The sequence below is a fragment of the Biomphalaria glabrata genome, chromosome 17, assembly GCF_947242115.1.
Source record: "Biomphalaria glabrata chromosome 17, xgBioGlab47.1, whole genome shotgun sequence".
Classification (NCBI taxonomy): Eukaryota; Metazoa; Mollusca; class Gastropoda; family Planorbidae; genus Biomphalaria; species Biomphalaria glabrata.
Genome location: NC_074727.1, coordinates 23,370,221 through 23,442,309, shown reverse-complemented (window position 1 = coordinate 23,442,309; position 72,089 = coordinate 23,370,221). Strand labels below are relative to the sequence as shown.

Genomic DNA, 72,089 nt, shown 5'->3' with positions numbered 1-72,089 from the left:
GGTTTCCCAATGAGTCAAAACAGCGAATGATTGTTCGTTAAACACCATTAACTAGTTAGTCATGTAGCGCATGGGATTCTGTTTCACTGTGTTCCTTGTTGAAACGAGCAAATAGTCTCAACATTTTATCTGTGAATAAAAATTTAAACGGCCATGGGCAGGCAACTCAAAATCAGAAGATAGTGCTCGTTGTTAATTTCAATTTTCAGTAAATTTGTTTTTTGTTTGTTTTTCCCTTTCCTTTATATATCATCTAAAATCTTTTTTTATTGTTATATTTCGGAATTTGGAATTTACTTGAATTCTTGCGCAGACCGTACTTACAAATTATTTGTTCTCTACATTCTGCGCAATTGAACAGATTTCTTGTAAGATTTTGTTGTATTAAATAGGTATTGAAAAATAACGCACTTTTGATTCATATCTATGGTAAATAACTATATAATTTAGTTTTCTATTTTATCACCTGTACAGAATATGGAATGTATTGATAATATATGTAAATAATATACCTTTATTTAAAGGTTTACGATAAATCTTTATGCCCTTTTTAGCAATGACAATGTCAGCATTTCATTTGAATAAGATAAATGATAAATATAATCAAAGGTTTCGGCTCTAGGATTATAGCGGACAATAGCGGTCTAAGGCGATCAAGAGGTCACATGGATACTACATGGTCATCACATTGACCAATATCTTGAAAGTCATAATAAGAGCACTTAAGATGTGATGACTCACTTGACCTCGTTACTGATTATCACAATCCACAGCACCATTAAATCATGAACTACGGAATAGAGTTTACTTTTTTCCGGACAGAATGGGATCGAATCTCTAGGAGACATTTAGTCATTGAAATGTGACATGCATATTGGAGCACTGCTATATTATATGTCTGTATCTCATGAATAGTTATTCTGTTTCTGAAATATCGCATTAAGACTGCTATATTTTATGTATGTATCTCTAGAATAGTTATTAGATGTTTCTGAAATATCGCAATAAGATTAGTTTGTAACAGTCAGAAGATATATCAAATGTCATAAATTGATGTTTCTCCTGCTTTTATCTTCATATTTAGTTTTTTGTGTTTGTTTGTTGCTGTTTTTTTTTTGTTGCTGTTTTTTTTATTTTTTTGTTTTTGTTTCTATTTTTAGTTATTTTTAGTGTTATTATTACAATTATAATAATTATTTATTGTTATTAATAATATAAATATTCGTATTTTTATCCTTTGTTCTAATATCATTTATTATTACTATTTATATTATTATTATTATTATTATTATTATTATTATTATTATTATTAATTTTATCATTTCATATAATAATGTTTATGATACGATTCATTTTTCTTTTGCTTTTCTTTGTATGAGTTGTTTGTTGTTTCTATATTTTAGCAATCCTTGTGTTGTTGTTTTTGTGTGTATTTTTGTTTTGTTTTGCTCTTTACAATACAGTAATGTTTTTAAATATCTAATACATAACTTAAAAAAAAATCTTTTCATTGAAGTGGGGATAAACTACTAACGAAACAATTTTGTTTTTATAGATTTTTGGTTGCCATGGATACCGTGAATCAAACTGTTTGTGACAATGTGTCTGTTGATTTGTCCGAGTCCAGCGTTAGGTTCACGACCCACCCGGAGCTTCTTCTCGTCGTCGCTGTTGCTATGAGCCTCGTCGCCGCTTTCATCGTCGTCTCCAACGTCCTTCTCATCGCCGCCTTTGTGTACAGCCGTTACCACGGGAAGTACATCAACAGAACGGACAGACACGGCGGCTACAGCGACACCAAGAGCATTCTCTCCATCTCCTTCTCCTTGGCCCACTTGGTCATCGGCGGCTTCTGCATGCCGCTGGCCATTGTACAAATACTTCTGAACGGGCGGTGGAGTCTGGGAAGTAGTTTATGCACCGCTAGAGTGTTCGCCGAAGTTTTGTCGGAAATCATAATTATTTACCACGCGATCTGCATGTGCATAGACAACGTCATTATGGTGAGAAAACCATTTCTGTACAGAATGATGACGTCAAAGACTGGTTATGCAATGGCTGTACTTAGCTGGGCAATTCCCACAATCCTGTTTTTTATATCCTCCGCACTTGGTTGGAACACGCAGGGACTAGAGGACACGCTCGTTTGCCTCCGTGAGCGCCATGTATGCGTGGCGATCATGAGCCAAAATTTTGTGTTTCTTATCATGCCCAGCGCGGTCTCCATTTCCATTGTCGGGTTCCTTGGTTTGGCAGCTATCGTCATGAAAGAAGTGCACAGATTGCACGAAAACAAAGTGAAACAAGGAAATCTTAAAATAGCGAATCGGGAAAAAATTGTGGACCACGACTGTCGAACGACGAATAAATCTTACAAAATTAGAAGTGAAGCTTCTGAGAGTTTAAACGAAACAATTAAAAGTGAACCAAACATTAAGAGCATTTCACAATTAATAGAATCAGAGAGGTCGATATCTACTATAACTTTAACGAGGGTTAGAATAGCATACCTCTCGTGTGAAGTCGATCAGTCCACAGTGGTAATGATGCAAACAAGAAGCAGAGTTACGGCCCTACCAGCGAAGACTGCAGCTAACAGAAAAAGAAAAACTTTTGGGATACTCATTACATTGGTATTATTGCATGTCCTCTACCTAACTGCCTTTATGGTGGTCTCAGCATTGCTCGTGTTCCACGCGAAGATGTTCCCGCTGTGGCTTATTTCTGCAATCATCATGCTTCGATACTTTCACTCGGCATCGATTCCCATAGTTTTATTTCAGTACAAACCCACTCGAAAATTGGTTCGATCGTTGCTGATTGCCATCAAAATTATAAAATCTAACTGATGCAAGAACATGCAGAAAATAAGCTTTTTTTTTTAATTTTGTTATGGAGTTTTCATTATTCCTCCTATTAACTTGCAAACTCTACATAAGTAAAAGATAGAAAGTGACTCGATTCTGGACGAATATTTTGAAAACGGCACTAGCGATTTTCCTAGAAATCTGACATTTGATGTATATCGTAGGGGAAAACATTAACTACGGTACCACACAGTGAAAAGTCTGGTTTGAATATTGTAATGTTTTTAAAAGTCAACATTTTTCATGGCTTAAGCGGGAATTATCGCATTGTTTCTTTCTAGTCACTACTGGAATTATAGAGACCAAATATAAGACTTCTCGTTGATCGAAGACAATTTATGTTCAGAAGTCACGTGGGTGATAGTTGAACTGGACAAATCAGAGACGTGGAAGACTAAAGACGTTATTTTATTTTGTTACTATTAGATCTGAAGTTGAATCTAGTATTTAAAAAACGTAAGGTTATCCTTGCAGACATTGTGGTCCATGTTAACGAGGGAGTCATTTTGGCCAGCACAACGACCAATGTCAGGTGCCCATTAGAGCTTGATGGACTCAAAGGCTCCCAAACATCCCGTAATAAGAAATCCTAGTCTTCACCAGGATTCGAACCAGAGACCCCGTCTCGGAAGCCAAGCACTTTACCGCTCAGCCATTGCGCCTCCAATATATCTATACTATAAAGTAGAAAGTAAGGCGTATTTATGTATGTATCATCATGTATGTATGTATATCACTGGCGGCGGATCCAGGGGGGGGGCGGTAGGGGCGATCGCCCCCCCACCCACTCGGCCGACCCCCCCTCGGGGGGGGCGGACAAATTTTAGTATAGAATTCACGCAATTTGTATACGAATTTATTACTTATGTTAATAATATATACTAATTTTTTATATTTCAACCTATTTTTAGATTATTTCGCCCCCCCCCCCTTCTAGTATTTTGGCCGATTTGGTAGGGTCAGGAGGGGGCAATGCCATCAATCCGCCCCCCCCCCACCATAAACTTTCGAGTGCGGGGGGCGGTCCAATTTATATGTAGAAATCACAGCTTACTAACAGAATCAATTAAATATCTGTATGATTAAAACTTGTTATTGGTATTTTAACCGGTCTTTATATTATGTCGTTCACCTGTTGGCCGATTGGAAGGGGAGGAGCGAATACCTCTACCGCCCTTCCCATCTAAACCCTTTGTGTGTGGGGGGGGGCGGTCCTACTTTTATGGAGAAATCATAGTCTGTGAACAAAATTAGTCGAATATCTATATAATATAAACAGGTGGAAGTGCGATACATGCAATCACCTTCCCCTTATCGGACAAACCAATACTTTTTCTTTTTGTATTATAGTAAGAAATTACAAAATTAAAAAAATCTGTCACTAATATAATATAATTTATATATGCTATAAAGTAAATTCTTACATCGAGTCGCCCAACCCATATTCTTTAATGCAAAATGCAATCATTAGCAGGAATTATAAAAAGGAGCGAGTATTAATCGTTTTCATTTTAAGGCCCTTCCCCTTTCCAGACAGAGTTTGTGTAATTTCACATGAATTTATCATAACTATTTTAAGAAAGACTATAATTGAAACGAAATTTTTCAATATAACAGTCACGGTTGAGATGAGTTCAAAAGCCAGATAATCTTTTCCTAGTCGACTTTTTCCAACCTTTACTCTATCTCATATTTTTCTAGTTAAATAAATTTAGGACTATAACTCACAATTTATGCTTAAATTTTATTGAATATTATTAATCGATTTTTTTTTCGGCGGCGATCCTCAAAGCCTTAATCTAAATATGTGGGGTATCTTATCTTTTCAAAGAACAAATCGGTTGTATTTACAAATGTATTAGAATATTTTTCCACATTATTCAAAAGGTCCTTTATAATAGAATGAATAATGAGCTATAGGTCAGGAGAATGCGTTACTGCAGTGAAGAATGCCAGAAAACGCTTTTAGCGTCGAGGCTTCGCCCCTAGCCTCACTGATGAATAATAAGCTGTAGATGTCAGGAGAATGCGTTTCTGCAGTGAAAAATGCAAGAAAACGCTTTTGGCGTCGGGGCTTAGCCCCGAACCCCACTAATAAGTAACGAGCTGTAGATGTCAGGAGAAAGCGTTTCAGCCGTGAAAAATGCAAGAAAACGCTTTTGGCGTCGGGGCTTTGCCCCGAACCCCACTAATAAGTATTGAGCTGTAGATGTCAGGAGAATGCGTTTCAGCCGTGAAAAATGCAAGAAAACGCTTTTGGCGTCGGGGCTCCGCCCCGAACCCCACTAATAAGTATTGAGCTGTAGATGTCAGGAGAATGCTTTTCAGCCGTGAAAATTGCAAGAAAACGCTTTTGGCGTCGGGGCTTCGCCTGAACCCCACTGATAAATAAATGAGCTGTAGATATCACGAGAATGCGTTTCTGCAGTGAAAAATGCAAGAAAACGCTTTTGGCGTCGGGGCTTCGCCCCGAACCCCACTAATAAGTAACGAGCTGTAGATGTCAGGAGAAAGCGTTTCAGCCGTGAAAAGTGCAAGAAAACGCTTTTGGCGTCGGGGCTTCGCCCCGAACCCCACTGAGGAAGCTTACAGCGCTCTCCCAGGCCCCCAAGCTTGCAAGAGAAAGGCCTCATTATGACTGTTTTTTTTTCTGTTTTTTTTTCGCCGAAGATTGAGAAAGTCTTATTTTATTCTCACGTATCGAATATATATATATGCTGTATGCACGTTTATGCATAGGGTTAGGGTTTACTGGGCGTTAGGGTTAGGGTTTGGAAAAAAATCGCCCCCCCCCCACTCCAAAGTTCTGGATCCGCCAGTGATGTATATATGTATGTATGTATGAATGTATGTATGTATGTATGTATGTATGTATGTATGTATGTATGTATGTATGTATGTATGTATGTATGTATGTATGTATGTATGTATGTATGTCCGGCATAGAAATCAAAGCCGTTTCACCAATCTTGATAAAACTTGTCATAAATGTTCCTTGGGTACTAACTGGAACCGTGACGTATGCATTGTAGCCCTAAAACAAACTAAAGACAATCAAAAAAAAGTAGCCCAACTCTATGAAAGTATTAGTATTTCATGGATCTAGGCCATGTTTACCATATTTGGATCGAAAGGATCTAGATCTAATTTTTAAAACTACACTTTGCATAGAATTTTTTATTACTTTAACACATGAAAATACAAAATATAGTCTATTGATCTGAATACTTAATAAAATTAACCTTCAAATTTGTGTTTCGAAAGCATTTTTACATAAATTCGTTCCTTATATCTGCGAATTTAGAAGTCCTGATGAACATTCTTTCATCAGACAAGACCAAAATGTTACACATCTCTCTAATCACCTCTATTTCTTAGGTCTAATTCAACTCTAAGATAATAGAATTTCTCTTCGCAAAGATAGTTTTTTTACTTTAACACATGAAAATACTAATTATAGTCCATTCATTTCATATTTTATTCAAATTAATATTCAATTTTGTTTTTCTAAAGCATTTTTCATTCATTCGTTTGCTATAGCTGCGAAGCCGTATTGACAGACATTTTAATAGTTCCATTCTTGAGTCGCGAACATCTAACAAAAAGGTCACGCATGCGCAGATCGAAGCCTCCACGCACGCGCTGAACGAACTCTATCCAAGCCAATATTTAACTCTACATTAGTCTAGAGCTATCTCTAACTCAAGATCTAATTCAAAGATGATAGATCTACTTTATACTTTAACACATGAACATACAAAATGAAGTGTATTCATTTCAAATTTTAATCAAATATATGTAGGCCTACAAGCAAATGTTTTTATTTGAAAAAATGGATTAGGTCGATAAGTTATTTTGATAGCTCCATTCATACTATTTTTACATTTACTCATTCACTTTACTTATAACATTATTAATATGTTTGATTATTTACAAAACACTCTCAGTGACTATATCAACAATGATACGCAAATTAAGACCCGCGGGCCGCGAGTAAAATATGGCTAGTTAATAATAAAAGTAAAAATTAAGTTTTGTTTTTAAAAAAGTAGTTTGTTTAGGTTAATTAAACGTTAGTTCATTTAAATATACTTGTACAAGCTACGGACCGACTACCAACACCGTCTTATGTAGAAATCATTAACTTGCCGGTAATAGAGGAACTTGGTTGTGCAAAGCTCACTTGGAAAGTCTGATTGCTTAGTTGAAAGCAATAGAAACTTTACGAGAAATAACTGAGAAATTATAGACAATTTCGTTTAATATAGAAAAATGGAGATAAATCTTACAGTATTGAGATAAATACTGTGTGTATAAATATACATTTATTTCCTTTATATAAGTTTTTTTCCGTTTTTTAAGATCAGGAGCTATTGAATCTTTTTATATTTATATTTTGTTTGTTTTAAAACTTTTAAAATGTTACTTTCCTATGTTTACAACATTTTTAGCTTGATATGTTTGTTTACGTATACATTTACAACGTAATTTTGTTAATGGGTAACTTCTCATCCAGTTGCGTGTATATCTAACAGTGGGGGGGGGGGGTAGCTTTCAAATCGATGAGTCACAGTTTCGAATCTCGGTGATTTTGAACCAATGGGCATGACATTAGAAGGAGAAAGAAAAGGCGATTGGTCGTTGTGCTGACCGTACGACCTCCTTGTAAATCGTCGGCCAAAGACACTGATGACTTTTACAACATCTGCCCAATTGAAGAGTATCCAAATAAACAATGCCAGGGACTCTTACTTCCTAATTGCCGACTCAATCAAAGTTGCAAACAAAAGAGCTTCTGCTGTGCTAAAATGTGCATAAGAACTATCATGGATTTTAAAAGCAAAGCCTATCAACACGTTCTTTCTATTGTGCACCGCTTACACCAAAAAGCTTGATGTTATTAGGTTTTCCACCAGGTATGACTATCCCAATATAGAGTCAAAAGGGGAGGTGTGTTGTCCATAATTTTAAACATATACCAAGCAGTGTCGATAACACTTCCAGGAAACAAAATCGGAATTTTAAAAAACAAACATTTGGATAAAAAAATTTTTTTTAATAAATACAGAAATTCTATGTAGGAAATATACATTATAGATAGACACTCATAAATCTGTCAGTACATATGCAGATTTGTATGTTATTGTATCTGTTTGCTTATAATTCAAATATTACAAACAATTCTATATAGTGACGTAGAAGTTAAAATATGGAATATAGAAAACGCTTTCACTTAATAAAACAAAAATGCCTAGTGATATCTTTCTCAAAATATATGTGTTGACTTAAGGTAAACAGGAGATAACAGCCAGGCCCTTATATTGCAAAGTTAGCAAATTAAGAAATAAGGGCATTAAAGATATGAGAGCTGAAAGACTTATATCCATTTACCCGTGACATTTCCTCCTACCCTGAGCTAACCGCACCGAGTGACGCCACCCAAGAGACGCCAATTGATATGACCGTGTCTGTGTTTTAGCAGGCCTGTTTATATTCACGAAAAGGCGTCAGCGGAACTCTTGTAGTACGCATACGAGTTTTCTACCCTACTTAAAAAGTTAAAGCACCATTTCTAGCGGCTCCAGAAAGGGTGATAGACGCTATTAATTTTGTGCGGTCTGTCTGTCCGTCCGTCCCGTATGATCTTGTTATTTTTTTATAATTAAAATTGTTAAAATTCGCAAATATGTTTTTCATGTTGCTCATTTAAAAAACATTGTATATTTTTTACATTTTTTTTTTATTCTATACAAAAGTTTAATTACAATGGCAACATAACTGAAAGTTTGTCTCTTGACGGCATGTCGCACCGCCCTTTGATGTGTTTCGCCTCAAGTCGGAAAAATACTGAGGTTTTACTTATGCGAATAAACAAAAAGTAAAATGGGCATTAAAAGTGATTTGGAGATCAGAAGCCAAAATAATCCTTGGCTTTCATTGGAGAGTTGCGTGAATAGATTATGATGGGGAGCTGAGTATACCATGTTAGGAATAACCATACAGCCATTTAAGATGCAGAGAGTCAGTAAAACGGCGTTTTCCTTCTTCGAATTTAGCCGAAAGTTTTCCATTACTTCTGGAGTTTGGGGGCGTTCAAAGGTATCTCCCCGGGCTACATTGTCATTGTGGTTGCTAGATGACGGTTGCCGTGATCGACTAGCCACCTGCTGCGCTCCTTCACGTATACTTTCGTAAGGAGCAGAAGGTGTAAGAGGAATACCTGGTAGATGAAACTGTGGCCGGTAGAGTGGTTGATGCATAGACGGGAAGGGTGACTGGTAATCGGTTAGAGTATGTATTTGGCTCTGCGGTAGTGGTTGACTCAATATTTCATCATACGGATTAGGGATGTTAACATAGTTATGAGATTGCTGCATTAGGTTTTGTTCAAAATAATTATTTTGATAAACACCTGAATCAACCAGATCCTGAAACTCTACATACTCATTTGAGACAGTGCCACTGGCAGTGGATTGATTCGGATTCATGATAGGCCCTTGTTGGTAAGAGTCTCGACAATGGTTTTGTTGCTCGGGCGTTACGACTGAGACTTGCTGGATGAAGTAAGCTGGTGCCCCTTCCTGGTCTGTGTTGAGATTGACTCCTCGCTGTTGATGTCTGAGCACAACTTGTGCAAATATTGTTTGCTTAAGGCGTATGAAAATAATGACACTTATTATGGAGGTTAACGTCAGGAAACAAAACATTGATAAAAGTGTAATTGGTGATGCGAAATGTTGAAGTTTATATCCAACCATGAACAGAGGCATTACTAGAATTACGCTGATGACCCAAGGAAGACAACTCATCAACAAGGCAGTTGCAAGTCTACTCAAGGAAGCCGGAAGGGATTTCCTGGCCAAGATATCTGGTTCCGCCCCAAGCAGAATCAGAAAGATCACGTGAGCGAAGTGCAGAAGATGGCTGACGTAGGAGGAGGTGACTACGTTCAATCCATATGGAGGCTCGTAGTTCTTTTCGTAGTAAAATCTGGCCAGGACAACCAAAGGAAACAAGGCCAGCACGATATTCCCGGTGGCCATGGAGAGAAGGATCATAACTTTGCACTTGTCAAAGAAGCCGCCTCTCCGGACATGCTTAACGATAAGCGATACGTTGACAAAGACAATTAAGATGATGAAGAGAGCGCAAAATTGGCTGTTACTTGCCGATAGAGTCATGATGTAGTCCTGTCTTCTTCTAAGATGTTTCTCAGTATTGCGTTATTTCTCGGGTATGGGGCTGTAGGCCGTATCGTTGGAAGTGTTAGTCTGAAAGGGAAAATGAGTTTTTTTAAAGTTGACAATTCAATACGAATTAAATCTCATTAAAACTAATTGGAGATTTTTATAAAATGGAGACAAAGCCCTAAATAGCAATGTTTTTGGTGCATCCGCTGTATAGAATACGGAAGCATTGATAAACTTTACATTGTAAAAACCATATAAGAATCTTTGCGCCCCCCTTTTGTTTTGTAATTTCTTTTATCAGCTTGCTAATTCTTCAAGGGATAATAAAAAAACAAAAAGAAGAAAGAAAGCAGTAAAAACTAGGTTACAAAAGACAGTTTGTGTGGAAACACAAACTCAAAATCAGCACCCGAAGTGGTCCTCCTAGAGTCTTCACCAGGATTCGAACACGGGACTTCCGGTTCCAAGTGCTTTACCCCTCAACCTCAGGATCTTCATATATTCATTTAGCATACACTTATATATTTTTTAATAATAATTATTATCCTTATCCATACATTCAAAATTAATAACATGTTACATTGTAATAAAGAGAAACTAAAAAAGATTTATTCTTCTAACAATATTAAATATATTGGCAACACGAAAAAGATCTGTCAACCTTCTTTCTTCTTTCTTCTCTGTTATTTGACTTTAATAGAATTTTAATTTGATATTCTTTCTGAAAATATTGAAACCTGCCTTTTTACCTGCCAGGGTGGACCATTTCGGGGGCCGATGTTGAGTTTGTGTTTCCACACAAACTGTTTTTGTAACCTTTTTTTTTCTTTTTTTGTTTTTAAGAAATGCTTTTTTATTGTTAGTCTAGATCTATTACATATTAAATTACATGGCTGATCCAAAATAATTGATGCAAGTACGCTTAATAATAATATAAGCTTTTTTTTTTATGTATTTCTTATATCTTTTTGTTAACGTATTCCAATGATTGTAGCTGCCTATTGAACGTACCTTACTTTATCTTGCGTGTTTCACTTGTGAGATGTTGCGGCTCTGTTAAAAGTGTGGCACTCGTTGTGCAAGTTATCCACACTTAGCGCAATGCTAAGAGCACCCTACACCACAACTAGCTTTTCCAGAAACAGATATAATATCCTCTTATGGGCTGAACAAAAACTTTTCTAAAATCTCATGTAAATAATTTTTTTTCCTGCCGGGTAGCTGTGTGCTCTATCACAACATGAGAGCTGTTTCAATGTCTCTTGTAAAATACACATTTGAAATGTTCTGGTTGTGTTCTTCTGATTATTTAGTCTTAATTCAACAGCTCTCGTAGTTCAAATAGTCTTTTTTTTAAATGTACTTACTTGGAGTGTAAAAAAAAATGTTAAATACCTGTTCAGTGTTTAAATGTAAACACATGGCATATTTGAATGCAGAGATATTTCTCTTATCAACAAAAATACCTCATGGCCCCTGCAAATATCAAACCAGTATGCTAGGGATACACCTTTTAATACAGTTGGTAAGTTAAGCTAGTCGTCCATTTTTAAGTGGGCCTACATAGTGGCGTTGCTGGAAATGGGAGGGGGACCACAAGTACTGTGTTGCGAACCGCACCAGCACAAGCGACGCCTCTGGGCCAACGTCTTGTCAATAAGAAAAAAAAACAGCTTCTGAGTCCCCAGTGATCCTTCTAGACTAGACAGTGGGTATTTTTAAAGTTGATCGTAAGTTCTATGTTTCTGTGGCCATCGGCTTATGATGGTATTATGTGACCATCACAACCACCTACCATCTTTTTCAGAGGCCAGGCACCCTAAAAGAATTTATGGAATTGTCGTCTGGCCTTATATATCACTAAAAAAAGAAATAATAATAATATTGGGTGTGGTGGTGGAGAGATAAAGAGCTGGGCTTCCGAATAGAAGGCTCTCGATTTGGAATCCTTATGGAGACTGGGATTACAGCTTTGGATTTTTCAGGACCCCCCTGAGCCCCAAGTACCTGACATACGTAGGGAAAATAAATATGGTTGTTGTTTTTTTGACTTCCTCGTTAGCCATCGCTTTACATCGTCTACCACAAACCTGGCTTGGCCTGAACGGGATATCTTTACATAATAATAATAATAATAATAATAATAATAATAAATGGACTGCAATGAATTTTGTTTCTCTCTAACGAAGCTCGATCCTGACAGTGCCAGAGAATGAATATTAGCACATTTTACACATACTAATAATATGATAATAAAAATACTAATATATAATTAAATTATATTTTAGTTAATATTGATTCAACAATGTAGAACGTCATATGGGGGAGGGGGGTTTAGGTGAGGGGAACATTAAACATTTGAATGCAGTGGGAGTGGGGCATTTTTTTTTTACCTAAGAGCCTTCAGGTAAAAAAAATCTTTTAAGACTTGAAACTCGTTTGTTGCTTTAAAAAAACTTAGCGAGTGCAATATTAGAAATGCAAGTTTTGAAAGCTAAACGGTTCACCCAATGATATACCCAACGATGCACTGCATGTTACTCCCTATGTTAATCCCTATGTTACGCCCTATGTTACGCCCTATGTTACGCCCTATGTTACTCCCTATGTTACTCCCTATGTTACTCCCTATGTTACGCCCTATGTTACGCCCTATAGTGCGCCCTATAACACGCCAAAGGTGCGCCCCATGAATCATAACTTTCCAAGTAACGAAAACACTTATCCTACAAATACAAGAACCTGACCTAGTTTTTGCTTTTCAAAACATTCATCTATTGAATTATGGGACATCTTAACATTCTTTCCTTTAAATTTTAAACATATATATATATATATATATATCAGTTTGTGTTTGTGTGTATCGGTGTATAAGATAGATAAACTCTTCAGTCTTCAGTGTATTTGACTTGACACCTGATCTCGCTTGCTTACGTTCAGTAACAACATTGCACAAATTCAGCGTTTTTATTGCCAATCTAATGAATATATATTTTTTCACAAAGCTTATATCAATTCACTCTGTCTGTCTGTCTGTTGGTCTGGTAAAACGTTTCTCACGTGCACATTCTAGTTTAAACTTAGCACAATTATTCATTGGCATTGACAAGACATAAATTTAAAAAAAAATGCAACCAATTATTATTAGTCGATTAATTACTGGTAATTATTTTATATACCAACAAGGGTAAGTAATCCTTTGTTATTCACAGATATGGTTAAATGTGTAAGGTTTCGTCTCCTTAGATAATTCAACACGTTATTCTCCAACATTTATTCTCGGATCAAGTTGAAACTTTAAATAATAATTTATTGTACCTAATAAAACATGAATCCATTAAAAACAAGGTTACAAAGACATTTTATGTGGAAACACAAACTCAAATTCGGCCCCGGAAGTGATCCGCCCAGGCAGGTAAAAAGGCAGGTAGTATTTTCAGAAATAGCATCAGAATTAAATTATATCAAAGACAAATGACAGAGAAGAATGGAGAAAGAAGGTTGACAGATCTTGTGTGGTGTCCCATCGGTCCAGCAGACCAAAGGATAGGTGAAAGTGAAAGTGGAGTTTTATGTGAACTTGGCCTAACTTATGTCTTATAATGAATATCTATTTGATCTAATTGTTTTGTAAAGGGTCAATCTCTTAGTCAAATACTCAAACAAAAGAAAGAAAAAACATTTCCTTAAAAAAAAAATTCCTTTCGTTAATATTTTTCTCTTAAAAAAAATAAACATTATTTCTGGATAAATGTAGTAGTTAGTAGGACAGAACTTACATAACGTAGCAATACAAATGTAAAAGAAATAATTCTTTTAACAAAAAGTCTAACACCATTTGCATAAATGTGTTAAAAATATGGTGGATTGCAATTTCCCCTACTAAGGAGCCTCCGGTGTTTATTACTATTAATAGTGAATAGTTGTAAAAGTGGTGTATGTTTATGAAAAAACTGCTTGCATAAGTGATTTAAAAATTTGATTTTTCGGTTTTAGAACAGAAAAGAGAGTAGCCGTTGCATCAGAACTTTGATAAAATATTTTGATGACGGATTTTCAGTATCTTTTCTAGTTTACGAGATCTAAACGGGAAGAACGGACGGACAGACGGACAGACATTTCACACAAAATTAATAGCGTCATTTCCTCTTTCGGGGGCCACTAAAAATAAACCAATTAGTTATATAAGTATTATTTAAGTATTAAACAGTTTGTTTCATATCGAATAAGGAAAAAAACTTCTGCATTATTGAGAGTTAGTTGTAAGTGCGGAGTTTTTTCCCTTATTTTTTTTTTAAAAGGAACTTACTCATTTATTTTATTTTTTAAATATTTACAAAGTGGCTAAAAATATTTTAAGTAACTTGTAAAAAGAACGCAACTAAAAATAATAACAAAAAAAAAACAAGATTACAAAGAGAGTTTGTGTTACACAAACTCAGAGGCGGCCCCCGTCGAAGTCGGATCCCTGTCGGATCTGCATATTCGCAAATAATATTCAAGAGGTGATTTAATTTTGATGGTCAAAAGTAATAATGTTTCAAAGATTCATTTGCCGTAAATTTAAATTTAAATTAAATAAAAAATAGTATCTTATCTTATCTTATCTTATATAATACAGACGTTACTTCAAAAAAGAAGATGATTACGTCCTACGCGTCATGCATTTAGTCATGCATATTAACCAATGACTTAAATTCTGCCAAGTCACTGGTTTTCCTGGCTAGCTCAGGCAACCCATTCCATGCTCTAATAGCACTAGGGAAGAAGGAGTATTTGCACCGAGTGCGTTCTTTTAACATTACATTTAAAGAGTCCATTCATATGACGTCAAAGAAAAAAAAATTCCATTACCTCACAATAGGCTAGTACCGGTACCATAAAAAAAAATGTCTTTATTTACACGAGATATTTAACGAGGGTTCATAGACATTGGTGCACTGAGTTCTAATAGAATTTATTTAAAAAGGATCAAAGCCGCATTGTTTTTGCGTTTTGTCTGTCAGTCGGTCTGTCCGTCATCTTGATATAAAAAAACAACAACTAAAAGTTATTAAAAATTGATTAACCTTTATTTTACGTTTCAAAACATCTCAATAATTTTTAGGTATGAACACAATTGAAAAGTTTATATAATTGATTGTTCCGGATGTTTGTACAAATAGTAAAAGAAAAAGAGAATTTCAGTTAAATGAAATACCGTTAATTAAATTTTTTGGATGGTCTCGTATAAAAATTAGATGTACTACAGCCATGTGGAGAGATTTTCATACCTTACTTTGGTGTTTGGATTCTGTTTTCCTTAAAAATCGGAACATAATATTAACGATAATTAGATTTTATAATGTTTTAGGTAGAAAGTTAAATGTACTGTAAGAGAGTAGTGAGTTAAAATATTTTTCATAAAAATCCGTAAAAACATTATTTCGTAAATGAGAAGATTATTTGTTAATTAATTAGAAGAGGGAGTTCAAACAATTATTTGGCGTTAGTAGATTTTTAAATAAATTCGGAAATTTCTGGCGACGATTTGTAAGAAACAAAATCCGGAACTTTCTTAATCGATTACAAAACTTCTATGTTATGTTTTAGCAAGAAAAAAAAATGTCTAAAAAGTAATTTGCAGTAATCAATTCTAGTAAATTACTTTTTTTTTTAAAGCCCTGAACAACCTATTGTCGGTATTTTAAAAATTTGTTTAAAGATGAAAATACGGAACAATTTGATATTGATAACCAAATTATAGTGACGCATTGTCAAATAATATAAGTGTAATATTAGTAAATTATGCGATTTCAAACAATCATTAGGCATAATTCATGCTTTATAAAACAATATCCGGAACATTTTTACACTTAATGAAATATAAGTCAGTATAGAGATTTTGATTTAGCATTAATATGCTATTTACATAAAAAACGGAACAACATATTATTTATAATGTGTTTTTGCAACGTTTAAGCATGGAAATTGAATGTAATATAAATTAGAAGAGCAAACAAACATTTGTTGGGGTTGATTAGTTTTGCACACAAAATAAAATCCGGAACAATCAATTTTTAGATACTTAAAACTATTGAGATGTTACGGGAGGAACATTAAAGTGTAAACAGATTTTCAATAGCTTTTAGAGTTCTAGTTTTTTTAATCTAATCGTGACGGACAGACCGACCAACAGACAAAACGCACAAAAATAATCTTCTTTTATTTGGATGGGGGCACTAAACAAAAAATAAATAAAATCTGATTTTTTTTAAAAGTTTAAGGAATTGGTTTAGCACCTGGTCATGTAGCGACGTTACGCTACTGCACGAAAATCGCTGCATAAAAAGTCCATTAAATAAAATGTGCGTGATATTTACATACAAAATGCATTATTAGCCTTTATAAACAAACAGAAATGTTTTCTTTTAATTTTAGCAGCTAGTTGACCAGAAAAAACATCTTTAACTATTATTTATATTTGTTGTAAATATTTCGTGTACATTTTAAAAATATATTTGACTTAGTGATACTGAAAATACACAAAAATTGTCCATCTTTGTTAGCATATTGTAACATTGCCTCCCTTACATTTACGTAATTGTTTTAGAATTGGTGTATTTTTATGAAAAAATCGCTTGCATAATTAATTTTATAAATTAAACGGTTTGCTTTTAGAAAACCAAAAGTAGCCGTTGCACCTAAACTTTTCAAGCCGCATTTAATGATGAAATAATATTTTTCATATCTCTTCTAGTTTTCGAGATCTGAGTGTGACAGACAGACAGACGGACAGACGGACATTTTGCACAAACCTAATAGCGGCTTTTTCCAAACTTTTGTAATTGTTTTGCTCATTATATTAAAAATTAAATCGGATCAGATTCGCTAGGATCGGATTGGTCTCGGTTTGTCTGCCTGACACAAGAACGAGAAGCGCTTTTAAAATAGGATTTCACCTTCACCCCATCTTGCTCGATATAGTCTCCCAATGAAAGAAAAACTAAAAAAAAATAATACGTATGCAAATAAATATAAACCTTTCTTTTTTCACAAAAAAGTCTGTTCTTTATAATCAATGTTGTTTGGTATCAGACAAGCCATACAGTTGTACCTGACAGATCAGGGCCGGCTTAGGGCACAGAAACCTATACGGCCGCAGTGGTCCCCACACTTTCATGGGCCCAGCGCTCACAATAGTTGTAAATTATTAAATTAAACCATTTTAACTTATTACAGGGTTTTCGCTGCCTCCTGATTTTCCAGGAGCTCCTAGAAATCTCCTGAAATAATTAAAATATTTTGAAAACTCATAAAAATGTTCTGAAAAATAGACAAAATAGTCATTTTGGGGTGCCATTCAATATGGAAAACGCCAATCCTACTCGCGATTAAAAACAACGGCAATGTCAGCTTTCATTTAATAAAATAATTAGGCGAATTTTAACCAAAACAAGAAGTTCAAATACTTATTTAATGCTATAGTCAGTGGCATGTAAATACAGATCTATCTCGATCTCTTAAAAAATTCAAAAGCGATATTATGCTCTTCGAAAGTAAATCTAAAAGGCAGATCTGAATGTGTATCGGCTTATTGTAGATGGCTCGTCATTTAATTTGACCGTGATTTTGTACTTAGTAAAGTATGAACAAAATGCAAAGACGTATTTATTTTCAAACAAAAAGAAATCTTTATTTTCACTTATTATCCTAATCCCTATCCAGACTAGACTAAGAGCAAACTGTAGGACCGGCCCTGTAACGGTATAAATTGAATTAGTCCACTTTGCACTTAGTGTAGAGAATTAGGTCGTCACTTAAAAGTTTGAAACTAACAATAACAACTAAACCTTCTATTTTTATCAGCACTTCGCCAACACAGTGGTTAGTGTAATCATAGTGTAATGGCTAGGGGAGCCTATAGTCTTCGAGCAAGAATTCAAGTAATAACTTTTTTCTTTATAAAATACATTTATAAAACAATCACGGTAATGTTGACACAGATACCCTTTTTCCCCCTCTTCCTATCATGTCTAAATAAAGGATCGGATCATAGTGTATTGAGAAAGCTAAAAGCATGAAACTACACTAAACAAGAACAATTGGTAAAAACATTGAACAGATTCATTATTTTTAGTTTAGGTCTAGATCTATTTCAAATTTAATGACATGACTGATCCAAACTAATTGATACAATTACTTTAAATTTTCTTGTTTTTATTGAAGATTTTGTAGATAAACTAAACAAGGTGTAGAACGACAATCTGAAACTCTCTGTTGCTAACTCATTCAAGCAGGATTAAGCAACAGATTTGAACAATATCTTTTACTTTTAACTCTTTCTCTCCGTAATTGTTTGGAATCAACGTTGGCATCGTCAGTTAGGAGAGAAAGAGTGAATACCTTTTTAAAATCATTGAATGAAAGTCTAACACTTTCTTCTTACTAAAATTAGTTTGTGCTATCAACAGAAGAATTTAGAACACTTGATTCTGCAGAGCTGAAAGAAGCACTAGAATGATTATGCATCTCTCTAAAATAAAAAAAAAAGCACAGTTCACATCTCCATTGTTTTGTATACTGGATACACCAATAAGATAGTTGTTTTTTTTTCAATTTCTGCTATGCATGTCGCCATGGCTACAGCAATAAAATACATTATTATAAAAATAGAAGAAAAATATAATTTTTAAGCTCTTTCGCCTGTAGTGCAAAATAATTTTCATTTTTTAAGTTGGCAACAGTTATCTTTAAATAAGCGCCTGGACATTCATTATTCTGTCTATTTATTTTAAAATCTCTTTCAATCTAATTTCTAGGTCTCCTTGTATTTCTTCAGATCTCTTTGCCGCATTGTCTCCCTTTCTCTCCATTGTATTGTATTGTTTAGGTAAAATACATGCGATCTTAAAAATTAAAAGATAATTAAAGAGCAGATTACTGTGATTAACTGTAAGTCTGAAAATCCCGATTATTCTATTTTATGATATCGGAATTCTATTATGAGTTGCTTTTATCACTAGCGGATCCAGTACTTTTGAAAAGGGGGGGGGGTATATTTTTCCAAACCCAAGCACTAACGTCCAGTAAACCTTAACCCTATGTATAAACGCAAAAGAGGTCTGTAGTACTCGACCTCTGGCGGGAGAGCCCTGTAGGCGGTAAGTCAAGCGTTTTTTAGTGTTTTCTTTTCATTCTTCACTGCCGCGGAAACACATTCTCCTGACATCTACATCTAATTTTGCATCCTACTTAAAAAGACTGGTCAAATTTAGTAAAATAAAAAATGTGGGGGGCAATGGCCGATACTGAAGTGTGAGTGACAATCGAGATACAAGTAGTGTAAGTATATCTTTATTACGCGTATATTTTATCTTAATATTATCTTCATGTGAAGCGAGACTTTTTGTAGTAGGTTTTTTTTTTTGGTCAGCAAAAGAAACCAACAGAACGATGGCTAAACGCTCTTTAGATATTTGAGGGACTTCTTATGGTCTGACAGTTACGCTGGGCAGGCCACGTATCTCGTATGGGAGACGAACGTATGCCAAAGGCAGTCTTTTTTTTTTGGTGAGCTAAAAGGTGGTCGACGTAACAGAGGCGTCCCACGGAAACGCTTTAAGGACCAGCTTAGGCGTCAACTTTCCTTGGCTGACATAGAAGAGAGCACCTGGCTGCATGCGGCGTCGGAACGAGACAACTGGGGGTCACTCACGAAGGCCGCGGGATACCCATTTAAGACCAAAAGAAAATCTGCTGCCGAGGACAAACACAGACGTCGAAAAGAAAATCTAAATCGACCACCTGCGGACAATGGTTATGCTTGCCCTGGATGTGGCAAAATATGCAGGTCACAGCTGGGGCTGCGCAGCCACGGGAAATACTGCACTCCTCACTAATCTTCGGACTCGAGGACAAGCCTTCTTATTATTAATGTAAATAAACTGTTATTGCTACAAAAACATTGGACCGCCCCACTCGAAAGTTAAGGGTGTAGTGGGGGCGGGATTGGTGCAATCACCCCACCCAACCTGATTAGCCAACACACTGGTGTGGGTGATATAATCCAAAAATAGATTGAAATATAAATAATTCGTATATATTATTAACATAACTAAAAAAAAAGGGGGTATAGGAATTGTGGGATCTCTACTAAAATTCGCTCTTCCCTTCCCCGAGATGCACAAGTGGTTTCTATGGATAATCAATTGGAACGAAATAAATATAAAGTAATAAACAAAATAAATAAATAATATAGTTGTGTAAATAAAAAAAACAACCTAACCAAGCAGAATGTATTTTATTAATGATGTCTTCTGCATCTGATGTTCTAAGGGCTTGTAAAGGCACAGTGCTTGGGGGGGGGGTGAAGCATACCAAAGGGAAGACGGCATTAAGAATGGCCGGCCCTGTCATTCAAAGAGATTCTATTTTAGGCAAGAGACCGAGAAGAATGGAGAAAGACGGTTGATAGATCATGTGTGCTGCCCCAACGGTCCCGCTGACTCAAGGGCTGAAGTGAATTTTATTTCTTCTCTTAATTCACCCTCGCCCATCCCATTTTATTTTCTGACCTCTCGCCTTTAGGTTTAGTCATGCGAACCTAGTTCATTCTTAAATATGTAGGTCACGTTACTTATGACAACGGCAATAATGATTACACAAAGTAACTCTATACAACATTCAATAAAGCCGTTGTCTAAGTTTGGCTTTCATTTGTCTAAGTTTGGTCTTTATTGGTCAATGTTTGGCTTTCATTTGTCTATGTTTGGCTTTCATTTGTCTAGTTTGGGCTTTCATTTGTCTAGTTTGGGCTTTCATTTGTCAATGTTTGGCTTTCATTTGTCTATGTTTAGTTTTCAGTTCCCAAAAGTCTATGGATAAATCTTGGAATTGAAACGCTGACTTTAGAAAAAAAACGCTTTGAGTCTCCTATTCTCAAAATACGTTGTCGGTAGCAATATGATAGGAATAAGTATCGAACTGGCGAATTGCAGCCACATGATAGCTTGACAAATCTCATTATCACAGTCAAAAAAAGCGTTCTCGTAGCTAGTAATGAATAAAGATGGCATGACCATTAGGAGATGCAAAATGCTGGACACCAGTTGTATTATTTCGTGTCTTAAATTAGGCGCTGAACCCTCAACATTGTCGGAGCTAGGGGCGACAGTGGGAGGATTTGGTTGCTGGTAATGACCTTGAGAAGTTACAATTCCAGGCGCCACTGTGGTAGAGTTTGAAATATCGGGAAGCGCCCATGTGTTCATTGGCTGTTGGTTAGCGTGACTGACTTGTGATGCCTGAGTTGCAGGCTCCATGGACGTGGAAGTCCAGTGTTCATGTTGATTTGACGTCTGCTGCGATGTAAGTATATCATCACGTCTGTTAACGTTCGTTGAACTTTCAGCCAAACCTACATTACTGAGATTTGGGTAACTTGATACATTCCATTGAGAACCGTTGAGTGGCTGCTGGTTAAGGTATTGTAACTGTCCCACTTGGTTTATATTCGTAAATAGAACTGGTTGATTTAGATTGATTATAACACCTTGCCGATACCCTAACATTCTCTTTGTCATGATAACAGAAACTATATTACTAATTAATGAGGTTAGTGTGAAAAAAGGAAACAAGACCAATAAAAGTATAAAACGGCTCAATAATAAATCCGTATCTATATATAGAGGCAAAACGAGGCAAATGCTGAAGATCCAAGGTAAACTACACGTCAGCAACGCTAATGCCAGTTTGTTAAACGCTTCAGGCACAGCTTTCTTTATTAAAGCGTCTGCTCCTAGAAGAGTCAGACAATGAACATTTATGAAGTGGAGCATCACAATGTAGGTAGCGACTCTGAGTTGCAGCGAAGTGGAAGGGAGGTAATCATCCTCGTTGTAGAATTTGGCCAGGACAATCAAAGGGAACATGGCCAAAACAAGATTTCCTATTGCCATGGAGATTGTTATCATAGACTTGTTGTTCTTATAGAAGCCTTTCCTTCTGGCGTGTAGAGCCACGAGCGCTCCGTTCACTAAGACTATCAAGAGAATGAACACGACAGAAAGTGCTGTGTTGGTGCTGTCCCCATAGTACGTTCTGTACTCCATGATCAGGGCTGGATTATACGTTGTATATATTCTTTTCGTTCTATCTTCTTGGAATTCCCAGACTTTCATTAGAAGAATATGACGAGACAGTTAGTCAGAGGCATTGTTTTCGTCGGTCATTCGATCACCTGAAATTCGGCCAAAAAAATGTATATTAAAATAAAATAAGTATAAAATATAAATATAGATATAAAATATAAAAAAAATAATTTTAAAAAATCAATTCTTACTTTATCAACTTTATGTTCGAATAACTCACCGTTGAAAATAAAATTTCTTGGGGATCGACCCCAAGTCATTCGCGCGACAATCTATCAACTTAGCTATCCAGCCATACTACGATTTGTGACGTTTTAGCTTGAAATAAATTATTAAATTCTTTGCTTGGGTTTTTTTTTTTACAAAGCTTATATTGAATCTGTCAGTTTGTCTGTACACATGTTGAAAACATTCCTCCAACTTGCCATTCTCGGATAAAGTTGCAACTTTGCACAATTATTCATTGCTCTTAGTAAACGCAAGTATCAATCAAAATGTTAACCAATTAATTCATTAAATAATGTTACTTAGATAATTTTGTTTTATATCGAAAAGGGGAAATAAGTCTTAACATATTGAGGTATTGTGGAGTTCTTCCCACTATATAAGCCTTGTTCTTTTATTTTTAAATATTTATTTTTACTTTTTGTTTTTTTTATTGTGCCTGTGACCTTTCACCTTTGTACATGTGACTATAAAGATAGTGTAAGCTAATAGGTGGAATTGAAATATCTTATCGTATGAAATACAGCCGCTACGTCTTATCTTATGAAATACAGACATTACTTCAAAATAGAAGATGAGTACGCATGTTCCTAGGTCAATCATGTCATGCATATAAGTCAATAAATTAAATTCTGCCATGTCACTGGTTTTCCTGGCTGACTCAGGCAATCCATTCCATGCTCTATTAGCACTAGGAAAGAAGGAGCATTAGTACAACTTTGTCCTAGCATATCGAACAAGGAATTTGCCTTTCTCTTTGTGTCTTATGGGTATTTTATTTTCATTTTGTTTTGTATTTCAAGAATATGGTTTAATGTTTTATGTTTAATTGCTACTGGACATTAGGTGGCAAGACCGCACTACAAACAGGGATGTCCTTGCGAACGCCGGTGTGGACAGTATAGAAGGACTTCTTATGGTCCGACATTTTCGATGGGCTGGGCACGGCTTCGGTTTGGGAACGAACATATGCCAAAATCAGTCTTTTTTGGTCAGCTAAAAGGTGGTCGACGTAACAGAGTTGCCCCACGGAAACGCTTTAAAGACCAGGTTAGATGCCAACATGCCTTAGCTGAGTAGGGCACGTATCTCGTATGGGAGACGAACGTATGACAAAGGCAGTCTTTTTTGGTGAGCTAAAAGGTGGTCGACGTAACTCGGTAACACTTCAAAGACCAGCTTAGGCGTCAACTTTCCTTGGCTGACATAGAAGAGAGCACCTGATTGCAGGCTCTCTTCAGAACGAGACAGCTGCAGGTCACTTACAAAGGCCGCGGGATACACATTTAAGACCAAAAGAAAATCCGCTGCCGAGGACAGACGCAGACGGCGAAAAGAAAATATAAATCGACCACAGGCGGACAATGGTTATGCCTGCGTAGAATGTGGCAAAATATGTGGGTCGCAGCTGGGGCTACGTAGCCACGGGAAGTACTGCTTTCCTCATTAATCTTCCGACTCGAAGACAACCCTTCTTATAATTGCTACTTAAAGTCTTCTATCTTGAAGTTTCTCTAAGTTTAGTGATATTACTGAAGGTGTTAGTCTTGTCAAATTCATTTATTATAAATCCCACTGCTCTATATAGTATCGGTTCTAGTTTCTTAATGTTTTCTTGAGTTGATGGATCCCAAACTAAATCATCTCACAACCTTAGAAACAAGGCTTTATTTCAATCAAACACGACTGACACACACACAATAACACAGTACAGACTGGTCACCATTCACAGACTACGATAACGCAAACACGATTACAAATACTAGCACGATTACAAGCACGGGTAACACAGAAGTTAACGATTACTCCAGGAGGCATATTCTTTTATTGGCCCAAACAAGGTTAAATAACATTTTAGTTTTATGTTTAGGCGTTTACTTTTCTAATAAGAAAGGCTTACAATATAGAGTGCCTTAATAAGTGAATTAAATACACTTATATCTCAAACTCAGTTTCTGAAGATGTCTATTAAAACCGATTTTCAAATGTTTCTTTAACAGTAACTTTAGACTAATAACAATACATGGCTATCCAAGTTAGTAACTAATAACAATACATGGCTATCCAAGTTAGTAACTAATAACAATACATGGCTATCCAAGTTAGTAACTGATGACAATTTCTAGGAGCACAGTGACCTAGAGAGACGTATTTTTTTCAATCAAGACGCCTAAACAAACACGTACTCAAACACATCTAAACACACACATGCTCCAACACGTCTAAACAAACACATCCTCAAATACACCTAAACACACACATGTTCAAACACACCTAAGCACACATATACTCAAAAACACATAAACACACATGCTACAATACATCTAAAAACAAAGGCTCATTCACTTTAACACCATTACTCCAAAATACATGATTATAACCATAGTCAAACACAACTAAACATACTCCAACATGCCTTAATTAACACACACACATAGATAGATAGATAGATAGATAGATAGATAGATAGATAGATAGATAGATAGATAGATAGATAGATAGATAGATAGATAGATAGATGGATTGGATTGGATTGGATTGGATTGGATTGGATTGATGGATTGATGGATTTATACATACATACATACATGCATTCATACTAAAATAGATACATACATTTTTTTTTCTAAATATTTGTATATTCTAAAATAGCATTGGAAACTGATATGATACAATAATTTTAAAATGTTAATACAAAATATCCCAAGATGTTCACACAACTTCTTCCTACCTTATTTTAAAGACATCACACTGTTACACTTCTCCAGCAGCAGAATTAGTCAACCGGAAGTAAGATAAGAGCCCAGTCAACCCAGATAACAGACTAATCCTGAAGTTCAGCTTGTTTTTACGATCTATAAATCAGTGTAAATTATAAGACCCTGTCCAAAACCTTACGCTGACAAGTTTTAGATTGCTGTGTGAATAGAGTACTGTACACTGTAACAGAATTCCGAGGGCCACAGTAGAACAGTTTGCATCGTACAGTTTCTTTGGTTACTAGACATTGTTATAACATTGAAACATGAAATAATGACTTCTAACCGTTTCATCATGACCTAAGCAAGCTTAATATCAATAATAAAATAAACATTATAGAATGGCTTATGGTAGTCCTAATATATTCAATTTGTCAATTATAAAAATCATCACTAAAGCTAACCATAGATCTTCACTGAAGAAAACCATAAATCATCGCTAAAAAAAAACAGATCATTAATTAAGTAGAATGTATTACATCACTTAAGAATACCATAGAATGGCTTAGATCATCGTTAGGGAACCCCTAGATATTGTCGGTGAACAATTTGTCGGTGAACGATTTGTCTGTGAACGATTTGTTGGTGAACGATTTGTCGGTTCCCCTACATCTGAAATTGTCTAGTAGTGTTGTGCGTCGCACTTGGAACACTAAGGCCAGCAAAAGCGAACAAAAGCTTCCTTTGTTAGACACTTAGTATTTTTAGTTCGTGTAGAAACGCACCATAATGGACGTATTTTGAACGCGACTAGGGACGCTAGGACTTATTTGGGTTAGAGACTACTTGGAGACAGAAAATCAGTTGGTCATAGGATTTCATAAGGGTAGGACGTAACTTATCCACAGAGACATCGACTGCGGCCTTTTTGCTGGATTAAATCTAGTTCATGAATTGTTCAACGGTTTGGACTTAGCGTCTTCACCTGTTACCTTTTGTGTGTGTGTGTGTGTCTACGTCTTACTGGTTAGTCACATTGAATACACCCGCACAAGAAAACCCAGACATCTCCAGAGTAATTCTTTCAAAGTCAGACAGGTACCGCTAACTACAAGGCAGATAGGCATCCATCACACCTTTCACCTACCTGAATTGGGCTGCGAGCTCCTCACTCACGCCACCCTGTCCGACTGGAGGGGTGAGACTCGGGGTTAAACTTAAAGTTTGATTTTGCGTTCACTTCCAACGGACACGGACACTTCGGGCTCGCGGACTAGAGACGCGGCCGAATGCCGCACCACTGGGACACCCGTAGTATTCATCATTATGTACGTTTATGAACAGGGTTAGGGTTTACTGGGCGTTAGGGTCAGGGTTTGGAAAAAAATCGCCCCCCCCCACTTCAAAGTTCTGGATCCGCTATTGGGTTCAGCAGACCAAGAAATATGTGAAAGTGAATGTGAAGTTAGATATGAACATGGCTTATCTGATGTCTTTTAATGATTATCTAATTGCTTTGTTAAGGGTCAATCTCTTATTCGAAGCCTCACGAAAAACAAGATTACAAAGAGAGTTTGTGTTATCAACTTTCTTGAAATATGTTACAATAAACTATATTCCTAGCTAGTTCTTGTTGAACCAATACAGTGAGCTGATTACCTACTTTTATTGATTTTTACTCAAATGTAAAATCCCAATGTTTATTACATTTATTCAAATTTTATTGCAAATTTTACAATAATATAAAATTAAAATTACAAACGGACCTAACATTACATGAACAGGTTTCTTTTGATAGACTTTAAGACAAAAATGGTATGTGCTGTGTCATTTACACTTAAACTACCATCTACACGTGTCTAGGCATATTTGGGCATATATCTAGAGATTTTATTATTATCTTTTCCCATGTGTCTGCTTTTACCAAGTTATAATTTTTTCAACTTGGTTGTAAACCCCAAAATGGTGCCGACAGAGGCGGACCGCACCCCTCACATCCCCTCCACCTAGTGACGCCACTGCTCCAAGATATATCTCGAGATTTTATTATCTTTTTCAATGTGTCTGCTTTTGCCAAGTTATAATTTTGCCAACTCGGTTGTCACCCCCAAAATGGTTTCGGCCGCACTCCTCGCACCCCCTCCCCCTAGTGACGTCACTGCTCCAAGATATGTCTCGAGATTTTATTATTATCTTTTCCAATGTGTCTGCTTTTGCCCAGTTATAATTGTCCAACTTGGTTGCCACCCTAAAATGGTGTCAACCGCTGCGGACCGCGCCCTCGCCCCGCCCAACAATTCGGAACTGGGCTAGTACTGCCTGTTCCGCACGGCGGACCTCCCAACATGCGTCCTTTCGGTCTGGTCTACTCATCTGCTTATGTAGCTCTCGGCCCTTGACGGAAGCATCCCAATTGTCAAACCAATGTGCTGACAAACGGATGTTTAATAGCATCGGCACACCCGAGAGAGTAGAGGCAGTACTATAAATATAAGAAAGAAATCGAATTTCTAAGCGCTTTCGCAAGTAGCACAAAATAATTTTCATTTTTTAGTTGGCAAGTTATCTTTCAATATGGCGTCTGTATATTGATTATTTTGGTCTATTTAATTTTAAATATCTCTTAATCTTCTTCTTTTTTTATTTATCTTTTGAAATATTTTTTTTTTTAGGTTTCCTTATACTCCTATATTTCTTCATATTGCTTACTCTCATTGTCTCCCTTTCTCTCCATTGTATTTTATTGCTTCAAGGACGTAAGTGAGATCTTCAAAATTAAAGGGTAATTTAAGAGCAGATATATTCGAATATTCTCTTTTGTAATATCGAAATTCTATCAAAGGTTGCTTTTATTGATAACAAATAGCAACAAACAAATATAAATAAAACAAATAAATAAATAAAATTGTAATGTAAAGAAAATAGCCAACCAAGCATATTATATAGGCTATTATAGATTTTTTTTTAAAGTCTTCTGAATCTGATATGTGGTGCACCAACTATAGCAATGACTGAAGAACAAGAGAATTTAATTTCCCATCAATAAACATATCTCTCTTCACCCATCCGTGTTTATTCATGCGAAGCTAGTTTGTATGAGCTATTATTTTCTAGATCATTTGAAATGCAAAAAAGCCATTGTCTATACTTGGTTTTTATGGGTCTTTATTTTCAAAAAGTATAGGGATGAATCTTCGAATTGAAACAATGACTCTAGAAAAAAAAAACCGCTTTGAGTCTTCTGTTCTCTAAATACGTAATCGATAACAATATGTTCGGAATAAGTACTGATCTGGCGAATAGCCGCCATATAGAAGCTTCACAAAGTCGGTAGCAATAGGATGTGAATAAGTATCAATCTGGCGAATCGAATAGCCGCCATAGAAAAGCTTCACAAAGTCGGTAGCAATAGTATGTGAATGAGTATCGATCTGGCGAATAGCCGCCATATCAAAGCTTCACAAAATTGGTAGCAATAGTATGGGAATGAGTATCGATCTGGTGAATTGCGGTCATATCAAAGCTTCACAAAGTTGGTAGCAATAGTATGGGAATGAGTATCGATCTGGTGAATTGCAGCCATATAAAAGCTTCACAAAGTTGGTAGCAATAGTATGGGAATGAGTATCGATCTGGTGAATTGCAGCCATTTCAAAGCTTCACAAAGTTGGTAGCAATAGTATGGGAATGAGTATCGATCTGGTGAATTGCAGCCATAGAAAAGCTTCACAAAGTTGGTAGCAATAGTATGGGAATGAGTATCGATCGGTGAATAGCCGCCATATCAAAGCTTCACAAAGTTGGTAGCAATAGTATGGGAATGAGTATCGATCTGGTGAATTGCAGCCATATAAAAAGTTGATAAACATTAAACTCGCAGTCAAAAATAGCATCCTCGTTCTGGGCGAAAGTAATGACTAAATATGGCATGACCATTGCGATATGCAAAAAGCTGGAGACCAGATATATTACTTCGTTTCTTAAACTGGGCGCCGAACCCTCGACGTTAGTGGAGATGACCACACTAATGGGGAAATTTGATTGCTGGTAATGACCTTAAGAAGTTACAATTCCAGGCGCCAGTGTTGTAGAGTTTGAAATATCGGGGAGCGCCCATGGGGTCATCGGCTGTTGGTTAGCGTGACTGACTTGTATTGTTTCAGTTGTAGGCTCCATCGGCGAGGAATTCGAGTGTTCATGTTGATTTGACGTCTGCTGCGATGTATGTATAATATCACGTTTGTTACTGTTCGGTAAACTTTCAGCCAGACCTACATTACTGAAATTTGGATTTGTTGATACATTCCATTGAGAACCGTTGAGTGACTGCTGGTTTAAGTCTCGTAACTGTCCCTCTTGGCCTGTGTTCGTAAATAGAACTGGTGGATTTAGATTGATCAGCAAACGTTGACGATTCCCTAACATTACCTTCGTCATGGTAACAGACACAACATCACTAATTAATGAGTTTAGTGCGAAGATAGGAAACAAGACCGATACAAGTATAAAACGGCTCATAAATAAATCCTGACCTAGATCTAGATCTAGAGGCAAAACGATGCAAATGCTAAAGATCCAAGGTAAACTACACGTCAGCAACGCTAATGCCAGTTTGTTAAACACTTCAGGCACTGCTTTCTTTATTAAAACGTCTGCTCCTAGAAGAGTCAGACAATGAACATTTATGAAGTGGAGCACCAAATTGCAGGTAGTGACTTTCTGTAGGAGCGAAATGGATGGGAGGTAATCATCCTCGTTGTAGAATTTGGCCAGGACAATCAAAGGGAACATGGTCAAAACAAGATTTCCTATTGCCATGGAGATTTTTAACATAGACTTGTTGTTCTTATAGAAGCCTTTCCTTCTGGCGTGTAGAGCCACGAGAGCTCCGTTCACTAAGACTATCAAGAGAATGAACACGACAGAAAGTGCTGTGTTGGTGCTGTCCCCATGGTATGTTCTGTACTCCATGATCACTCATAGGGATAGATTACTCTTTCAATATATTCCTTTCGTTCTACTTCTTGAGGTTCGCGGACTTTCTTTAAAATACTTTGACAATGCAGTTAGCCAGCGGCATTCTGTTTTCGTTGGAAATTCGATCACCTGAAATTTGGAAAAAAATGTATAACTATTATATTAAGTAATTGAGAATAACACTAAATCAAAAACAAGAATCAATAAAAAATTAACTAATTCATTGAGTTGTTTGTTGTTGTTTTTTCAAATTTTATACCAACTCCGTCAGTTTGTCTGTTGGTACAAATTTTGAAAAAAGTTATTTCTCCCACTTCCCATTCTTGGATCAAGTTCAAACTTTGAACAATTATTTATTGTTAAAAAAAAAAAAAAAAAAAAAATCGGTCAAAGATTAACCAATTAATTAATTAAATAATAAAAAAGTTCACCTTTAGGAACATTGCGATCTATAGGGCAGATAATGTTAAGGTCATCTGTTTCTTTAGCCAACGGTTAACGAGCAGGGTGTCATGTGGCCAGCCTTTACTTTTCCCCAACCAGGATTCGAACCCCGGACCCCGGTTCGGAAGCCAAGCGCTTTAGCGCACCTCTACAGTTCAGGGTAAATAACTGTAAAATTTTGGCACAGCCAATTCTATATACTTCGATTCAACCAAGAAACTGTCTGCTATTCTCTCATCTCTAGTTGCACATTACCAGCAGCATTTTCAGAATCAAATGAAAATGGAGATACAAACAACGAAAATTCTAGCTCGTATGAAATGAAGTCACCAAAATGGTATTTAAAGCATTTAATAACGATTCCAGGTGTAAGACATATTTATTTTTATTTATTTATTTATTTATTTATTTTTTGGAGCCGTATTTAATCTTTTCAGCTCCTGACACTTTGAGAGGTGAACAAGGATTTCTCTTCATATTTTGGTTTATCCACAGTCGTAATTGTGCTTGAAAGCACTTGACATGATTACACGCAGTTGTGACAATTTTGTCTTTACTTTGAAGTTTCAAATTCAAGTCTTGCAGGTGACCAGCGAGATCAACTGCAAATGCCTAATCCCGAACCCATTCGTCAGTTTGGAAATGCTCATCAGGTTCACCTTTCATGTTGAGAAACAATACCATTTCTTCACGCAGTCAAAAAATCTCTTCAATACTTTATGACATGAGAGCCGGCGGACTTCTGTGTAGTAGGGAACACAATCAAATTCGTCTCCAATGTCATCCAGAAACATTGAACATTGGTGATGATTTAAACCATGGGCAAGAATACAATTGATAAGACTGAAACTGGTCTTAGCACATGTTGGAACTGTATAGTTGAGTGCAGAATGTTTCTTGGTGATTGATGCACTGAAAATGAGCTAATTTAAAATTAGCATCAGTCTCTCTTATTTTTGCAAGCAGTTTTGCATCAAAACCATTTCATTTCATGGTTTGTGCGCCATCCGTTGCTAAACTAGCTAGCTTTACAAAAGATAAATGGTACCGCAATATCACTTCCTGTTATTTCTCAAAAACATCCTCGCTTGTTGTGGTGTTATGCATAGAACAAGTAGCTCCTCATGTAGGCCTATCTCAAAATTCCTTTCAAAGGCCCTTATGAATTTAGCCAACTGTGCTACACCCGTAACATCAGTTTACTCAGCGAGAGCCAATGAAAATAATTCAAAATCAACTATTGTGTTCTTTAATTGTTCACGCAATCTGACTGATATGTTTATTCTATCTGCCACGATGTTCCTAGTTAACTCTATTTCTTTGAATGCTTCGCATTTTCTGGACAAATTACTTCGGCAGCTTTAACGACAGACTTCATAAAATCACATTCACTACATGATTTGCTATGGCTTGCAATTAATTTTACAAAATGTAGCTGGCTTTCACTGCAGACTCACTCGTAATTTTTCAATTCAAGTAGCTTGTCATCTCTTATTTTCTAGCGTAATAGTTCAACATTATTTCGATAAATTTTTAGGTTGACAAGCGGGCCGCATGCAAAGTGTTCGCGGGCCGCATGCAGCCCCGAACGCCTTGTTTGACATGCCTGCTTTAACAGTAACTTTAGACTAATAATAATACCTGGCTATCCTAAACACACACTCTAATGCACCTAAACACACACATACTCAAACACACTTTACCACACACTCCAACACACCTAAACACATACTCCAATTGCACCTTAACACACACATTCTCAAACACACTTTACCACACACTCCAACACACCTAAACACATACTCCAATTGCACCTTAATAATAATAATAATAATAATAATCTTTATTATCCGTAAGGAAATTTGTCTTACAATTTGTGCATTACACCAAACAAAAAACATTATAACTATAAGAAACCAAAGTGTACATTCACACCAGACTCACTCATAATTTACATGTGACAAAGTTTATACCAGATTGTTCTTATTTAATGATTTGATTGCCAGGGGAACAAAAGAGTGTTTGTGTCTGTTTGTCTTTGCTATCGGTGTCTTGTATCTCTTTTGTGATGGTAAAATCACAAAATCCTGACACAAAGGGTGATTCTTTATTTCGAGGATCTTGTTAGCTTTTTTATAGATGTTTGTCTCAAACAACTGCCCAAATGGGGTTTGTTTTTTGCCAATGATTTTGCCAGCAGCATTTAGGATTCTATTAAGTTTATTTTTATTTTTAATGCTCAGATTGCCATACCAGGCAGTGATATTGAAACTTAAAATATTGTATATGTGAGCGTGATAAAACATAGCCAAGGCCTTTTCGCTAACATTAAACGAGGACAGTTTTCTTAGTAGTCGTAATCTTTGCTGCCCTTTTTTGCTGATATAATTAGTATTTGCAGTAAAATTTAGTTTATTGTCTAGGATAGTACCAAGGTATTTAAAGGTTTGCACAATTTCAATAGTCTCTCCAGCTACAGAAACAATATCATTTTCCTTCTTGTCCCTACGAAAATCGATTATCATTTCTTTGTTTTTTTTACATTTAATAATAAAAAATTATCTTTACAGTATTCTTCAATGTGTTCTAATTCTTTGAAATACTCATTTACGTCTGAGCTCTCTGAGAGCAGGGCAAGAAGAGCCGCATCATCAGCGAATTTTGTGAAGGAGCAACAAGAACTATCGGATTGAAAATCATTGGTGTACAAAATGAACCACAATGGCGATGTCACAGCCCCCTGGGGTGCCCCTGTGTTAACTATGCGTTCATTAGATATAACATTGTTTACCCTAACCCTCTGAGCTCTCTGGGTCAAAAATTCATTAGCCCATAGTATTATGTATGGACTTATCTGCAACGCTTTCATCTTTTCAATGAGTAATGAAGTTGTATAGTGTTAAAAGCTGATGAGAAATCAATAAAGAGCAATCTTACATAAGTGTTCGGTAAGTCCAGATGTTTGTAGACACAGTTTAAAATATTTAGGATGGCATCGTCTACACTTTTACCCTTTTGGTAAGCAAATTGTAAAGGGTCTAACTTATTACAAAGATCATTCAGAAGAAACATTTTAACCAATTTTTCTAAACATTTAGACACAATGGAAGTAAGTGAAACAGGTCTATAGTCATTCATTTCCTTCGGTTTGGAAACCTTTGGCACAGGTACAATTATAGATGACTTCCACACAGGTGGTATCTCATGGTTTAGTAATGAAGTAGAAAAAATATCTTGGAAAGGTTCAGCTAGTTGTTCAGCACATTCTTTTAAGATTCGCCCTTTTATTCCATCAGGCCCACCAGCTTTTCTATGGGTTGACGTTTTTGAAAATATTACAAACTTGTTCTTTAGTAATCGCCAATTCTAAGCAGTTGTTAACATTGACATCCTCAAGGGCTTTGAGTCTTAGATAATTAAAATCTTTCGTGTCGAAGCGACAATAGAAATCATTTAACTCGTTGGCCAATGTTTTTTCGTCTCTTGTAGCAAGATTATTTTTAAGTTTGACTTATGCTCCTGCCATTTTGTTCATGATGCCCCATGCCTGTCTCATGTCACTTGTATTAATTGAGTCTTCCAGTTTGGTGCGGTAGTTTCTCCTCCCTTCCTCAAGAACGACGTTGAGATTTCGTTGAGCAATTTTCCTTGTCTGTCCATCGCCACTCATATATACTCTTTTCTTTTTGATTATTTCCCGTTTTATTTTTGCAGTGACCCATGGTTTATTGTTGGGGTATATCTTGATGCTCTTAGTGCTGACACACATGTTTTCACAGAATTGGATGTAATTTGTCACTGCGTCGACCCATTCTTCCAGATTTGAAGTGGTCTCTTTGAACAAATTCCAGTCAGTGCAGTCTAGACATCCCTGTAGTTTGAGAATATTGTCTTGAGTCCATTCTTGTACGTTTTTTTGAATTATTTTTCCTTCTTTAAGTTCCGTACGGTAAGTAGGCAGCAGTTGTATTGTTTTGTGGTCCGATGATCCTAGTGGTGGCTTTTCACGAGATGTGAATGCTCCTTTGATGTTACAATAACATAAGTCCAGAGTTCTGTTCTCTCTTGTCGGACATGAAATGTGTTGATAGAAGGTGGGTAGGTCAACCTTCAAGGTGCATTTATTAAAATCACCAAGTATAACTACTGGTGCGTCCGGTGACCTTGTCTGAAACTCATGCACTACGTCAGCGATGATTGCAGCTGCAACTTCCGTTTTGGCTGTAACACATATATACTTCAACACAACTAAATACACACATACTCAAACACATGTAAACACACAAAAACACACTCCAACACACATAAACATAAACTCACCTAAACAAACATATTCCAGCACACATATACTCAAACACATCTAAAACACATACTACAATACATCTAAAGACACAGGTTTCTACACTTTATCACACATACTCCAAAATACCTAATTAAACCCATAATCCAATATAACCAACGGTGGCGTAGCTAGGGTGGGGGGAGGGGGAGAATTTGAAAATACCCCCGGGTTCCCAATTTTACATTAAAAATTAAATATTACGCAAAATGCAGCCCCCCCCCCCAAGCCCCCGGGCCTCCAAACAATTGAAAATTCCTAGCTACGACCCTGACAACCAAATACGCACATAGTGCGACACACCTAAACACACACACATAGATAGATAGATAGATAGATAGATAGATAGATAGATAGATAGATAGATAGATAGATAGATAGATAGATAGATAGATAGATAGATAGATAGATAGATAGATAGATAGATAGATAGAATATTCCCCCCCCCCAAAAAAAAAAATTATGGCTACGCCCATGATACATACTAACGTACGTACATACTTTATTGGTATTATATTTTAATATTTCTATAGTGATAAAACAGCATTGGATACTGATAGGATACAAGAATAAATAATTAATATAGACAAAAATATAATACAAAGATGTTCCTATAAATGTATCCTACCTTGCTGAAAAGTGACTTTCGTACTTTCTCTTTTCACATCACACTGGTTCGATGTAGACTGCACTGTTACAGTTCACAATTAGCCAACCGGAAGTACGATAAGAGCCCAGTCAATCCAGATAACAGACAACATTTTAAATATATATATATATATATATATATATATATATATATATATATATATATATATATATATATCCCTGAGTGCAATCTTCTTCTTCGGTCTCATATGTTGGAGCGTTCAGATGACTAGACCAATATATGAGATAAACTGTTGAAACATTCAGATGACTAGACCAATATATGATATGAACTGTTGGAGCGTTCAGATGACTTGACCAATATATGAGATGAACTTTTGGAGCGTTCAGATGACTAGACCAATATATGAGATGAACTGTTGAAACATCAGATGACTAGACCAACAAATGAGATGAACTGTTGGAGCGTTCAGATGACTAGACCAATATATGAGATGAACTTTTTGGAGCGTTCAGATGACTAGACCAATATATGAGATGAACTGTTGGAACATTCATATGACTAGACCAATATATGAGATGAACTGTTGGAACATTCAGATGACTAGACCAATATATGAGATGAACCGTTGAAACGTTCAGATGACTAGACCAATATATGAGATGAACTGTTGGAGCGTTCAGATGACTAGACCAATATATGAGATAAACTGTTGAAACATTCAGATGACTAGACCAATATATGAGATGAACTGTTGGATCGTTCAGATGACTAGACCAATATATGAGATGAACTGTTGGATCGTTCAGATGACTAGACCAATATATGAGATGAACTATTGGAACATTCAGATGACTAGACCAATATATGAGATGAACTTTTGGAGCGTTTAGATGACTAGACCAATATATGAGATGAACTTTTGGAGCGTTTAGATGACTAGACCAATATATGAGATGAACTGTTGGAGCGTTCAGATGACTAGACCAATATATAAGATGAACTGTTGGATCGTTCAGATGACTAGACCAATATATGAGATGAACTTTTGGAGCGTTTAGATGACTAGACCAATATATGAGATGAACTTTTGGAGCGTTTAGATGACTAGACCAATATATGAGATGAACTTTTGGAGCGTTTAGATGACTAGACCAATATATGAGATGAACTGTTGGAGCGTTCAGATGACTAGACCAATATATGAGATGAACTGTTGGAGCGTTCAGATGACTAGACCAATATATAAGATGAACTGTTGGATCGTTCAGATGACTAGACCAATATATGAGATGAACTATTGGAACATTCAGATGACTAGACCAATATATGAGATGAACTTTTGGAGCGTTTAGATGACTAGACCAATATATGAGATGAACTTTTGGAGCGTTTAGATGACTAGACCAATATATGAGATGAACTGTTGGAGCGTTCAGATGACTAGACCAATATATAAGATGAACTGTTGGATCGTTCAGATGACTAGATCAATATATGAGATGAACTTTTGGAGCGTTTAGATGACTAGACCAATATATGGGATGAACTGCGGAGTGGTTTCCAAATCAGGAACTCTCCAAATAGTTTTCTTTCTATTGGTGTGTTTTGGGGCCAGTGTTTTGTACGAGCCTCTTAGTGCATGTTTTTTTTTAATTATTGTTTGTTGTTGTTGTTTTAAATTCAAATTATCTTTGGACAATCCAACGAACGACGACGGTTTTACTGTATACAAATATCGAAGTCTCTTCAATTCAATATTCGCATGCGCATCACATTGCAATAGAAACTGTTTTCTAATTCATTACGTTCATTATTGTTTGGGATTTGGCCTGGCTTCACCATCCTCCTTATAACCTCTCTCATACTCTGCATGTCCTGATGATAGTTTGGAGACAGATCTGGACTAGACGAGACCTTTTAATTGACTTAATCATTGACCTAATTCTAAGAAAACAATGTGTGTTTCTCTCTCTCTCTCTGTTACGATTCTTTCTCTCTCTCTCTCTCTCTCTCTGTTACGATTCTTTCTCTCTCTCTCTCTCTCTCTCTCTCTTTCTCACCTAATTCTGCTGTCTTTTTTCTGACTCACTCTCTCTCTTTCCCATGAATCACTCTCTGTCTCTCTCTCTTTCCCATGAATCACTCTCTGTCTCTCTCTTTCCCATGAATCACTCTCTGTCTCTCTCTCTCTTTCCCATGAATCACTCTCTGTCTCTTTCTCTCTTTCCCATGAATCACTCTCTGTCTCTTTCTCTCTTTCCCATGAATCACTCTCTGTCTCTCTCTCTCTTTCCCATGAATCACTCTCTGTCTCTCTCTCTCTTTCCCATGAATCACTCTCTGTCTCTCTCACTCTCTTTCCCATGAATCACTCTCTCTCTCTCTCCCTAATATAGGTCTCTTTGTCTCCCTATCGACTTATCTTTATCTATCTACATCTAGCCTTGATGTACAATTGCGGTCATCTGTAATCACCAGACGCTGTTCGCACTTTAACCCTTCTTTCTACTAATGGTGTGTACGTCGTCTGCTAGTCAGGACCTTTCCTTTAATGCTCGCTCTCCATCTGGCTCTATCCAGGTGACACTTTGTCCCAACTGTTACTGTCAATATTGAAGAGCCTATTGTCGCGTTTGCATACATCAGTATAACTTAAATGTGGACGACCAGCGGCTCTCCTGCTTTCTGTTAGATCACAGTACAAAATGTCTTGTGTGAGTCGACCGTGTGGCATTGTGAACATGTCCAAGCCAGCAAAGGCGTCTCATTCTAATAACAGCACGGATATACCTTCCTCTTTATTCGTAACACAATAACAAACGATACAAAATGAATAATTCACAACGCGACATAATTTTATTGTTCAACATAAATAAAAACAAACGGGTTGTGATAACATCACTTCTTGGCGTGGTCAGTCCACGGACAACTTTTTGAAAGTACCCACCAGGCTGCTCTGGGCCACGCCCCCCAAGCTCTCAGAGTCTGCGTCCAAAGCAGAGCTGACGGTCATGTCCAGAAGTCCAAACTTAGCGTCCTCCTCAAACTGTTTGTCGTACTGAAGAATGACGTCACACCAGGTCTGTTAACAAAACAAATAAATACAAAAAAAAAATACGAAGCGTAGCTGTATCAATTAGTTAGGATCAATCAAGTAATTAAGTTTGTAATAGATCAAGACTAGCGACAATACATTTGTGCGATTAGAAATATTTTTACCAATTGTTTTTGTTTAGCGTTATTTCATGCTTTTAACTTTCTCAATACACTATGATCCTATCACTTTCTCAATACACTATGATCCTATCACTTTCTCACTACACTATGATCCTATCACTTTCTCAATACACTATGATCCTATCACTTTCTCACTACACTATGATCCTATCACTTTCTCACTACACTATGATCCTATCACTTTCTCACTACACTATGATCCTATCACTTTCTCACTACACTATGATCCTATCACTTTCTCACTACACTATGATCCTATCACTTTCTCACTACACTATGATCCTATCACTTTCTCACTACACTATGATCCTATCACTTTCTCACTACACTATGATCCTATCACTTTCTCACTACACTATGATCCTATCACTTTCTCACTACACTATGATCCTATCACTTTCTCACTACACTATGATCCTATCACTTTCTCACTACACTATGATCCTATCACTTTCTCACTACACTATGATCCTATCACTTTCTCACTACACTATGATCCTATCACTTTCTCACTACACTATGATCCTATCACTTTCTCACTACACTATGATCCTATCACTTTCTCACTACACTATGATCCTATCACTTTCTCACTACACTATGATCCTATCACTTTCTCAATACACTATGATCCTATCACTTTCTCAATACACTATGATCCTATCACTTTCTCAATACACTATGATCCTATCACTTTCTCACTACACTATGATCCTATCACTTTCTCACTACACTATGATCCTATCACTTTCTCACTACACTATGATCCTATCACTTTCTCACTACACTATGATCCTATCACTTTCTCACTACACTATGATCCTATCACTTTCTCACTACACTATGATCCTATCACTTTCTCACTACACTATGATCCTATCACTTTCTCACTACACTATGATCCTATCACTTTCTCACTACACTATGATCCTATCACTTTCTCACTACACTATGATCCTATCACTTTCTCACTACACTATGATCCTATCACTTTCTCACTACACTATGATCCTATCACTTTCTCAATACACTATGATCCTATCACTTTCTCAATACACTATGATCCTATCACTTTCTCAATACACTATGATCCTATCACTTTCTCACTACACTATGATCCTATCACTTTCTCAATACACTATGATCCTATCACTTTCTCAATACACTATGATCCTATCACTTTCTCAATACACTATGATCCTATCACTTTCTCAATACACTATGATCCTATCACTTTCTCACTACACTATGATCCTATCACTTTCTCACTACACTATGATCCTATCACTTTCTCACTACACTATGATCCTATCACTTTCTCAATACACTATGATCCTATCACTTTCTCAATACACTATGATCCTATCACTTTCTCAATACACTATGATCCTATCACTTTCTCACTACACTATGATCCTATCACTTTCTCAATACACTATGATCCTATCACTTTCTCAATACACTATGATCCTATCACTTTCTCAATACACTATGATCCTATCACTTTCTCAATACACTATGATCCTATCACTTTCTCAATACACTATGATCCTATCACTTTCTCAATACACTATGATCCTATCACTTTCTCAATACACTATGATCCTATCACTTTCTCAATACACTATGATCCTATCACTTTCTCACTACACTATGATCCTATCACTTTCTCAATACACTATGATCCTATCACTTTCTCAATACACTATGATCCTATCACTTTCTCAATACACTATGATCCTATCACTTTCTCAATACACTATGATCCTATCACTTTCTCAATACACTATGATCCTATCACTTTCTCAATACTCTATGATCCTATCACTTTCTCAATACACTATGATCCTATCACTTTCTCACTACACTATGATCCTATCACTTATCTGGACCAGTTGGGGACATAGGGGGCGGGGGGAGAAAGAAAGAGAGATCTGGAATAATTTTACCTTATTTTTTTTTAAACATTTTTTTTAGCATTTTTTTAAAAGCATTTATTTTTTTTTTAAAAAGGGGTTAGGGGAACGACCTGAATTCGAACTCATGGCTCACGCTATGAAAGAGACAGATATGAAAAAGATTATGAAAGAGACAGAGATTAGGAAAAAGACTATGAAAGAGACAGAGATTAGGAAAAAGATTGTGAAAGAGACAGAGATTATTAAAGAAATCATGAAAGAGAAAGAGATCATGAAAAAGATTATGAAAGAGACAGAGATTATGAAAGAAATCATGAAAGATACAGAGATTATGAAAGAGATTACGAAAGAGACAGACTTAAGAAAAACGACTAAGATTAGAAAAAAAACAGAGATTACGAAAGAGACATGGATTAGGAAAGAGACATGATTACTATAGAGAAGGATTATAATAATGATATTATTTCATATTAATAAAGGTTAAGAAGAGAATGGAAAAAATATAAAGAAAAAATGAAGACAACAATGCATTAACGGCCTCAATAAAATCGACTACAGACCGTATCAGAGACGTCTGTCATCTTGCCACCATAAGCTTCCGGTAAGTTTTGCTCGTCAATGTGGTCCAGTAGCTCTTCGTGTCTTGGTCCATGGAAGAAAATCTACATGGAAACAATTTTATTTAAAACACTTTTTTTAAACAAATCTTATAGTAAGTGTAATTGTATCGATTATTTTAAATCAACCATGTATTAATTTGTAATAGATCTAGCACTAACACTAAGGCATTTGTGTGATTAAATATAGTTTTAACAATTGACTTTTTTAGCGCAATTTCATGCGTGTAGCATGGTCAATGCGCTATGGTCCAAACATTTGTCCGGACCAGCTTGGAAAAAAATGGGGGGAAGGGGGATGAGGGAGGTATCTGGGAGAACGTTGGAGCTGTGTGTTTTTTTTTTTTTTTCAAGAGCAATTTTTTTAAAAATTGCTTGAATTCGAGGGCTCAATCCATTTTGATAGAAGGCCGACACACTAGCCACTTAGCTAGACAAGAGTTTATTAAATAGAAAGTTTTTAATTTATCTATTGTTACTATCAAATTTTTAGGCGACGGCCTGATTTCTACACAAGACTTATCTCCCATCAGCTAGTACAGTACTATGTTTTATAAAAACAAATATTCATTAATGACATCTTATTAATAAAATAATTAGTCAATTCTCGATTGATTCGTGTGTTGTTAGGGGCAATATATAGTGTTCAAAGTTTTCACTTTATCCGAGAATGGAAAGTGGGAGAAATAACGTGTGCAGAATTTGTACCAGACAGACAGACAGACAGAGTGTGACGACCCGCGTGTATTGTTTGTATGTGTGGCTTGTTTGGTGTCTAGGGGATGATTGTTTGCGTGTGCAATATGCTGGGTCATCCAAGATAAATCGGAAACAGGCAGGCAGCAGACGATAGAGAAAGATGCAATAATTCATCATTTACAAAATGTTTATTTACACAAGTGATGAAACACAATAAAGGGGAGGGCACCATATCTCTTCCTAGAAATTCTAATCATCACACTTAGCACATGTCTGAGAAAGTGTGTCTTATCGACGTCGTAGCTGGCTGCGCTACTTGGTGGAGGGCTTGCAGCTGGAGGTGGTGCTCTAGCGGGTAGAGGGTCGCCGGTGACTCAGTGCTTGAGGAGTGCCAATCAAAGGTCACTGGGGTCGGTTGTGGGCAGAGTAGTGCGGGTGGCAGGCTACCGTGGGTATGAAGAGTTCTGCAGGCAGAGCTGATCTATCGTGGGCAGTATTATCAATTGGAAGCAGTAAGTTACAATCGTAGGTGTGATCGTAATAACTGTAGCGAGCAGTATCACATAGGCAGTTGGGGCAAGTACCATCAAGAAGTTGTAGGGGCCAGTATACGTGGGCGTAAACGAAGCATGTAGGCGGGCCACTGGGGGAGGCTGGGGATAAAACAAAGATAAGTTAGGACACATCTCCCTTGCACATCGTATCGATGCCCTCGATTGAGGTGCATTCGTCAGATTGATAAAATTGCTTTTAAGTACAAACAGAGGAGATGGTGACATTGCTTAAAGAGATGGTTAATAACAACTCTATAAATATACGAACAAAGCAAGGGAGATGATAATCTCAATTAAATATAAGCAAGGGAGGCAATAAGAATCATAGCTCGAGATGCAATGTAGATGTGGTCAAAAAAAATAGGAAATCTGTTGTTACACTACGTGTAGAGGCAGGGCCGGTCTTAGGCCACTGCAACCTATGCGGTCGCAGTGGGCCCCGCGCTTTCATAGGCCCCGCGCTAATTCTATGTGTAAATATTAAATTGCAAAATCTATACGAAAAATTCCTGGAAATGTCCTGCATTTATTAAAATCTCCTGAAAATTAGACAAAATTGTCATTTATTACGGAATACGTGCGATTAAAAAAAGACCTTGTCAGCTTTCATGTAATAAAATGTAATAATCGGACGACTTTTCACCTAAACCGAAAGTTCCAATACCTTATTAACTTTTATAGCCATTGGCATATAAATATGCCATAGGTTGCAAGGTTTATAAAGTGAAATTAATTTTGTACTTAGTAAAGAATGAATAAAATGCAACGTAGAATCTTTTTTTCTGATACAAATTCTTAATTTACACTGATTATCCTTATTGCTACCCGCATTGGGCCCCGCAATTGTTAGGACCGGCCCTGTGTAGAGGGAACATGTTTACAAGTCTTTTCATCATAGTGTTCAAAATAGTAGATGTTGGTACATGCAAAGGTGCGGAGAACAAATGAAAAGGACGGAGGGGGGGGGGCGGTCATTCAACGTTATAAGTTGTCTTAATGGAAAATGTAAAAACGAGTTCTCATAATAAAAGGGTAAACATATGATACAAGCACGGCCAGAGGCGTAGTGAGGGGGGAGGGGCCCCCGGGTGCCACCCACAAGCAGCCTATATTTCTATGTGATATTCATGGAAAAATGGGGGGGGGCGCCAATAAGGTACCTTACCCCTTGCACACGTTTAGCTCATGACGCCTTTGAGCACAGCATCTCTTAGATTGTGGGTAATAATATACTAAGCATGTTTACAAATGAGTGGATCTAATAAACATGAGAGAATGTGAGAGTTGCGAACAAAAGTATGTACATTTAATAGTTGACCCTCCAATAAGCAGCTGTAAATGTGTAACGAATATAGAATATAAAGTCCAGGCAAGTAATGAAATATGTTAGTGGAAGCTGGTGAGTTTCTTAACTTATATATTACAGACGTGACTTCAAAAAGCATTTCATGTGTCAATCTAGCCATGCATGTTAATTAATTAAACTCTGCTAAGTCGTTGGTTTTCCTGGCTGATTCAGTTTGTATTTACAAACATATGTAGGCCTACGCAAGAATCTAGTCTTGATTTAGTGAAATAAATTATTGTCTCTGAAACGCTTGTCAAGTACTTAGGCCTAGATCTAGACTGGGTTAGATTTACCATTAGATTATGATTAGATAGATCACATTGGATATTTGTCACATGATCCTGTCGTCAATAAATACAAGGCCATTATGCCAACATGTCTTTTAACCATAATAATTTACCAATAAGGTCAGGCGTGTACAAGCCTGATAAGATAATGAATATGATAAAGTAAATCCAACTTACATAACCTTCATGAAATAAGCGTACACATATTTATAACACAGGAAAAAATACTGAGGAACTGTGGTTATCTTTAGCTTCCCACCAGGTATTCCTGTGCGATAACTTGTTCGCTAATCAGTCGAGCGAGAAGAGGAAAAGGTGGGGGGTTTGGTGGTCAACTTGGACGTAGAAAGTGGACATTAGTGAAGTGAATTTAATATAGAATAATTAATGCTGTGATTAACTTGAGTGAAACAGTAAGCAAGCTTTGGCATGTCACACAGAGTATGTTGATTTAAGCTTTGTAACAAGCAAAATACAAAGAATATTACTCAAAAAGCTTAAATCAAGTGTATCCATTAGTTTTGGATCAGACTATTGAAATAGATCAAGACTAACAATAATAAATCTGTGCGATTGGAAATATTTTTTTTTAACATATTGTTTCTGTTTAGCGGAATTTCATGCTTTTAGCGTTCAGAATACGCTATGATCCAAACACTTGTCTGGACCAGATCGAAAGGGGTAGGGAAGAAAGAATGTGGTATTTGAGTGATCGCTTTTTAACTGTAATATTTGTTTCAATGGAACGACCTGAATTTGAACTTGTGAGCAGTAACAACAAAAATTGTCCAGCTATCTATTGTTTCTATTTCATGTTTAAGTTCACTCAGACAACTACCTAATATAAAGATGGACTAATTCAGCCAAGCTGTACTTTTTTCCCTTGCTTGATGAGATACTAAACTAAATTATGTATTACCAATAGTTAATTAACTAATTCGTTTCTTAATTATATATATATATATATATATATATATATATATATATATATATATATATATATATATATATATCATGGGCGTAACCAGGGGGGGGGGTTCAAGCCCCCCCCCCTGAAATGAAATCCCTTCCCTCAGGGGGGGTGAACGGAATTCTGTGACTGATATTTTGCTTTCATTTGGTTTATTGTAGGTGAGATTTTAATATTAAATCATCATTTACCACAGCACAGCCGAATGGGTTTTGAGTTAGAAACCCTCTACCAGGGTTTTTGAGTTTAAAACCCCCTACCAGAGAGTTTTGAGTAAAAAAAGACCTACAAGGGGTTTTGAGTTAAAAAAAAAAACCTACATGTTTTTTGAGATTGAAACCCCCTACCAGGGGTTTTGCAGTTAAATCCCCCTCTTCTATCAAGAAAACTAAAAAAAAATGCAAACGACAATCCCCAAATTCCAAGAAAACAGCTAAGGAAGATTTTGACTTTAAAACCACCTCCAAAAATTACGATAAACCCCCTCTCAATATAAAAAAAGCAAATTACACACTCAAAATTCTATGAGCGTAGCCAAAGGGGTTTTGAGTTTAACCCCCACCCCCTCGAGTTTGGGTTTGAAGCTAAAAAGTACCTCTTCAATATAAAAAAAAAGCAAATTACACACTATAAAATCTATGAGCGTAGCCAAAGGGGTTTTGAGTTTAAAACACCCTGCCAGCGGGGTTTGAAGCTGAAAAATGCCTCTTCAATATTTAAAAAAAAAAAAAAAAAGCAAATTACGCGCTCAAAATGCTATGAGCGTAGCCAAAGGGGGTTTGAGTTTAAATCCCCCTTCAGAGGGTTTTGATGCTAAAAAATACCTCTTTATTATAAAAGTAGCAAATTACACACTTTGAGCGTAGCTAAGCTAATGAGGGGTTTTGAGTTTAAATCCCCCTCCTTCAGATGGCTTTTTAAAAATTTAAAACCCTTTCAGATGTTCTTGAGTTTAAAATTCCCCTACAGAGCGTTTTGAGTTGAAAATCTTTCTTTTCAATATTATTTTAAAGCAAACTACAGTAACCAAATTCTATGATCGTAGCTAAATGGGGTTTTGAGTTTAAAAAAAAAAAAAAAAAATCCAGAGATTTTTTAGTTTAAAACCCCTCAACAGATGATTTTGACGATAAAACTTTCCTTTTCGATATAAAATGTAAAGCGAAATACAGGCATGTAATTCCAAGAGCGTAGTCAAGAAAGGTTACAAATTTCTACCAGTGGCTGGACTCCATTAATAAAGTGTGAATAGTCATCTCCCGAAATTGAAAAACACTAAATGTGGCTCAACAAAGATGGCTAAGACAGATTTTAGGAGTCAGTTATAGAGATTGGGTCTAAAGCAAAGAAATCATATGCCGAACTGGGAGTCGAACCTTTAGTAAGGTTGTGACAGAGCGTCGCATGAGGTTTTGTGGGACATGTTCTCCGACAAAATGAATTACGCATAATAAGAGTTGTCGAAACAGCTTGCTGGAAAATGCGCAGAACGGCGCGAGAGGGTCTAAGTCAGTAAGAATAGCACATTAGGTTTTTGAAATAAAACTTTTTAATAGCAGGATCTTGCACTGTAGATACCTCAGAATATGCATTTTGTTGGCTTTCAGTACCAGAAATGGTGCTCGGCGGCGGGGCTTCGCCCCGCGCTGGGGGAGCACTGCGAGCTCCCCCAGACCCCCTTGCTAGCAAGGGAGGGGAGTCTTCAAGATTTCCACTAATTCCAGGAAGAACCTATTCTAGGGCACAATAAACGTCTTCCGAAAGGGTCAGAATGTAATAAAGATTAATTATGTACACACACACACACACATATATATATAATTTTTTTCCGCCGGGGGGCGGGGGCGGGGGGAATACCCCCCCCCCGAAAAAAAATACTGGCTACTCCCATGATATATATATATATAGGAAATCACTGAAGTAATTGGAACGTACAGCTTCGAGTGGTGTAATGTTTCCACTGTATATGTTACTTTCTGATTGTCTTACCCGGTCCAATAGTTTTTGTTTCAGGAAAGGTTTGAATAGAGCGAATATGTTGCCATAGGTTGCTGGCTCGTTGACTATATGGACCGCTCGTAGCCTAGCTGGAAACACATCCTGTGTGATCAAATCAAAGTCACATTCATCATTTTTCGCAGCACATCCAGGCACACAACTTTTCATCTCTAATAATTGCACTTTCTGATTTGAATTAGGTACTCCAGCTTAAGCTTAAACCTCCCTACTTTGTGCAAGCTCGGGTTTTCCATGTCAGATTTTAACCCACTCTTGGCAGACCTTACTACTACTAAAACATAACATGTAGCTCAGTGCTGAACAACTGAAAAAATACATAAAGTGATCACATTATTTTTCTTTGGCACAGAATGCTAAAGAAAAGCTTTCTAGAACAAGAAGAAGAAGAAGAAGATAGCTCCCTTAGTCAAATAGAAAGTTATCTTATCTTATCTTATATAATACAGATGTTACTTCAAAAAAGAAGATGATTACATCCTACGCATTATGCATTTAGTCATGCATGTTAACCAATGACTTAAATTCTGCCAAGTCACTGGTTTTCCTGGCTGGCTCAGGCAACCCATTACATGCTCTAGGGAAGAAAAAAGCACTTGTACAAATTTGTCCTAGCATATGGAAGCACACTAGTGAAAGTGGACATACACTCAACCAATTATAATTCTATACCAAAGAAAGAAGACGGTTATCAATAGGCTGCAATGGAATACAGATCGTTACTCTAGAAGTGTTTACACATTTTACAACTTTTTTTTTCCTTCACTTAATCATCTTCAGTGTTTCCCAAAGTGGGGTACGCGTACCCTGAGGGGTAAGGGAAGTCTTTAGAGGGGTGAACACGTTGCACCTCATTAGCTATGCTGATTTATTATTTTTATGTTTTGTTAAGCGATTAAAGTTAAGTGGGGTGGGGGCGAGGGGTACTCACCATTACAAAAATTATAAAAGGAGTACAGATAGGCCAAACATTTGGGAAACACAGATCTACTTAAATAGTTTAATTGGATCTTTTGTAGATGCATTAAGCTGGTAAAAAAATATAAAAGAAAAAAAAAATAAGTCCACAGAAAAGGCAAAAGAAAAGAGGCAAAAGTCCAAGGATGTAAACAGCTCAACAACTGATGTCACAAGCAAAACTGAGGTATCCTAAAAAAAATCTACTAATAAATACAAAGAGATGCGAAGAAAAAAAAAACGTATACTGTCTATCTCCTGTCCAAACAGTCCTTGGAACAGACTGCGCCAACCTTTATGGAACTTTGAGTCGTATCCTCTATGAATTAAAAAAAAAAGTTTTCCTTTCAGACCTTGTGGTCTATAGGGCAGATGATGTAAAGGTCACCTGTTTCTCCTCTTTGAATGCCCCATTTTAATCCCCCTCGGCAGACCCAACCACCCTACTGCCTAACATACCCAACACTCTGTAGGACAGCGCTGAACAACTGATTAAAAAAAAGAGCACACTATTTTTCCTTGGCACAGTATGCAAAATAGCTTGCAGCTTTGCATCAAATATCTGGCTAGAAGAAGAGGAGGAAGAAGAAGAATGTAGGCTTACAAGGTCAAGGATCTCACCTGCCACAGTCTGCACAGCCTTCTTGCAAACGATGGTGAGGTGTGTGCCAGGTGCGACAGAGTGAACCCTTTGTAGTCAATCACAAGAGTTATCCCGTTGACCTGAGTTATCTCATCCTGGGAAGAGTGCAACCAAGTTTTTGGTTTTATTTTAAATACAGTCACTAAAGAGAAATAAGTCTGTCTTTCGGTCTACCCCATGGCGCAAGGATATAGGAATAGCCGCTCTTAGTTTTGTGTGGTCTGTCCTTTCGTCCGTCCGTCCGACCGTTTAGATTTCATAAACTAGAAAAGATCTTGAAAATCCGACATCCTGATATATTAGAACTTTCAAAGTTATGGTCCAACAGATACTTTTTTCTTTTCTGAAAGCGAAATATTTTTTTTTTTTAAATGAACTATGCAAGCAGTTTTTTTCATAAAAAAACACCATTTTACAACTATTTACTATTAATAGTAAAAAAAAACACGGGGGACTATTCATAAAGGAGCGCGAACGTTTATATATTTTGAATACATTAATAAATTGATTTTTTGAAATGTTTTTAACAAATTAATATTAGTTAAATTAGTATTTTCTGTCATACTGGCTTCTTATACTTATGTTTATTTTTAAGGAGAAAAAATCTAATTAGTATGCATATAAGTAAAATGTAATTTAAAACAGCAAATAAAAAGTAATTTTTTTTCATAATATACATCTGATACACGCATTGCGTGATTAAATCAATACAATACTGTCTATTAAGGCAAAGTTTCTCTTTTGATGCTTTGCATGAGACATTGGCCCTTTATAAAACAATTAAATCAATAGATAATCTTTCAATAACATCAGTTAGGCCAGGTTCACATTTATAGTCTGTAGTGCATAGTTTCACACACTCTTTCTGAAAATATTGAAACCTGCCTTTTTACCTGACTGAGAGGACCACTTTCGGGGCCGATTTTGAGTTTGTGTTTCCACACAATCTGTCTTTGTTACCTTGTTATCATTGCTTTTGTTTGCTTATTGCATGCTCAGTCCGCTATGGTCCAATTTCTTTTCAGGACCAGTGTTCGATTATGAATTCGAACTCAAGCCTCCATGATGGAAGGCTGACATGTTTCCCAATGAGCTATTCAAGAACTAATAAAAATTGAAGGGTTTTAGATAGTTTAAAGTTGTAACTGAACGACCCAATTGTCTACATAAGGTTTATCTTCCCTTAGCTTAGCACACTTTATATGTGAAGCAAAATAAATAATGTCTATTGGATTAACTAATTGGTTACGCAAACTAAATGTCAACAAGCAAAATATTTTTTAAAAAGGTTTTTTAAAGGGGAAGAACCCCGTTCTTAAACTACCTACCAATAATGTACAAGTTATTTCCCCTATTCGATATCCACCAAAGTAATTAAACATCAATACTTATTTGACTAATTCAGTATGTTTGTTTATTTACTCTTGTTTTGTTACGTACAATTAATAATTGTTTAAAGTATCAACGTGATCGGAGAATACGTGAGCGAGAAATAGCGTTAACAATTATTTTAGAGGACTAAACCCAACAAATTTAGACATATCTGTGAATACTGAAGTGTTAGATTCTCTTGTTGCTATTAAACAAAATAATAAATTACCAGTAATGATTTGTCTAATTGGTTACTTTTGTATTGGTTCTTTTGTTGTCAGCATCAATGAACTAATTGTGCGAAGTTTCAACTTGATCCGAGAATGAGAAGTAGGAAATAACGTGGACAAGATTCCACCCAAATAAGCAAAATGAGTTGTTATTAAGCTTGGCAAATAAATAACTGTTTTATCCTCCGTATATTTTGATTAGCAAATATCAATCAAAGGCAGAATATAAAGATTTTTATTGATTTTTAGAGAATAAGATGAAATTAAACGAAAAGCGTAAAAATGTTATAATTTTTAACAGTAATTTGTTACCCCTTTACTTTTAGCCTAACTGACTTCAATGGTGTTCAAACTTTTGAGGCCTACGGGCCATATACATTTCCTAATGTGTGGAGGGGTCACATTATCGCTAAAAAAAAATCGAGTCCTAGGCAATTACTCCTCTGTTTTATTATGCACTTCATTTTGAAATGCTGGAATTAGGTGCTTGATTAGGTCCGCAGGTCGTGGTTTGGGCATCTCTGAGGGAAAAAATACTTCAGGAACTTCAATAAACTTCAAACCTCGATAACTTTGTGTATTGTGATACAATCTGCTTTGATGAGGTCGAGTTCCGAGAATCTGCCATAATCCCATTTTCCTAAGGAAAGAGAAGGAAACCTTAATAAGACTAGATAAATTCAATAAATCTTTTCTTGAAATCAAACGGAAAATCGACATGTTTACTACTGAGCTATTTAAGTTTTATTAGTGTTGGTTTAAAAATTGTAGCAAACAAACTAATTCTATACACGACGATTATCTCCCATTATCTTAGAACATTTTTAATATAAATCAAAATTAATTAATTACGAATGGATCAACTGATTTGTATAATTTTTTTATTGATTCCTGTGTTGTCATCGACAATGAATAATTGTGCGAAGTTTCAACTTGATCCGAGATTGGGAAGGGGGAGATGTAAAGTGTAAAATATTCCACCTAGACAGGCAGATATAGAGTAAATACAAGTTTTGGGTTAGGGTTAATGTTAGGGTTGAAATAAGTTAATAGGTGATGAACTAGCAGAGAAAAAACTTTATTTTTAAAAAGCTTATATCAACTCTGTCTGTCTGTGTGCATGTCTGTCTGGCTAAAAGTTTGTACACGTTATTTCTCAGACACCCAATCTCGGATAAAGCCGAACTTTTGCAGAATTAATTCTTATACCTGACAACAAAAGAATCAATTAAAATATGTACTAATAATAATATTTTTGGTAATAAATTGCTTTGTTTTGGTATCTTATATGAGGGAAAGAAATAGTACTTTACTGAAATGGAGGTATAAGCTGAATTAGTCCATTTTATATTAGGCTGCCGTCAAGTGCCGTCTCAGGATTAGTGAACGCAAACGTGAAAAAAAATACAATAGATAACTATACAATCGTCCATGTTCATAGACTCCTCGCTAGCAGAGTGGCTACCGTGTTGGTTTCAGAAGTCTAAGACGGCTTTAACCCATAAATTGGAATTCAGGACCCCCCCCCCTTTTTTTTTCAAATTTATTTATATAAATGTTTTTAGTTTTAGTCTAGATCTATAACAAATCTAATGAGATGACTGCTCCAAACGAATTGATACAAGTACACTTCATAAAAGTTGTTGTTTTTGTTTTTTTTTTAAGTATGTATTTGTTTTTCTTGTTTTTCAAATCTAATGTTATTTGTAAATAGTTGAAGACGCCCCACCTGGTTTCTCTAGAATGATTGCAGCGCCCTGTTTGTCTCGTACACCTAGGGGCGTGGTGTAGCCCGATTCGAACACATGACGAACACAGAAGGGCCTCAAATCTGGAATGGTAAATAAAACCTTAGCTTTGTTACTCAAACTTGTTTATATTTGATGGTTCCTTCCGTCTTGTAACAGCAGTCGTCTATATAAATTAGTAGTGTATATTGCTTCCCTCTAAGTGTAGATACGATAATATAATTATTCATTTTATAAGCAGACAGCATTGCATTGCCAACGCTAAATGTTTAATCACAGTACAAAATATCATTATATACTTGAAATATCCATTTCTCCAATTACAAATCGATGAAATAATTTCTTTATGACGTGCATTTATTTGCATTTGTATTTTATATTCACATTCCACACATGTGTGACAATTTTCTGTATTTAAACTTGATCACTAACAGGCTGTTTCGGGAAAAAAAAAGATATTATTGTAAATGAAAGAAGAAGGTGCAACACACACAAATCAGAACATGACTGCAAACGCTTGATCCAGATGTGTGTAATTAAAGAGAAATGTTTCACTGTTCAACTATCTCTGTCTCTTGAACATCCTTAACTTTGACCTTCATTGGATTTCTGGCAAGTGCAAATAGGATGTGAAGTAGATTTGGAAAGTAGGATGGAATGTCGTCCACAAACATGCGCATTCTTTCAAAGCAATTATCATTTTATCTGTTTGCCTGGTTCAAAGTCATTTTCCTCATAGAGAGTAGATACAATTGGAAGCATGTAAATATTAATTTCTTTACAAATGACATACTGAATTGGTGTTGTTTTTGTGGTCCTGCTTGAACAAATGGGGCAGGCACAGGAAACAGAGGTGCATGTCTGACCAGAGTGTACAAGAGCAGCGGGGAGACAACTGAAGTGTCCCTAGAACTGCATGGTGGAGCTATGAGAAACTGCGTTCAGCAAGAGTTTCTTACCAGAGAACCAGGAGAAGTCCATGCTTTCTTCCACAGCTACCATTTGGAGTTCATCCAATGTTCATGGTGTCCAATGCGTTGTTCATTTCTAAGCAAAGTTTAGGTATTAAAATTCAAATTTATTGATGCCTTATTCAACCTTTTTTTAAACGTACATTGTTTAGTCCATATTTTGAGGATTTGTAGCTTTTGATTTCATATAGCTACAAAGAATAATCTATGTAAATAATGGACTCAATATTGTACTAATATATTTGATGAGAGTCCCGAGAAAGGAGTTGGTATGCATTAATCTATTAATATATCTGCTGGACAATTAAAATGTTCGATATCAATTCTCATTCAGTTGTCTGTAAATGTTTGAAAATGTTTTACATGTTTCGGATGTTCCTTCAGAGTTGAAGATAGCTTACTTCCTAGTCCAAACCTCCCGCAGGACGACGGGGGATGGGAGCGGGCAGGGCTTGAACCCTGGACCATCGATAAATTTAAACGACAGTCCAGCGCGCAAACCGCACGACCAGGCAGCCATCCAACATCTGCAACATCTATCCTCGAGTAACAATATATTTAGTAAATTCCAACTGAAAAAAAAACGTATGTGACAAGTTTAACATGTTAGAATGGACACACAAAAATCCATAATTTCGATGGACATAAGTGAACCCTGAGAAATTGTCAGTTGACCCCAAAGGTGGTTGCGACCCACAGATTGAGAACCCCTGATCTAGTGGATCTACCAGCATTTTTTTTTTTGGGGGGGGGGGGGCAGTTGTATATTGTCTCCCACAGCGTAAGAGTTTTTTTGTTAATAAAGTAAAAAAAGAATCAGATAAACTATTAAAAGGTTTAGTACAAAGAGTCAAGAGTCTGAAGTACTAAAACAAAAATAATAATCAATTCACCAGAGAAAACTTCTTGGTCATCTCTTCTAGTTGTATAGTAGTTCAAGAGCAGCTTAAAACTCAATTCTTGATCAAACTTTCGAGCTCTGAGGAACCTGAGCAAAAACTTCGGGTCTGTTCTGCCATTCAAACCTTGGAACAAAAAACAAACTTTACTACATTATTCTGTAATATTCTTATAATAATAATATCCAAAGCATAATGGAATCTCCAAATTCAGTTGTTGTTTTTTGTTGTTGTTTTTTTGGTATTTGATGTTTATTTATTTATTTATCTTTTTGCTTCTCTTATAAATGCTCAGAAAGACATCAAGATGAAGACACAATTTCTTATTATTGATGCTAAGATAAATTTGTAAAAGTGCTTATTCTCCTACGGTGCTATTACAGCATGTAACGAGTTGCCTGAATCAGCCAGGAAAACCAATAACTTGGTTGAGTTTCTAATTAACAACCATGACTAGGAATGTTTGTTAGGTAAAAGATACGATAAAATAGCGCATCTAAGCTTCGGTTTTTTACTTTTTTTTCTAATCAAGTGATAGATAACCATGAGGAATCTTTGCGTAGACTTCGTATGTTGCTATTTTGAAATGTTTTAACTTCTTGCTTGTATTGAGTAGCTTATGTTTATTTGAGTTAGCAGAGTTTTTATGAAGGCCACATAGTGCTGTGGTAAACATTGCGGAAACAAAATAGTGATAAACTGCAAAGAATTTTTCATTAATGAAGTTGTGGGGCATAAACCGTTAGGCGACATAACAAGTGGGTTCTAGTTCGAATCCCAATGTAAACCAGAAATTTTTCATTGAGTTTTGACTTTGAGTTGTGTTTACTAAGAACCCAGCAAGGAAACCTTCTCCGAGATAAACACCCCCACCCCCATTACTTTTAAATCTTCCAGGTGAGCCAATGAACCAATAAATCGAAATATATATTATGTTAATAAAAGAGATTCTTTTTGAAAATCTTTTCACTTTGTGCACTAAAAGCAGCTAAACCGGATCACCTGGATACTTCTCGAGGCGCTGTCGCAGATTCTTGATCTCCAGTAGCCTCGTGTTCGGATCCTCGTTCAGTTCTGACATTGCTTTCTTCAATACAGAGTCAGGGAGTGAGCAGACATACTTCTCTTCCGTTGCCATGGTTACCTACAGCAGGACACAAACAAACAAAATCTTCGACTTCTTTTAACTGTACGAAACAATATTTTAATATTAGAATCATAGACAGTAAAAAGCGCATTGTATTTAATAAGTTTACTGCTTCACGTGACCAAATAATCCCACTTGCGAAATACATATATTAGCCGTTGTAGATATTGATACATCTTTAATTTAACTATCATTATTATTGATTTTAACAAATTCACTCGGACAACTTTATTTTATTGTAGGCCCTTAGGAAAGCGGGGTTCCTTAGTTATAACTTGTGCAACCTGTACTGCGTGCATGGTTTTAAACCAGGGGCGGATGGTCGGACAGAGGTCATACAACTTAAAACAACATGACATACAACCCAGATAACAACTGTAATGGCTAGAGAAACGAAATCTGCTTGTTTGTTGTTTTTTTTTGTTTTTTCAAAAGCTAAATGGGCAGGTCAGGACTGCATGGAAGACCGTCGGGCAGGATTTGACCTCGGGATCTAAGTTTTTTTATAAAATCTAAAATAATATTTTTTTAAAATGTATTGTAATTTCGTGACACTAATTTGTAATAAATCTAAAAATAGAACTCTTTCCTGCTTTATTAATTTAAAGGCCTGTCTGTATCGATCATCATCATCACGGTTATTGGAGAAGTATAACTAGTCTGACATAGGAACATAACAGTTTATCAAAGTCAATGGCTTATAGTTCATTCTCACGAGATGGATTTATTTTGAACGAAATTGGCCGCCAGCATCTTGGTGTAAACAGAGAGGGCAGGATAACGTCTTCCAACATCCACTTTGTTTCTTTCAATTCCTACTCAAGCTTTCGTTATAATCAAAACATTTTAATCGTTTGTTTTGACAACTTTTCATAAATATAATAAGCTGAAATTTCTCGCATAAAGAGAATTCCGAGTTACATTACATTTCATTGGCTGATTGGTATTAACCATTTGAATCCCGACTTGAGATGAGTTCTGCTTGCTTAGCGCAGCACGGAAAATCTTCTGCCAGATAGAAACACCCTCCCCCCCGCCACTAACTGGTCCACAAGAATGGTTGGACCATAAAACACTGAACATGCTATAACCATTATATAGCAATTCAATTCAGAACAAAACTTCAGAAAGATCACATAATTAATTAATTCTTTCAAAAAATATTTCCAACGAAAGCGTATGGAAATCACTGGAACCAAGAATGTTATTGTTTTGTTATTATTGCGCATCAGTAGTTTCTCTTTTGCGTGACCATCTCCCCATTCAAAGGTATTACAAATTATAAACAAGCAAAATACTTTTTTTTAATACTTTTTTAAAAAGCTAATATAGGGGAAGGAGCTGCACATTTTAATAATGTACATTTATATTCTTTCTTTTTTTCTGTGTTAAACAAGATTAATTAATTACCACTAATAATTAATTAAATTAATATGATATTTTAATGATTCATGTTTTATTAGGGACAATGAGCATGGAATGGGTTGCCTGAGCTAGCCAGGAAAACCAGTGACTTGGTAGAATTTAGGTCATTGGTTAATATGCATGACTAAATGCATGACGCGTAGGACGAAATCATCTTTTTTTTTTTTTTTGAAGTAACGTCTGTATTCTATAAGTTAAGAGGATAATGAATAATTGTGCAAGGTTTCCACTGGCCGAACGAGAAGTGGGAGAAATGGCGTGTACAAAACTTGTACCAGACAGTCGGAATGAGTTGATAGAAGCTAGAAATGTTGTTTTTACTACTCAAACAATTCTAACATAGACTACATAAACACGTTTCGTGCATGTTGTGGAGATAATAGAGGCGTAGCACACAAGACATCCATATATATTTATAACAATTTTACATTCAATTACTATTGGTATTGAGTTGAATAGATATGGGGCTATTATAGCAAAACATTGTATGGAAAGATATATAGTTAGTATAAACTAGATAGAAATATATTGTAAGATAACTTACACTTAATACGACTTGTCAGTTTTATAGTCCTTGCTTTTTACACCGTCAGAAAAATTAAATAATCCTAATTTCAAAACGCACACTAAATTACTGCCCCTTGCGAGTCCAGTTTCTCATAATAGTAATAAAAAAAAATTACTCTATATAACGTATCAAATTACCTCCCCTCTAATAGATGTCCTGGTATAGATGCCACGAGAAAGTGTGACAGGAGTTATTGACAAGGGCGAGAAACAGACGAGGACTTACACTGCTTGGCGTGCATGTTGAGATCTATCAGCTTCTATAGCGTGCAAAGGTAACCATTGTGCGTGTGTGTGTGTGCGCTAGACATGTTTAAATAGTATTAAGCTAAAGAAGTAGATTGTCGATACAATATACATAGACTACAGACATTCTTTCCACTTATAATTGCGGTATGTGCACTTCTATTAGTTTATCAGTTTGTGTTAACTTAATAAAAGAAGACTGGAGACTTATTTACATAAGTGATGCCTAAACGTCTGGGGTCATATCCAGCCGGGGCCGGACTTAAGGCACTGCAGTGCGCCCCTGACTTTCAAAGGCCCCGCGCTAATTCTAGGTGTAAATTATTGAATTAAACCATTATAACCTAATTAAACGTATATATAATAGCAGGGTTTCCGAGGACTCCTGATTTTCCACGGCTTCATGGAAATCTTCTGAAATTATTAAAATCTCCTGAAAACTCATAAAAATTTCCTGAAAAATAGACAATATCGTTATTTTGGGGTGCCAATCCTACGCTCGATTACAAAAAAACGGCTTTGTCAGTTTACATTTAAAAAAATGAATTGCAACAACGAGAGTATTTTCTAATACGAAATCTTAATTTTGACATTATGCTTATCCCTACCCAGACTGGTTCACGCGCAAACCGTTTCGCATAGGGCCCCGCAATTGTCGGGGCCGGCCCTGTATCCAGCCATTGACGCGGAGCTATGCATGCTGCACAATGAAGCCTCAGAGGATTGGCTCCATTGGCCTCGACAAGTTAATGAGATGATTCGACACGTGCTCGCTTTCGAAGACTATATATGGCCCTCGGGGGTTGGAGTTTAAAACAAATGTGGCCCATGTCTCCACATACTTCAACGCACTGGACAGTGGCAAGGTTTCGGACAATAAATGTTTATTTCTATTATTTTTTATTACAAAGTTTATATTGACACACGATGGGTTAAATCTGAACACATTATTTTCCCCATTCTTGGATAAACTTTAAACTGCGCACAATATTCATGCATGAATCAATAAAAAAAAAGTTAATCAATTATTCATAATTAATTAATTTTGTTTTATTCAGAAAATACACAGAGCTAAAGGAGAGATAAAAAAAATTGTGTCGAGAAGTAGGTCATTTGCTAACAATTTGAAACTAACAGTAGATAACTATTAAACCTTTTATTTTTTAAGTACCTGGATAGCTTAGTAGTCATACAGTGTATAGTCCACCGGGTAGACTCGGGACCTCGAATTCGATTTCCGTCTAGAGCCATTTTGTTTTAATTGCTTTTGAAACAGCAGCACGGAAACCTTCTCCAAGATAACCCCCCCCCCATGATGGCCCCCAACACCCAACAGATTTACGGAAGTAATTGAGTCCCATCGCATTGAGCATGAAAGTTGCACTACTCAAAAACAGTTAATACAAATATTTCCAATTACACACATATATTAGTGTCATTAAAAATCAATCACATAAAAGATATAAAAAATGGATGCAATTTTGACTCAAGATAATCGAGGTTGTTTCTAATTTTTTTTAAGTATTTTTGTTTATATTTTAATTAATTCTATTTTTATTTTAAATGAGTTTTTTTCTCTCTGGCATTTACATTTCGAGACAGAAAGGTGACCACTCCAGCGCTCGCCTCTACTGGGAGCACCCTACATATGAAGGGAAACTAGATGTGAGAAGCCTCGCCTCTACTGGGAGCACCCTACATATGAAGGGAAACTAGATGTGAGAAGCCTCGCCTCTACTGGGAGCACCCTACATATGAAGGGAAACTAGATGTGAGAAGCCTCGCCTCTACTGGGAGCACCCTACATATGAAAGGAAACTAGATGTGAGAAGCCTCGCCTCTACTGGGAGCACCCTACATATGAAGGGAAACTAGATGTGAGAAGCCTCGCCTCTACTGGGAGCACCCTACATATGAAGGGAAACTAGATGTGAGAAGCCTCGCCTCTACTGGGAGCACCCTACATATGAAGGGAAACTAGATGTGAGAAGCCTCGCCCCTACTGGGAGCACCCTACATATGAAGGGAAACTAGATGTGAGAAGCCTCGCCCCTACTGGGAGCACCCTACATATGAAGGGAAACTAGATGTGAGAAGCCTCGCCCCTACTGGGAGCACCATACATATGAAGGGAAACTAGATGTGAGAAGCCTCGCCTCTACTGGGAGCACCCTACATATGAAGGGAAACTAGATGTGATTAGCCTCGCCTCTACTGGGAGCACACTACATATGAATGAAAACTAGATGTGAGAAGTCTCGCCCCTACTGGGAGCACCCTACATATGAAGGGAAACTAGATGTGAGAAGCCTCGCCTCTACTGGGAGCACCCTACATATGAATGGAAACTAGATGTGAGAAGCCTCGCCCCTACTGGGAGCACCCTACATATGAATGGAAACTAGATGTGAGAAGCCTCGCCCCTACTGGGAGCACCCTACATATGAAGGGAAACTAGATGTGAGAAGCCTCGCCCCTACTGGGAGCACCCTACATATGAAGGGAAACTAGATGTGAGAAGCCTCGCCTCTACTTGGAGCACCCTAAATATGAAGGAAAACTAGATGTGAGAAGCCTCGCCCCTAGTGGGAGCACCCTACATATGAAGGGAAACTAGATGTGAGAAGCCTCGCCCCTACTGGGAGCACCCTACATATGAAGGGAAACTAGATGTGAGAAGCCTCGCCTCTACTGGGAGCACCCTACATATGAAGGGAAACTAGATGTGAGAAGCCTCGCCTCTACTGGGAGCACCCTACATATGAAGGGAAACTAGATGTGAGAAGCCTCGCCCCTACTGGGAGCACCCTACATATGAAGGGAAACTAGATGTGAGAAGCCTCGCCTCTACTTGGAGCACCCTACATATGAAGGAAAACTAGATGTGAGAAGCCTTGCCCCTAGTGGGAGCACCATACATATGAAGGGAAACTAGATGTGAGAAGCCTCGTCCCTACTGGGAGCACCCTACATATGAAGGGAAACTAGATGTGAGAAGCCTCGCCCCTACTGGGAGCACCCTACATATGAAGGGAAACTAGATGTGAGAAGCCTCGCCCCTACTGGGAGCACCGTACATATGAAGGGAAACTAGATGTGAGAAGCCTCGCCCCTAGTGGTAGCACCTTACGTATGAAGGAAAACTAGAATTGAAAAGCCTCGCCCCTCTATTGCTGTTAGAGAGAAATTTGCTGAAATGGAGGTCCGGGGCTCGTTGTGCTTCCCACATAAAATCCTTGTGTACTCTTTCTCTCCTAATTGACGATGCCAACGTTGATTTGACTCCCAAAAACTAAACTGTTTTTGGATTTTTAAAATTTGAATATATGTTGTTTTAAAAGAGCGTGTATTCTCCTATAATTCAATACCAAATATAGCATTTCTTGATAACAAAAAAATGTATTGAAGTTTAATCATAACAGGATAGTGAAATACGAATGATCAAAATGAATAATACTATCGAAACGAGGAAAATAATTGCGGTAAGAAACAGTTAACAACGTGTAACAATGTTAGTTGAGCTTTACCTCAACAAAAGCAAATTCCTTAATGTTTTAATGGGGAAAATATATATATTTAGTTTGTCACTTGGCGTTTCTGAGAATGTACATTATACAAAGATACACACACACACCATTCAAGGCAGGGACCAAACCTGGGCCTGTAGGTATGGTACTGCTTGGTTCATGTCTATGTAATCTCAATTGATCAAACGTGACATTCATTTAGCAGAACTCTGCGCTGCCAGGCGTCTTGGTGACGTTTAATGAGCTTTCGAGTCACGTGATCTGCCCTCTCCACGACACGCCCATGGATCTACCTTCATATTAACACGCAATCGAATCACGGTATATCGAACTTTCTTCGTGGTATAGATGTACACTTAGTATCGGGGGGGGGGGGGGGGGCAGAGGTATCGTTCCTATCCTTATTCCCTACAACCACAAGATCCGCCAGTTGTTCAAGAATATGTATGTACAGTGGCGTCACTAGGGAAGTGCGGGGGTGACGCTCTCCCTAGTGATGCCCCTATGTATGTAGACTGTAAATGAATAAAGAAATAGAGTATGTATGTACAGTGGCGTCACTAGGGAAGTGCGGGGGTGACGCTCTCCCTAGTGATGCCCCTATGTATGTAGACTGTAAATGAATAAAGAAATAGAGTATGTATGTACAGTGGCGTCACTAGGGAAGTGCGGGGGTGCGGGCCGCACTGGATGACGCTCTCCCTAGTGATGCCCCTGTGTATGTAGACTGTAAATGAATAAACAAATAGAGTATGTATGTACAGTGGCGTCACTAGGGAAGTGCGGGGGTGACGCTCTCCCTAGTGATGCCCCTATGTATGTAGACTGTAAATGAATAAACAAATAGAGTATGTATGTACAGTGGCGTCACTAGGGAAGTGCGGGGGTGAGGGCCGCACTGGATGACGCTCTCCCTAGTGATGCCCCTCTGTATGTAGACTGTAAATGAATAAACAAATAGAGTATGTATGTACAGTGGCGTCACTAGGGAAGTGCGGGGGTGACGCTCTCCCTAGTGATGCCCCTATGTATGTAGACTGTAAATGAATAAAGAAATAGAGTATGTATGTACAGTGGCGTCACTAGGGAAGTGCGGGGGTGCGGGCCGCACTGGATGACGCTCTCCCTAGTGATGCCCCTGTGTATGTAGACTGTAAATGAATAAAGAAATAGAGTATGTATGTACAGTGGCGTCACTAGGGAAGTGCGGGGGTGACGCTCTCCCTAGTGATGCCCCTATGTATGTAGACTGTAAATGAATAAAGAAATAGAGTATGTATGTACAGTGGCGTCACTAGGGAAGTGCGGGGGTGCGGGCCGCACTGGATGACGCTCTCCCTAGTGATGCCCCTGTGTATGTAGACTGTAAATGAATAAACAAATAGAGTATGTATGTACAGTGGCGTCACTAGGGAAGTGCGGGGGTGACGCTCTCCCTAGTGATGCCCCTATGTATGTAGACTGTAAATCAGTGGTTCCCAAATTTTTTTGTCTCATAGACCCCTTGCCATGCTTTCCAGTTTTCGGTAGACCCCCGGAATTTTTTTGAAAATTCATTAATTTCAAATGTGTTTTTCTTGCAGATTCTATGTCATATGGCATGATATGGGATATAGATCTATATACATTGATGATTATTCAAATTAAAATGAAGCAAAAAAAAAGGTTAATATGCATTACATGAATTGACAAATAAAAAAAACAACCTATTGGTGGAAACGATTGATACTAAAATGTTCCTATTGAGCTTCAGTTTAGGATTAACGTTATATCTTCTCGACTAGATGATGTTTGACGAAGTTCAATTTGGAAAATAAGAAAATTCCTACAGTACAATGCATGCTACATTCATTTAATCCTCACAAGAAACACTGAGATTATGACTTTGTTTAGACAAAATTTAGGTTATCACATTGTAGCTACAAATTAACCTCATGAAATTTATGAAACAAGTCTGTTACATAGACATGTCCGATTCCCGCTTTTTTTTTTTTTGTTTTGTTTTAAAATTGGAACATTAGCACTCAAGAACTCAAAATATTGTCACACATAAACATAAGCATTATGGCAACTATCATACTTCAGTGTGACGGAGCTATTGATCAAAAAGTTCTTTGTAGATTTCTTGATTCATAATATAACGAAAAATATGATAGTAATAACACTATTTTATAGGGCAAGGTTAACTAGTCCAGCTTTTTTTAAATTTTAGAAGTTAGTCATTTGTAAGCAATTACATAAGAACCTTCCAGTGTCCTTACTCAATTACTATTACATCTTGGAACTGTAGTGTTACTTAGAGGAATTTTGTTCATGACATCAGATATAGGATTGTGTAAAACAGGTTTCAATGGCTGGCAAACTATATTTTTGCCTATAGTGTGCAATTTTCTAGAGTTTGATAAAGTAAAGTGCTGTAAAATGTTCACAAACCTCTTCTCTTTTATGATGTTTAAGCAAAAAAAATTTTCTACAGTGGCTCTTTTCTGAACTTAAATTGTTAAAACGTAGTCTATTTTAAATCTCAATATATTTTATCATGCTGGCGTAGTCTCAAATGATGTTCCAGATATAATGGTTTCAAAGCGACATAACTTTAAACTTTATTGCATAAAAAGCACAAATGCAATTGCTTGTTTCACAAGGACGAAATGAAGCCAAATTTCTATTAACCAACACTGGACCCTCTACAGTCCTTTTTAGACTCTGCCATGTACAATATTACTTTCATATAGACAAAATTAAGCAAATTAAAAGTAAATTTAAAAAATAAAATAGTTTAGACATGCTTAAATGAGATCCCGTATCGTAGACCCCCATTCACAGTTCATAGACCCCCAATTTTTTCTTTCACCTCCGTAGACCCCCTGGAAGTCCTCGTAGACCCCTGGGGGTCTATATAGACCACTTTGGGAATCACTGCTGTAAATGAATAAACAAATAGAGTATGTATGTACATTTTCATTTCTTTCAAAACAAGCCCAGAGGAAACAATAAAAGTTAATTACACACTAGGCGGAGATCGGCATTTTGTCAAGATCAGATATTGCAAAATATGGAAGTTACAATTGGGCTTGCGTGGTCACGTAAAATACTGCCTCCATCGTTGATCTTCGGAATCAAAGTCAGTGTCCCAGAGCTTCACCATCATATTCGGAAAAGGGGGAGGGCAGGCAGGGGGTTCAGAAATTAAAAAAATAATAATTTCATAATAAAAATATGCTAACTAAATGTAAACAAGCAAAAAAATATAAAAACTCCTTTTAAATTAAAAAAAAACAAAGCTTATATAGAGGAAGAACACCGTGCTTAAAACTATGACCCTGTAATGCATAAGTTATTTCCCTTATTCGATATAAAACAAAATGGTAAATTACCAATAATTAATTGACTAATTGAGTATTTTTGTTTATTGATTCATGTTCTGATAGGTACAATAAATAATTGTTTAAAGTATCAACTTTATCAGAGAATGCGCGAGGGAGAAATAGCGTTAACAATTATTTAAGGGGACTAAATCAAACAAATTTAGCCATATTTGTGAATGCTGAAGTATTAGTTTCCCTTGTTGCTATTAAACAAAATAATGAATTACCAGTAATTAATTGTCTAATTTGGTTACTTTTTTATTGATTCATGTCTTGTCTATGTCAATGAATATCTGTGAGAAGTTTCAGCTTGATCCGAGAATGGGTGTGGGAGAAATAACGTGTACACACTTTTTACCAGACAGAGTAAATTTTTATTATTATTAATAATTGTTAGTCTTATATATTTAATAATAGCTTTTTATGAATATAATGTTACTGTACTTATTTAGTCTTCTTCTTTCTGTCCTCTTTATATGTGTGTATTTTATCATCATGCCTGATCACACATTCCCACATTTCTCCCTCTCTCTCTTTGTCCCTCTCTCTCTCTCTCTCTTTTGACATATCATATCACACAGAAAAAAAGAAGAGCAGTTATGGATGAAACAAAACCATTACCTCCCCTGATTTGATCGAGTCAGACAGCCATAAAAATCAATTAGAAACTTTCTCGGGAAACCTTTTGGAAAACAAATGTGACCTAGATAAAAAGTTGTGTTTAGAAGAAGAACTGTCACAAAATAGTAAAGTAAAAAATACAGCTACTTCCCCTTGGGGCCGTGGGTCTTTTCCAAAATGAATAAATTGGTCAAATGAATAAACCCCTCAACAAACACACACAAAGGCAGGAACACTTTCTCTCGCAATATAGAACTCAAATTACAAGTACTCTTTCTGATCTAAATGTCATAACTAATCCTGTCTTCATTCTGATCTAAATGTCATAACTAATCCTGTCTTCATTCTGATCTAAATGTCATAACTAATCCTGTCTTCATTCTGATCTAAATGTCATAACTAATCCTGTCTTCATTCTGATCTAAATGTCATAACTAATCCTGTCTTCATTCTGATCTAAATGTCATAACTAATCCTGTCTTCATTCTGATCTAAATGTCATAACTAATCCTGTCTTCATTCTGATCTAAATGTCATAACTAATCCTGTCTTCATTCAGATCTAAATGTCATAACTAATCCTGTCTTCATTCTGATCTAAATGACATAACTAATGACATAACTAAATATGTCTTCATTCTCATCTAAATATTATAATTAATCATGTTTTCATTCTGATCTAAATGTCACAAAAAGACCAAAGTTTCCCCAATATTAGCTCATTCAAAAAAAAACAAGATCAACTTGAGCAGAAATCTTTTATTTCTCTCTAAGATAAACAACATTCATTAATGATTGAGTAAAGTGACATAGAAATATATATATATAGGAATTTACATTTATCACAGCATTCTTTGACTTTTGCACTTTGCATGTTAAGTAGAAATATCAATATCAAAGGAAGTCTGACATAAAAAAAAACAGCTTGCAATTAAAATAGAAGTAAAATTTATTTTTTTTAAACTAGTGATATATCTGAGACGGTGAACATTTCTCTGTGGTGAACATTTCTCTATGGTGAACTTTTATCTATGGTGAACTTTTCTCTAAATGAATTTAAAAGTTTACTTTACAATTGGATTACAGATAAAAGAAGGTATATAATGTGAAAAATTCCATTTCAAATTCACACAAATTTCTTTGTTCAACTCAAAGTTCCTTTGTCTCTTTAAAAAATATTCTTACAGTATTCCATTTCCATCAAGTGTTCATGCTTGTATTGACATCAGACAAGAGTATAAGCATATTGAAATTAAACAGAAAATATAGAAATACAAAACAGATTTTTTGTTTATTAAACAATTTTATTTGACTGATTGTAGAGTTTGGAAAGTGTGTGACCACCAAAGGGATGATCCTTTGTTCATTGTATCACCACAGCAACTCAACATTTCAAATTCATATTTCAAAATTTATATCCCCCACTTTGATGAAAACTGTTGTTTTAAACCTTTTATTTAGATGCAAATAATGTTGACTTCATTTGTACTCTAACAAAATAAATCTGTCCAACGAATCACAAAAAATATTTATTAGTGAATGTACATTTTTAATAGAATGTAGGCACAGCATTAAATATAATAGAGACACAGCTAATCATGGTGGCATTACTAGGGGTGGAGGGGTGCAGATAACACCAGATGACAACCCTTCCAATACTTCTGGTTAAGAACTAAGTTCTAATTTTTTTTGGACTATCATACAACTTTTGGGATTGAATTTATGTTTTCAAATACATTGAATGTTTTTTTTTTCCACTGTTTCCTTGCATGACTGGATACTTGATTGTTTCAACTTTTATTTTTCTGACAAGCAAGTTTAGTATCAGCAGCATGGGACTTTATCTGTAGTGCTTCAGTTGTTATGACAAGGGATTTAACTCTAGCTGGAGTACATGAGTTGGGGGAACTTGAAGCTCAGTGTTGACCTAAAAAAAAACAAAAAACTTTTATAACTCATTTTTACAAAGCTTATGTCAGTCTGTCTGTCTTGTAAAAAGTTTGTACACATTATTTCTCAGACAATTAGATAGTTGTACATGTTATTTCTCCAACACCCACTCTCAAATCAAGTTGAAACTTTAAACAATTATTTATTGTACCTAACAAAACACGAATAATTTAAAAAATTAGCCAATTAGTCAATTAATTATTGGTAATTAATTTTTTTTTATATCAAATAAGGGAAATAACTAGTACATTATTGGTAGATATAGTTTTAAGGACAAAGTTTTTACCCTTTAGATATGCTTTATTTTTTTTTAAAGTTTTTTTTTTATATTATGCTTGTTTGATTTAAACACAAGATTATACTCCACATATTTAACTTTCATCTGTTTTGTATACTAATAGCGCAAAGAGTTATTTTAAATATAAGCTCTTCAAAATAAGATGTAAAAGATAAGCTATACAATATAACCTGTGTAAAAGATAAGCTGCAATGTATCAGTTGTAAGAGATACAATTCTATTAAACTTTATTCTTATATAAATTCAGGAAGAGCTCACAATCAGCAGTTTATCAAGCACAAAAGTATACCAGAAGATTGTGAGGTTCAGTGCAGGAACAAGCGTCAGAAAGCCTAAAGGTGGTAAAGTGATTAGCCACAACCAAATGGGGGTCAAAGCAAATGTCTTGCGGTCTGTGAGGGCAAGGATAGAGTACTCAGCTCTTGCACAAGTCTATGCCTCACAAACGTCTCAAGCGGGCCTGGATTCTGTGCAGAACCAAGCTATAAGGCTGATCTGTACTGCATCTTGTACGAAACCAATTGCTGCGAGCGAGGTCATGTCTGATCTCCTGCCGCTGAGATTGCTTCACATTAGATGAATTGTGTTATTCTGAGTTTTTATCTCTAAGAAGATTATTTTAAACAAAAACCATTGCTTTAGAAGGGGCTCTAAAATGCCCACAAAGGAAATGAAATATCGAATGATGTTTGCTGGACATGTCCTTAGACAAAATTTTAAAAAAGCTTCTCAACGAGTGCAATAACATGGAGACTGAAATGCAAAAGAAAATGCATCACACCTTTCCTGTAAACACTGTAACAGTGGAAACCATTTACCCCCCATGCCCTAAGTGGGTGTCACACACCCATTTGAGAACCATCATGACATGAAGTGACTGGATAGTCACTAATTGAGCTCGTGCCTTTTCACAAGAAAACTTATTGGTCTGTGACTGACCACGGGGTGAAACCTCAGTTGATTTTTGGACTCCTGAGAGTAAGGAGCTGTAAAATATGGTGTAATGTGATATGATTCAGAGAAGTAATATAAGTTGTCTACCTAAGAGTATTCTATTGGACTTATGTTAGACATGATGTGTATTTCTTGATGGCGGGATTTGCCAGTAAATTGTTATGCTATTTTCTTGTAATAAACTTATTGTCTGCTGAACATTGACTCTCTCAATCTGTGGTAACTAATAACTGTGGTGTTATAGCTGTGGTCATACGAGACAAGAAGTAGTCCCATCTCTAGCAACAGCAAGACATCTTTAATCACACTAAACAACACCTAATGCAATCAACAGCAAGACATCTTTAATCACACTAAACAACACCTAATGCAATCAACAGCAAGACATCTTTAATCACACTAAACAACACCTAATGCAATCAACAGCAAGACATCTTTAATCACACTAAACAACACCTAATGCAATCAACAGCAAGACATCTTTAATCACACTAAACAACACCTAATGCAATCAACAGCAAGACATCTTTAATCACACTAAACAACACCTAATGCAATCAACAGCAAGACATCTTTAATCACACTAAACAACACCTAATGCAATCAACAGCAAGACATCTTTAATCACACTAAACAACACCTAATGCAATCAACAGCAAGACATCTTTAATCACACTAAACAACACCTAATGCAATCAACACAGAAGAATGTTGACATAGGGTGTCAGGCATTTACAATGGTGGCCAGTATGGGGATCAAACCCTCTACATTCGCATTATCAGCATGATCACAGGGTGTCAGGCATTTACAGTGGGGCAGGAGTATGTCAGTCCAAGTTCTTACATATTGGATGGGAAATGAATGACTATCTGAGTATTTTCTTTGGTTAGGTTCTTGTGTTTGGACATTAAGGTTAAAGGTTATCAATTATTTTGACTTTGTTCTATTTACCAAAATGTTTTTGTACACTTTTAAAAAGAAAATGTTACTGACAGTGTTACTCTTGTGCGCTGCGTCTCTTAAATAACATCAAAAGTAAAGGAGGGTCAATCTATCCTTAGATCAACTTATCTAACCTTAGAGTTAATATACTGGTGCAGTAAGAGCTTCAGCTCCGTGTTCTGTTGTCGAAGACTTTCAGTGTCTGTTAACAGCCCAGATCTGCTCTTCAGTACATCACTGAAAGTTAACATTAGCTTCAACAGTTACAAGGTAGTTATAAGATTACATGTCATCATATACAAGCCCCCCTTTTTGTTCCTTAACAGAACACTTCAGAATATTCTGAGTATTGAGCGGAACACTTTGCTTATTTTTTTTTAGAGAGATTAACTCATCTTGTAGCCTACAAGTTAATTATTCCATTGGTTTATGGAACACTTATTCAGGCTAGTACTCCTCGGAACACAGTTCGGGAAACGTTCTAGACAAAGAGATTTAAAAAACAAGTAGATTTCACAGTTCTTTGGTCAACAGCTTTCAGTCGTATCATGTGGTCAGCACCAGTGTCAGATTAACCACAATGCAAGACTGCAGATGCCCATGTCCTTAAAAAGATGCCTCCACATTTCACAAATATAAATTTATCTATAAAATATGCTAATAAAATATAAGAAAATGAAGGAAATGAGATTTTAAATTGCAAGTATTCTATTTCTTTCTTCACAGATATGACCTGCTTTTAGATTTATAATACTATTAAGTGAAGCTTGAAGAGCCTAGGGGCCTACATCAAAATCCTACTCATTGACACCATTTACAAATATAAGTCACTGGCCAGCACAAAGTACTTATCTTTCTTTATCTCAAAGCAAGTCATCGACTACTTTATGTGAAACCAAAGGAAAAAAAAAGCCAATTTTTATACACATTTTTTTCTGCTCAGTATGTCACCATGTCATTTTAAGAAAAGAATTCTAGTTGTAGGGAAATAGAAATAAATCTAAATATCTATAAAAAAAAAATATTAAAAAGTTGCATGCCAACTATAAATTTTGTAAGTTAATCTTTCTGGCCAAAAACCATGATAAATTAATCTATCTCAGAGAGGTACACCTATATTTGTAACTCTTCCTCTCATAAATCAAAATAATTCTGTCTAATTTAACATGACAAAGATTTCATTAGAAGGACTCACTGGTATTTATCCAACGAGTCAATCAGAGCATCCCACACTCTTTCTCTGTGGGGAGATAACAATGTGGCATATTTCTCCCAGTACCCAGAGTCCAGTGTGTCATCTCTATCTTCCAGAGTGATCAACTGAAACTGGCCTTTCTTCTGATCAGTTTTCCTGGAAATGTTCATTAAGACCACATTCTAAAATCAAATCAGTAAATCTTAAATCATTTTTTCAGAGAAAGAAAATATACAAGAAAGTTTATGTTTCACACAAACATAGATGTGGCCCCTATGGGTCATCTGTTTGGTAAGTAATGCATATAAAAAGTCAGGTATTGATAGTTTCACCTAGAATATTAGAAGCTATTTGGTACAAACTATCAAGAGTCACAATCCAACATACCTCCATACAAAATAAATGTGTGTGCAGCAAAGGTGTTTTCAAAATAGTTATAATGATTGGCCAGCTAACATTATATTGATAATAATTGTTAATATTCCTAAGTATTCAATTAACTGATTTTTATCAAGATATAATTCTTCATGAGTCTGATCTAAGGTATGTGACTGAATCTAATTGAAGGTTGACCTGCAGATAAGGAGGTTGTTGAATTGCCAATCTCTAGGTCTCATACATGGACTTCAGAAGTCTTTTTGGCTTATAAATTGCTAGAACCACTAGTAATAAATAAAACTCAACTCTGCTAATTAAATCTTATTTTAAAAAAAGGGTACAATTTCACAAAAGCTTACTTTCCATGTCTACGCACGTCCTCCACAAATGCCTTCAGGGCTTTGAAAACTTCATTGGGGTGAATGAGCTCAACACAGTCACTCGGCACTTGGGTAAGCTTCACCTCACTGTCCAAAATCATTTGGACTTCTTCTGCCGTGCTGTCAGCCTGCCAATAAATTAGACAGAGGAAAAACTTCTGAATATCAACATCTTCATAAAGATGTTTAGCAAATGAAGTAAAATGAAGGATGTTGATATCTTGAAAATGGGTTAAAGAAATCTGATACTTCTATCCCAGAGAAATTCCAGCTACCCGTCGCCTCAGCATGGCCCTCCGGTGGAAACGTCTAGTGGGTGGAAACTAGATAGGCTAAGTACGAGTAGCAAACCAGGCCCGGCTGGGCTTCCCTGGGTGAGCTTTTGTTTTTTTTCTCTCACTCGGGGTTGGGATGGAAAGAATGCCCGGAACCCAGTCCAAAAAGTCTGCCACGCCGTTCCATATGGGGGCCGTCATCAGTATTCTATTAGCTGGAGTGGCGGTCCTTGCACGGAATAGTGGCGGTTACAGTATAGGTATACAAGACAAGCTCCCCACAGTTAGCACTGTTCTTGGCCACTTATAGCGAGTAGGACCCAGGAACGATGCGCTGTGTACACAGCACGGCCCGGTCTGGCCCAGTCAACTGATATGGCCGTCTACCAATGGGAGCGCTCAGACAGGACAGGGGTGAAGAGCCCCATGTCCAGGCCTGGTGGTTGGATAAGAGCCTTTCTAACCATCAATGAGATAATGGCGCCGACGCCCTACTGAACTTCACTGAAGATTGTGCTTTAAAGGGATATTTGAATGGCCACCATACAATTTTAAGCTTGTCTAAAATGATGTCTAGAAACACATGAAAATAGATCATTGAAGAAAATGGAATAAATAAAATGAAATACTAAATTGAAAATTAAATCAGCTGTACTGATTCATGAGACATCCTCATATTTTACATACTTTTTTTTTGCAACACAGCTTAGGGCTAAATAAAACTGAATAGTTTAAAAAATCCAATTTAATCAACGGGGCATAGATGTAAAGTAAAAATGTAATGTTAATGTTATAAATGAACTGGTGGTGTGATTAGGAGCATGTGACTGGTTGACACTTGTGACACAGGCCAGCATACTGCAAG

The 72,089-nt window shown here is 36.4% G+C and overlaps 6 protein-coding genes across 8 annotated transcripts in view; 1 reads left to right on the top strand and 5 right to left on the bottom strand.

Annotated features, from left to right (window-relative positions):
* The first annotated feature begins 1,568 nt into the window (after positions 1–1,568).
* LOC106079367 (uncharacterized) lies at positions 1,569–2,849 on the top strand. Its single transcript, XM_013240527.2, has one exon. The coding sequence runs from the start codon at positions 1,569–1,571 to the stop codon at positions 2,847–2,849; it is 1,281 nt and encodes a 426-aa protein (XP_013095981.2).
* A 3,623-nt stretch (positions 2,850–6,472) lies between these two features.
* On the bottom strand, positions 6,473–11,534 carry LOC129923546 (uncharacterized). 2 transcript variants are annotated; one of them, XM_056014891.1, is made up of 2 exons: positions 11,453–11,534; positions 6,473–10,138 (listed from the first exon to the last, which is right to left on the bottom strand). In XM_056014891.1, the coding sequence occupies exon 2, from the start codon at positions 10,046–10,048 to the stop codon at positions 8,723–8,725; it is 1,326 nt and encodes a 441-aa protein (XP_055870866.1). In that variant the 5' UTR covers positions 10,049–10,138; positions 11,453–11,534; the 3' UTR covers positions 6,473–8,722. The 2 variants fall into 2 exon arrangements, with proteins under 2 accessions (XP_055870866.1, XP_055870865.1); XM_056014890.1 differs by lacking the exon at positions 11,453–11,534 and adding an exon at positions 11,069–11,404.
* Positions 11,535–20,571: 9,037 nt separating this feature from the next.
* On the bottom strand, positions 20,572–25,174 carry LOC129923786 (uncharacterized). The gene is made up of 2 exons (XM_056016462.1): positions 25,145–25,174; positions 20,572–22,277 (listed from the first exon to the last, which is right to left on the bottom strand). The coding sequence occupies exon 2, from the start codon at positions 22,216–22,218 to the stop codon at positions 20,947–20,949; it is 1,272 nt and encodes a 423-aa protein (XP_055872437.1). The 5' UTR covers positions 22,219–22,277; positions 25,145–25,174; the 3' UTR covers positions 20,572–20,946.
* A 3,086-nt stretch (positions 25,175–28,260) lies between these two features.
* On the bottom strand, positions 28,261–35,627 carry LOC129923791 (uncharacterized). The gene is made up of 2 exons (XM_056016499.1): positions 35,501–35,627; positions 28,261–30,218 (listed from the first exon to the last, which is right to left on the bottom strand). Exon 2 carries the CDS (start codon positions 30,081–30,083, stop codon positions 29,169–29,171), a length of 915 nt encoding a protein of 304 aa, XP_055872474.1. The 5' UTR covers positions 30,084–30,218; positions 35,501–35,627; the 3' UTR covers positions 28,261–29,168.
* Positions 35,628–38,315: 2,688 nt separating this feature from the next.
* On the bottom strand, positions 38,316–57,349 carry LOC106056325 (alpha-tocopherol transfer protein-like). Of its 2 annotated transcripts, none has more exons than XM_056014893.1 (9): positions 57,229–57,349; positions 54,954–55,095; positions 53,946–54,077; positions 52,063–52,164; positions 50,897–50,973; positions 48,711–48,827; positions 47,106–47,216; positions 41,202–41,303; positions 38,316–38,567 (listed from the first exon to the last, which is right to left on the bottom strand). In XM_056014893.1, exons 2-9 carry the CDS (start codon positions 55,087–55,089, stop codon positions 38,400–38,402), a joined length of 945 nt encoding a protein of 314 aa, XP_055870868.1. In that variant the 5' UTR covers positions 55,090–55,095; positions 57,229–57,349; the 3' UTR covers positions 38,316–38,399. The 2 variants fall into 2 exon arrangements, with proteins under 2 accessions (XP_055870868.1, XP_055870867.1); XM_056014892.1 differs by having other exon boundaries at positions 57,068–57,309.
* An 8,246-nt stretch (positions 57,350–65,595) lies between these two features.
* Positions 65,596–72,089, bottom strand: part of LOC106056326 (dynein regulatory complex protein 1-like) — a 20,997-nt gene continuing 14,503 nt past the window's right edge. The window contains exons 16-19 of the mRNA XM_013213025.2: positions 70,929–71,077; positions 70,192–70,347; positions 69,131–69,233; positions 65,596–66,778 (exon numbers count right to left, since the gene is read on the bottom strand). Coding sequence (XP_013068479.2) covers positions 66,713–66,778; positions 69,131–69,233; positions 70,192–70,347; positions 70,929–71,077 — 474 coding nt within the window. The 3' untranslated portion in view covers positions 65,596–66,712. The remainder of the gene's footprint in view (positions 66,779–69,130; positions 69,234–70,191; positions 70,348–70,928; positions 71,078–72,089) is intronic.

Bases quoted from the DNA above. Each gene is read 5' to 3' on its own strand.
- LOC106079367 (XM_013240527.2), top strand. From the start codon at position 1,569: ATGGATACCGTGAATCAAACTGTTTGTGACAATGTGTCTGTTGATTTG.
- LOC129923546 (XM_056014891.1), bottom strand. From the start codon at position 10,048: ATGACTCTATCGGCAAGTAACAGCCAATTTTGCGCTCTCTTCATCATC.
- LOC129923786 (XM_056016462.1), bottom strand. From the start codon at position 22,218: ATGAAAGTCTGGGAATTCCAAGAAGATAGAACGAAAAGAATATATACA.
- LOC129923791 (XM_056016499.1), bottom strand. From the start codon at position 30,083: ATGGAGTACAGAACATACCATGGGGACAGCACCAACACAGCACTTTCT.
- LOC106056325 (XM_056014893.1), bottom strand. From the start codon at position 55,089: ATGGCAACGGAAGAGAAGTATGTCTGCTCACTCCCTGACTCTGTATTG. The intron at 54,078-54,953 runs GTGATCCGGTTT...TTTTGTTCCAAG, and splicing joins GCGCCTCGAGAAGTATCCAG to GTTTGAATGGCAGAACAGAC. The intron at 38,568-41,201 runs GTCTGTAGTCGA...TTTTGTTAACAG, and splicing joins TGACAGACGTCTCTGATACG to ACCTGGTGTGACGTCATTCT.